A 72,089-nucleotide genomic window follows, 5' to 3' on the forward strand; every position below is an offset into this window, starting at 1 on the left:
AGCTGTTAGGCGGCCCGGCGCCGCTGAATTGTCTTGCTCAAGGAAGGACACATCGACATGAAACCAGTGAAGAACCGGTGCCACTCGACCTCCACAGTCACCTACACCGAAGCATATGTGCGAGAATCAAAGCCAGAGTAGTAATCCAAAAGAACAGACAGTGCCAAAGTGAAAGTAGGAGTTAGTATAATCCCAAAGAACAGAACAGAACAGTGTACAGGCCAGGGTATAGGCAACCTTAGGCACGGGTGCCAACATTGGCACAGGGGAGGGAGATCATTGGCACACTGGCATTAGTGGCATAGCCTAAGTGTGAGGCAGAGAAATCTTTTTAGATTTAATCTTCTTTTAAAGTTAAATATTCCAAAAAGGTTTAGTCAGTTAAATTAAGTCTACTCATCTACAACTCACCTCCTGCACACAATTGCACATTCATTCAAACTCATGACTGGGGAGGGAGTTTGGGAGATAGGTGAGGTTATTGCTCTCAGTTTAATGCATCCTGATGTGAAAGAAAATATTTCTAAGGTTGTTATGTGTATCCTATATGGAAAATCGATAACTTTCTTGTGACCACCGCTCTCAGATGTATGGTGCATTACCAGCTTAAATCAACATTGTAGAATAGGTGAAGAGGTTGCACACATCAAAATAATATACTTTCAAAAGGTTTAGGAATAAACCTTTTGAAAGTATATTCTTGGTGTGTGCAACCTCTTCACCTATGGACATATATTTTGATGTGGTGTCATAATTATATATATATATATATATATATATATATGGGACACTGACTATCATGAAAATGCAAACATGGCCCTTAATGTGAAAAAAGTAGCAGTGTATAGGCTCTGTGCGGGGATGGTATCATCCAATGTTTGCCTATACACAATGTGATTAGGGGAACTAAGTGGGGACCCAGGCTGCCCTGCATGAGCCCATGGGGTAACTTGGGTGGTCAAAATGGTTCAGCTGGGTCCCCTCAACAGACACACACAGACAACAGACAAAACATAGAAAAAAAACTAAAGTTGTCCTTTAAGTAGGTCTATATCTGTGTTGTAAGTACACATCGAAATTGGAAGTGTTTTGATTCAGAAATGCTTGTTTGAGTGTGCAAGTGACACAATGGACACTAGAGGGAGTTAGGTTATATTTTAGGCATCACGGTTGGCCATTGTTATTTCTGTTCGTACATGCTTGCTTTTGTAGAATTTACTTAACTTAATAAAGCCTAGTTGATATAACTTAGGCTATATAAGTTAGCTTAAGTGCATATTCATGCCAGACTCCAATGAAACAAATAAGAATGATTGACATAGGCTGAAAATATTTCTAAGGGTTATTATCAAGTGCAATGCTTTACGCAAAATCAGCCACCCACGCACCACACAACACAAGAACACACATCATGCCATTTTATTCAAGGGAATGTTGTGGTCATATTCTAAGGCCTTAATTATTAATGAGGGCCACTCCCACTTAGTATCGCAAATCTTTCATCTTTTGTTGCAAAACAACTCGTGGTGGTCATTTTGAAGACTGTCGTCATTGCGATGACCCGCGTGTCACCAACCACGCTCCTTGCGTTGCAGTGACGCTCGAACAAAACCGACCGCGGAAACTCCTCCCACAGAGTCAAAATCACATCGCCCGGAGGGGTGGTCGTGTCGTGATTGGATAGTTGGTTGCCAGCCACCCCCGTTGTCGACAATAACAATAACAATTACAAAATGTAATAAATAAACACCTCTTACTTCAACTCTATCAGGGAGAAATAAGAATATTGTGGAAAACAAACCACCTCTGTCGAATGCATAATTTAATTGGCTGCTGTCAAGGGGTAGTTTTGATACAGTATCCTCCCTGGCAACCAACTAGCCAATCACAGCGCGACATCCCTCCACTCGATGGCATCGAGACAAACTGAGGAGACGAGGCTCCTCCCCGGCAGCTCAATTCCAAATCGAACGACGAGATTTTCAAGCTGCTCGCTGCCACATTGAAGAAGAACAAAAAGGCGACCTTTACTATCAGCAGTTTCTGCTCTCCCTCCACGTTCTCTGGGATAGCCACGGGATTTCAATGTTCAACCTGCTCTATGTAAGTACCCGGACAAACCAACGGCTTTGGTAGTTGCTTCTGCTTCTTGGATATAAGTGTCACACACCAATAGCAACCGTTAGATACGCGAGCGTTAAAAGTTAGCGAAGCTAAACGAGGTTAGCCACACCGAGCACAACACAAGATAAGTAGCTAGGAAGGAAGCTAGCAGCTGTAGCTAAGTATCGCCCCCTATAATAACAGTTAACACATTTGCCGGGATAGGCTATAAAAGGACGATATATAAAGACTCACTGTTTTGGGTCGGAAATTGTCGACTTGAAGGTAGAGTGAAAGTAAACGGACTTTTAAGTGGTTGAGTGGAGCTAGCTAGTTAAGCTAGCCGGCTAACTTCACTAGCTACTTTAGCCTCTGACAAGGCTCGGGGTATTTCCTGGGAACCTTTTTTAAAAGGCAACTGGTCGTTATTATTGACTATTGTCGTTTTTTTTCAAGTATGGTTTGACAATTTTGAAGAACCTCTGCACATGGCAAGCTTTTGCTAATGCTTTCTGCACTATTGCTAAAATACAGCCCGCACTTGCTGTTATAGAATCAGACTTGGTTACAGCAGCAAACTAACCTTAAACACTGGTCTTGGGCGGAGGATATATTGGGTTGTATTTACACTTCGTCCCACTGACAGTAATGAATCAGTGAAATCAGATTAATTTTCATGTTGCGCAATACTATACTTTTGTTTGAAAGGTTAGCGTTAGCCTTTCAAGCACTCCGCCCTTTATGAAAGTCTGACCCAGCGCATGGTCTTGGCCATTCTTTTTCAAAGTCATTTTAGTATTGTCATTGTTGTGACGATGGTCTGTTATTTGATCTAAGATATAGTTTAGTTAAGTTTTATCGGTAGTACAGACTACAGAGTAACGTATGTTTTCAATTAATTAAATCATTGTCATGTTAATGCTAGGCTAGTAGACTGTTCTAGCCAGAATAAGTTATTATGCCTTCCAGAAAGATTTGGCTAACGCCTGAGTTAAGTGCCTGTGTAATTTAGCCCTCTCCCTGGTTTTCCAAAACTGAAAGGATCAAAACCATTTAGCCATTTAGTTAGACTGCAACAACTGAGGAAACGCGTTTTGGAAGAAATTTGACTAGAGGGACAGCCACCGACTGTAGCAGGTTCTCAATTGCCTTTCAGTTTTCGTTTGACGTTTGTTCGGAGATCTGATCAATCCCAGTAATCATTAATCTATCAATGGGTTACTTACCAATGTGAATGAATAGCTCTGCACACACCTATATTTGGTGGATGAGTAACTGGTGTAACAAGTAAGCTAATTGTACATTCCTGCTTATGAGTCACTGCAAGAAGTGCAAGGTGACCTAATTTTCCTGCCACATGCATAGTACAAGATGAGCATGAAGTATACTTTAATCATTGTAGAATATCTTTCATGCTGAGATACCAACTTGTACTGTAGTATGCTAGTTAAAGGGCAAGACCACTTTGGTAGCGGTTTGGGTTCTGACGTTACCCTGCCATGATGTAGCAACAAAGTTGGGCGAGGAATCCAAAGATAATTTCTCAATTGACTAGAAATTGACAATTAAAAAAAAAAAATGCTCCTCTGTGAAGAGGCTCAGGAGGAGCTCTTAACCAGTAAAAAAACTAAACGCAAACAAAGCTGATTCTGACATCATAGATAGAACATCAGCACCAAACCATTACTGTTATCATATTTTTTAGCAAAAGGCCGATGCACACCTCAGAAAGCTCGTGACAGGTAGGGCAATAGAGCATATATTAAAAATGGTATCTTTGAAAAACAAAAAAGTTCCCGCACACTGTCAGACACTTGCCAAAATGTTGCAATAGAGAATATATTAAAAGTGGTATCTTTAAAAATCAAAGAAAAGGTCCCACACACTGTCAGACACTTCCCAATAAGAGCAACAATATATATATATATATATATATATATATATATATATATACACAAAATAAAATGTCAACTTCCCATTGATTTTTGATTTTTGCTATTTGTATTAGGTTGACTGTACAATTATCAGCAACATCTCAGTCTTTCCCCTTTACTGTTATTTACATTGTCTTGCACCAGCGAGTTGCCCGCTTGATAAGTTGATACAGTAACGTGCTCAGAACATTATGTATTCCTACACAGGATTTTTGTCAATTAAAATAAGCAGTCTGCCATCATGTAGTTAATGGTTCCATTGCTTTTAAATGTTCCAAAAATATATAGCTCTGTTGCACTATTTAATGTGCTATAAATCAGCATGGAAAGTGTTTGCTACACGTGGCAATTGTAGCCTCTAATTAGGTCATATAAACACCTATTTTCTATACAAAAACTCCCAAATCTGATTTGACTAGATCAATCCTCAGTCGGGGATAGCCCTAATGGCAAGGTAACTAACTACACAACCCCAACCAAAGTGGTCTTGCCCTTTAAGCATTGTATAGTGTCTTAATTGAGTACACTTAGTGCACACTCTGGTTGTTCATGTTGTTGCATTTTTATTAAATATGTAGGTCATGTATAAGGTTGACCTCTTTATATGAATGCTAATTGTCACATGATGCTGGGGCCCAGAAATAGCCTAGTGTCACTTAGTGAAAATACAGTACAGCCTGAGGGAAGGCCCATGGAATGGGAGGCCCTCATTCATGGGATGCCATACCACATGTCAGTCACATTGCCTGCGTGTATCCACTCTGTTTAAATTGCATTACATTTCAGTTCCATATGTGTCCCTGCCTGTGCTCTATTGCGCCTTTTGTTAAGTGCAGTTAACGAGGTTCTATTGTGGGGAGTTCCGCATTTTTGTAATATCAGCACAGCAATAGCATGATGTTTGTCAAAGGGCTGTAAACCTGACATAAGATCTACACCAGAGGCCTTGTTAGCAGCATAGCATGTTGAGTTTCTATTGGGAATTTGGGAGCCAGTAATGTGAGCCATTGTAAAAATCTAGCTTTGTCTGATCTGGTTTAAAGCCTTGGATCTCAATTGCTACAGTCAGTGTTACTATATTGGTTCATAATCTGCCTATTAAACTCTTGCTTCCAAGATCATTGTAAGCATTGTCTTAACATTGGCTCACCTGAACAGTTGGTCTGGTCTTTAGAGTAGCAGACATAAATCTAGCCGGATGGGTGTGTGACATTTCACAATAGCAACAGGCAGGTACCCCTCTCTGTATGAGCAGAATAAAAAAGGAGAGTGTGACAGGAAGGGAAGTCCTCAGCCTTGGTTACAGTAACTGTGAAAGGTGAGCTCACTGTCCGGTAACATGAGGTCCTGGAGGACTGGCAGGGGGTGGGGTTCTGTGTTGTAGTGCTTTGGCTGACAACAGGGTGCCTCGTTGAAAGGTGGGGTCAAAGAGGTCCAGTTCCATGGCAACTGGTTTAACAGATTGTCCATTTAAAAAAAATCTTATGCCCTGACGTGCGTGGCTGCAGGGAGAAATGAGCACAAGCTTTGGTTTTATATTGTACTGGATAGTGAAACCCCTTGCCCCCCAACTAATTTAGTTTATTTGAGGCTTTCCTAAAGTGATGCCCTGGAATTAACCTGTGCCGCCTCCTTTCATCATTTGGATAATTAGTTGAATAGGCATTAGGCACATCTAATCGGTAGCCATGGGCACCTTCTGTACTGTCTTTAATGTGTTGTTTAGCGAATCCTGCCTATGCTGGCACTGTGCTTGTTTACTGTTGTTGCCACAGCAATGCAATAAAGCAAAGGACCAAGCTAACTAGCACAGACAGTGTCTCTGACGGACTGACAGCTCTTCTAGATGCTGCTGCAAGGCCATCCGCTGACACTAGCAACAGGTAGGACTAGGATTTCCATTGTCAGTACTAGTGTTTAGGTACAGCTAGACCATAGTTACAGATGGAAAAACACAGCCCTGTGCCAAAACATGCTAATGTAAAGGCTGTTGTTGTTATTGGAGCTGTTGTTTTTGCTCCGGTACCTTTATTACCCACCTTTCCTGATCCAGAAAGATTTATTGTTTTTATGTGGCACACTGGTCTGGAAAGTGCTGGCTTGACACACAAACAAGCTTGCTGTGTTTTTCCCATTCCCTTGCCACTGTGCTGCTTTCTCATTGGAGGATGTAGGGTCTTTTTAAGCTACTTCAGTGGCTTATTAAAAAACATGAAACGTGTGGCTCCTACTCAGAACATCGCCCCAGGCAGCTCTGGGTTCATTGGGACCATAAGGCGGAGGGAATGGGTCTGGCCACTACATCTGATCGAAGTTTGCTGGCCATATTTTATATCTCAGGTAAATGTTAAAATGAAGGTAGCTTAAATTCTTCCTAGATCTGTGCAGGTAGAAATCTAAGCCCCTTGCCTCCTTTAACAGACACCTATCTGTACCTTCTGCCTGTCCGTGTAAATGTTTAAAGAAGAGCACCACTGCTCTCCTCTGATCTCCTCGAGACACAAACAAGCCCTGCATGGGCACCAGTTGCTACCCGTGAGATGATTTTGTTGGTATGGCAACAGGCATCCCCTGACGTTGCTGTTATAAGGCTATGTTATTCTCCAAATGTCAGAAGGATTTATGCTGTGGTGGGATTCCATCATTCCACACCTCTCTGCAGTTATATGAGCAGGCTTACTCCTCCTGCAAGTACCATGATGCTGATTCAGATTCCCCCCCCCCCCCCCCCCAATGTAATAATGGCATGATTGCACTGTGTTTATCACATCGCCCTCACTAACTACAACACAGAAGAATGGCATAGAAGATGGCTGCTGTCAGTAATTTGCCAGTATGGAAATTTCTCTGAGGACAGTGTTTGGTTATATCTGGCACTATTCATGAGATGAAGCCATCCATGTTCCAATTGGTTTTATCAATGCTGTTGGCACATAGACCATGGCCCCACTACTAATTTTGTTAAACCGGGATCAGCACCACTGAATGGTTAGTCTGTCTGCAGCCATACATGTAGTTGATGGAGCAGGAGGCCTGCCCTCACTCTGCATGCGTCGCTGCCTATCTGTGTGTGTGTGTGGGTGGGTGTGTGTCTGACCAGGCAGTGAGATGACCTTCTGGATGGGAGCCGATTTAGATTTGTGACAGGAGATTATGACTCATTAAAGAGCTCAGAGGCAGCTTGAGAACAGTCCTGAGACCCATTTTCCAGAACAATAGGGCTCTAGTACATTTTCAGGCAAACATGATAAACCTAGATAAAAAACATAGTAGGACAGAAGCTACAACATAGCAGGTATAGATGATCTAAAATGCTGCTTGTTCTGCAGGCAAACTTACAAATTACATCAACTGAATGTCCGGAGTGGGTCTTTAAACATTGTCAGTTGTCCTTAAATGTAAATATTACGTTGGCCTTCATAAATGAATTACCTCTGTGCCTTTGTGGCATGAAGTTATTGCAAAAGTATTGTTACTAATTTACATTGAGGAAGCTATATCCAATTATCCATGGTTGTTCCAGATGGATAACGTCTCAGCAGTCATTTGGTGATCCATTTAAAGAGTTAAGGACAAATGTTAGTCGTTATGCCAATGAAACCGGTGAATATTCAAACTGGTCAGTGCGGGTAATTGTCTCTACTCATAACCAAGAACATTCTGTCACTGTCCTTCGTCCTTCCCATAGCTTCTTAGGCTTGATATTGCACTGGATTTGACTTGAAAATGAAAGCCCTGGAACATCTTTTCCCCTTTTTGTTTTCTTTTAATTTAGGTAAATTAGGATGTAATTGCGAATGCAGTGGCCACCCGCACAGGAGTTTTGTAAATGCTTAGTGACATCATCATTCTAGTTATACAGTTATGAAGACATGTACACCGAATTAATGGCATTTACTTTGCCTCCTGTTTGTGCACCTCAAATGCTGTGGACAGCCTACCCTACTCCGCTTGACCTGTCCCCGGCTGGCTTCATGTAGGTTAATCTCTTGATCGTAATGTTTGCTGCTGAGAAAAGCAGAATTCGTCCCCATCTGTACATAATGGATCGCTTCAAGGTCTAAGTGATTTAGCTTGTTGCTCATGTTTGTGTGTTGTTATATTGGAGAACAACTTTAACATTGTCCTTACTTCTTGGAATGGTCCCAAACTGAGCTAAGCGTTGTGTATTTCCCTTGCTCTCTAATCTAGAGTAGACCTCCAGGTCCGGAAATACTTCTCACGCGGAACATGCATTTATTGTGTAAATGTTCGGTTCGGGAGGGTTCCCCAACCCGAAAAACATCAGACAAAGTTAATTTCATACTTATGTTTTCTGGAAGCCAGACCCCGCCCACCACGGCTGACGCGCTGGGCGACTGGCGAGTGGAGACTTGCTCAACCAGTGTGTACACTACAGCCACGCAGCACTCCTGGAACCAATGGTTAAATTAATACCTGCATATTAAGGCCAACATTGATATGATGACCAATTATTTGTCCATCTCTACTGTATATACGCTGTGGAGGATTTGTGACTGAGGTAACTATGGCGGTTTTCTAGCAATAAGCTGTGTTTATGAATCGTCACGAGAGAGAGAGATTTGTACCTTCTGGAAATTGGCTTGTGTTCTGGTCCTGCACAGTGCACACCCAGACCGTTGCACCTTTTGACATAAAATATATATTTGGGAGCAACTATGCGACTACCAATAATTTCTGTGGTGTGCCCAAACGCTCCCGAGTCGCCAATTTCTGAGAGGAGAGGGAGAGAGACGCTTCCACTATGTCTGTACTGTTGCAGTGTGTGTTCCATTGCAGGCTAATAGCACCGTCCGCTTGGCAGCTTCTCCTCTCTATCTCCTCCCCCCCCCCCCCCCCCCCCCCTCTCATTCACTCAAACTCAGTCAAGTGACTGAGCCCAACAGCTGACGAGTGCGTATCGGTGCACACTGCTCGTTCATCGTGCTGTTGAATGCTTGTTACCGTCGGTAGTTAATTAATTTGCTCCAGTTGTGTAGCTCAAAAACTCAATGAAGTGGGCATTGTGAAACGTGACCGGTTTGGTTGAGAAATGTAGAATTAGTAGCTGTTTGGCAATGGGCTAAATGATGCTACGGACCTGCAGACCATGCTAATGACTTATGCTAACAACAACAACTCACGCACAGGACCGCTAGTGGTTCTCAAAGTGGGATCCGGGGACCCTAACACGTCCATTTGGTTCCATTTGTACTGAGTTAAGTTGACATTGATTTTACGATATAAATAATAAATTAAGGTCCCTTTAATATATAAATGTGAGTCAGTAGCCTAATGCATGTCAAACTGGGTGTGGGTGTCCTTGAAATTAAAATGATGAGAATCACTGCTAGAGCCCTGGCATATATTTTCAAATGGGGGTCTGTGGGATAATAACAATTTGGGGTCCTTGCTCCTTGACATGAAAAAGTTTGAGGCCAAAGTGTAGGACACAAGCACCCTCACACTCACAGTACAATAATAATTGCATGCTTTGTAAGGCTACTTTCACCATTTCATGTTTTTATTCATTTAAAAAATCACACCTGTGTGAAGTGAGGGGCGCTCTTATCATCATAGGTGGTGGATTAAATGTGTGGCCTAAATACCGCTATAGATTGAACTATGCAACTATGCAACAAACTGCAATGATTCGGACACTGACGTGTTGTGATATTCTACACGATTGTCACATTTCAGCAGGTCACCAATTTCACCGTAACACCACCATGCTGGAGTGTCACAGTCACAGGTATACTCCTATAAATTAATTACGCAGGGCACTCATGATGAGTAGTCTCGTCTTAAGGTGTTTGATATCGCTATAAGAAACTGAAAGCCTTGCTGCGTTTCATTTTTGGAATCGCTCCGGTGCCTAGACTCCGGCTGCTAAGCCCCCCGCACTGTTTCTGTTTCTACATAGCCATTAGCTTCTGTTTTAGCTGCAGCTCTTTTCTCTGAAACTACGCCACTGTCCGTGGCTTTGAACAGATCTGCGATGTTTGGAGGTAATTTCTGATTATCCGGTGATCACGATGGGATCATTAGCGTTTTCTAGAGCAAGGATTGGCCTCACTTTAGCTCGCTAGCATTGATGCTGTTACTGTTGGCGTCCAATATGGCGACAAACAGGACGGTTAGCATCCACACACGGGTTGGATTCATAGTACCAAAATTCCCCTGATCACGTGGCACCAAGTGCTACCCATTTTGTCCAGCAGGTGGCACTCAATATGTGTGGGGCGCTCTTGAGAAAAGATCAGATTGTATGTCGTACCCTAGTTATTGTGAGTGCACACACACACACACACACACACACACACACACACACACACACACACACACACACACACACAGTGTTCAGTTGAATACTCAATGTTTAATGTGAATACATGTTTTCTCTGGTTTTACTTCATATCCTGCCTGGTTTTTGTTTTTGTTTGCCAACCCCAGTATGGAATATCATTCACAGTGATCTTATGAAGTCGGATGTAAGTTTGATGAAACCTGCATGAACCCTGCTACTTGGCCAGCACTGTAACACTATTCTTTGTCCCCTCCCCGAGTCCCCACACATAATACTCTGAGGTTGTTATTGTATTAGTGTATACTGCCTATTTTCTCCTCATTGTAATTGATGGGAGGCTGGTGCAGAATTTGTGTCGGGTTTGAGGAAATGAGCAGCCAGGCTGCTACATGGCTGGCCCACTTGAATTACTTCCCAAACCCCATTCTGCTTAGGTTCCAATCCCATCCTCCTTTCTAAGGTACTTACTTCTGGTACAGTCCACTCCTTTTCCAAAGAAAGAGGCAGCAGTGCCTGTCCTCCCCACACCCTCCATCTCTTAAGTGCTATCGGAGGCCTTTGATCGCCAGTTCGCCACACTGTTTATCTGTGCTCACTCAGAGGCCACAAGGCAATGTGATAAGTAGGCTTTCCTACGTGTGTATGCATGCAATGCACGCACACATAGGGGGTTCGTATGTTCAGGAAAATACAGTCAAGATTCATGTATGCAACACAGCCAAAATATTGGTTATGTGTAGGTGCATGTGTGAATGAATACTTTGTGCTTCATTCTAAGGCTCATGAAGCTGCTTGAGACTAGTCTAGGCTTTGTGTTGAATTGTGAACAGTAGCACTTACTGCTTAACAATTTGAAAGCGCATAGCCTATTTTCCTGCTGATGTTTCCATGCTTCATAGCTGATAGCTCACCATGTTAACAAATCTTTTGCTGTTGTCTTGAGTGGATCAAACAGGACTGAATAGGCTAGGTAAGACTTTAGTTTGTGGCGAACCTGGAAAGCCTTCAAAGTACGATAGTATACTAGCCAGTGGCATCCAAGGAATGCAGAGAGGCAGGCCTCAGGAATTGTGTGTGTATGTTTGGTAGAGTGGTATGCTTTCGTCTATTTTTCTGGCTGTCATAAAATAAGAGTTCAACGTGCAGTTAACACTTTGTTACTACCGATTTAATATCTTTACTTTGATATAGGCATACTGAACAAGTGGACATATTGTTCTGCAACAGTTGAAATTAAACCAATTACATTTGAACAAAAATAAATTTGCATTATACATTACGCTACTAATCTTTGGTGGAAATCTTCATAACATAAAAGTTATTATGATGATATATATATATATATATATATAATATATATATATATATATATATATATATATATATATATCCGCAAAGCAAATTGATCAGTCAGCACATACATTTAAAGGAGAATTCCACGGTATTCTTACCATAATATGACGATAATCTATCCATTAACAGGTAGAGGCAAAAAGAAAAACACTCCTCAGATCCGACCGTGCATTTGATTGTTTTTTTTACATCTGGAGCGTTTTGATCGCACCACAGCACCTTGCTCCTAAATATATTTTTAGGTCGCACAGATTACATTTCAGGCGCATTTACGACCAAAACGGGGAGACACACACACACACACACACACACACACACACACACACACACACACACACACACACACACACGTATGTTTTTCCTGCATGCCTCTTTTAGACAGCCATTATCACCAGAATGATACAAGCATGTTGCATGCATATAGGCTCACTGATACGAGATTTAGGTGTGAAAATGTGGTACCAAAATGATAAGGCGTTTTTGACACTAAAGCAATTAAGCTGGTGCCATGAAGGTATTGAAGTTCAGTACCCATTCATGAAGGCTAGACTTTCATGTATTTAATGTTTTACATATGGTTACTTGTCCCCCAGCCAGTCAATAAAGGGAGCCAGTCAGCCTAGAGGGAGCGAATCATGAAAAAGTGTCCACTACGGTCGCTAGTAGAGGTAGGTGAACATGTTGTTCAGACGCTTTTCAACCAGCTGGCATAAAATGCTTTAATATTCCAGACGGGGACAACCACAAGCCTGAGTCAGACCGTCTGCTCATGCTGCTACCTTTACAGAGGTAAACACAGACCTGCCTATTACCCTCTTTGACTTACTTTTTAAATCCCAAGGCTCCAGTCTGACAGAAAGGACTACTTCTTATACTGAATATATTTTTAAATTTCATTGCCACCATAGACGTTCATCTCAGGGTAGTGCTTTAAGGAGAGAGTCCTGACTCCTGATAAAGCTGCACCTGTTATGTCAACCGTCCCATGATGATGACTGGCTGCTTTCTAGTTTCTAAGAACCTTTAGGTAGAGTCATATGAAGCCAAGGAAGGTACCCCATTATCACCCTGTCACTGGAATAAAGTCAACAAAGCAGAAAGCCAAATCTCAGTATCGCTTTGACTTTCTGGTCCAGTGTCAGGTATGCAAAGTGTGGTGTGCCATTTAGCATTTATGAGAGGCAGCGCACAGCTTGTGCTCACGGTCGCAACTGGAGTTTTGAGTTTGTGTTGAATGTGAGGGAAAGCTTCTTTGCCCCCATCCCATCTTGTCCAGACATGCCTGGGCCTTTATTTTCTTGACGGGTACTTGGGTTATTGTCAACTGCAGAGGCCCAGTAAAGGGATAAGAAGAACAATGCTGTATAGGCATTGATCCAGTGTAGGTGCGTGCATGATGCGTTTGCTTGCCTATATGGGAGTTTGTCATTATGTGTGTTCATGCATGACTGATAGGGTGAGTGGGCTGTTGTCCAGGCTGCTTCCTGTGTGCAGATTGCAGCAGTGACCTGTCAACATGCCCTGCATTGAGTCCCGTCAGTGCTGGACTCTGACCCAGGAGCGCGTAGCCGTCTTGTTAAAGTATGGTGGTATTTCTCTTTGCTTGTGACACACAGAGGCTCAATGTGACTACATTGTCTGTGTGGGTGTGTATACTATTTGCTCGTGTGTGTCAGTGTGAGAGTGGCCTTGTCTTTAAGTGTGAGCCACCCGCGCAGCCTATCGCACCACTTACGTCATGGCAGGCAACCAGCTGGGTCCTCAGGGCAGGTGTGAACTACAGCTTTATCTGGGCCAAACTATCACTGTCAGTTCTATATCTCTTTAGTAGACGAAAGGCTGTCCAGTAAGCATAGGTAGAGCACACTGAGGAGCTAAAAGCTGCATGTTGGTCAATCAAAAGCCAAAAAAGAAACCGGCTCAGTTCTCTCCTTACGCTCAAAATGCATTAGGTTGTCTGATTTTTACATGTCCTCACAATAGGATTTATGCGATAGGATTCATGTAAATTACTTCCCCTTTTAATGCAAGTGTGATTGCTTGTGTCAGAGCACGGCCTGAATTTTGGCACAGGACTGTGGGAATTGCCCCTAATTGAATTGATTCCTGCAAATGTTACACTTATTAATAGTCGGGCAATTCCCAAACACATACAGCGATGTTAACACAAACAAAACAAATCCGCGGCCCAGTGTTATGACAACAGCTAGCAACCAGATGCTAACGTGAGTAGCATTATGACTCGATCAATCAAAAGTAGGGATGTCCCAATCATGTTTTTTTTGCTCCCGATCCGATTCCGATCATTTAATTTTGAGACATACCGATACCGATCTTTATATTTTTATATTCACCTTTTTCATATGGCCCATAAGTCTTTGCGTTTGTGTGTGCATAAGTTCCTCTTTCTCTTGCTGTGTTGCCAGTTTTGCAAGAGAAACAAGTGACCAGGTCTATGAAAACAACCACAAATGAAAATAGCTGATCTACAAGCTCACAGCGACACATTGTGAGGTTGCACATCTGTTATTTAAAAACACATTGAGAATAGATAGAAATATTTTGAATATTGTTTTAAACATTTTAATAACAAAAGGCACAAAATATGTTCAGATGGATGTCCCGTGGACAATTACATATTAATCTGGGGTTCCTTGATGTGAAGAAATGTGGAAGCAAGCCCAAATAAGCAACTACTGTACACTTTAGAATCAAGCCCAAAGAAACATCAACCAGCAACTACCAATAATTTATTCGCAAGTGACTTTACAGAAAAAAACAAGTCAAAGGTTGCTTATAATAAGCAGACATGGCAACGCGGCCTGAAGGAAGCAAAGAACACACACAAAGAGCCCCAGGGCTTTGGCGGGGAAAAACGTGGATAACACTTATGCCATATCACAATAGCAAATATCCTAATGTATGTCACTCTAGTGCAGTCTGTTGTGTTGCCTTTCAATTATTGAAAGGCAAAATGTGACCATACTTTTTTTTCTTTCTATGAAAGCATGGAATCATAGCAAACTAATTATGTATTGGTTAATTGGAGTGAATACAGTTCTACAGCTTATAGAACTGAAGTCAAATTAAAACTCTTAAAGAGTATCTCTCTCATTCAGAGAGAGTACTACAGACATCTATGCCACCATGCATAGCGGGGTTGCGTTTCCTTTGTTTTCATCATAGGTGTCTTTCACGCCTCTGAGTGTGCCTAGTATTTGTTTGATGATCTCTGACTAGGACCAGAAGGAAAACGACTCACTAGCATAAACACAAGTTTTTACAACATCTCATTGCTTATACATTCATGCTATACATGCTTTATTTGAGCATAGTAGGGCTGACCCAAAAAAATCGATTAATCAATGTTCAATCGATACGCACGGGAATCGATTTTAAAAATTTGAATCGAATAGTCATTAAAAAAAAAGCGGACGCTTTTGGTCCGCGAGACGGCCCCATTTGGTCCGCGAGCCATGCTCGCGCCTCGCAGCACTGCAACGCCTCCTCCCCTCTCCCCCTCACTCGTGGTAACAACAAGGAAGTCAACACAGACCAGCTACAGCCTGCAGTCATGCCGCCACAAAATAAATCTAAAGTGTGGTTGCATTTTAGAATATGCAAGGAGAACAAAGAACAAGTGGTGTACAGTGTCAAGTTGTCAACTATGTGACAAGAAATTGGCGTATCACATACGGGATGGCCCAAGTGGGGCGAAAAATCTGCAGCGAAATTTCACGCATGGGACAGGGAAAAAGCCCCTGACCTCCTAGGCTCAGAGGGACTTCCAGGCGCGCTAATTTGAGCCGCGGTCATCCACACTTTTCTACCCCAAGAAAGAGCCTCGTCAGAAGTGTCTGAGAGCGGTGTAGACCGTGGCGCAAATTAGCGCGCCTGGAGCTCCAGGACTGGTGCTTTTTTTTGGTGTTTTCACATATGAGTTTCAATCGGAAGAGAAGCTAAATGCCTACATTTTCTGGATTATAGGCTATATATATTTTTTTTTGAGAGGTAATGCCTGTGTCAGGCAGTTGACTTGTTACGGTCGGATGTTTTATTAAGCCTAATTATTTGTGCGTCACTGCTTTCATGAAGGCTTTTCAGTTGTTGCTTCAATATGCTTATCGATTTAAATAAATGAGACCAATCCAAGCATGCCTTTCTCTCCGCTATTGTTTAAGGTCAAAACGTTTCTCCCCCTTCATCTGTCGGTTTCATCTGAATTTGTTAATTTTCAAAAATACATTTTATATTTAAAATTTTGGAGACGGCCCTAGCATGTGTGTTGTGAAAATTACCGGATGCAGTAGGTGGTCTTTAGTCTCTAGATTTGAGGATTGAGCAGTAAATGGAGCGCAGAGGTGGTCTGAACGTGGATTAACTGAATGTCATACATCAAGGGGGATTTAACGCAAGTGACCCAAGTTGGTAGCAGTGTTGCAAATAAATGTTTTGGTTGGCCTTTCCTTCTGCAGTGTTTTCCTTGTGTTCCGCACATGCGCACTGCCGTTCACTTCCTTGTTTATGTTCTGTCTTCACTTCTGACTTCAGGAAGCATCTCATTTGCAATATAAACGCTTCTAGAGAGACTTTAGATGTGACAGCGTGAGTTAAGAACGGAAGGTTTTGCCTCCCGTTTTTGGGGGGGAACGGAAGAACGGAAATATGGCAGAGTAAAATCTGCCATATCTACTGGCACTCTAGCTTCATTATTTTGAAGAATTACCCGGCAAAAGTTGTGTTAATTGCTAATTAATTTAAAGGTATATTCAGTGATTTCACTTAATTCAAATATCACTTATTTTTTTGTTTTGTTGTGATAATCCTCCCTACTATAGAGTGTGCTGGCCATATAAGGAGTTCCTCCCTGTCCCCAGTTAACCCCTGGGGGTCAAAAAACCTTAGGTTTCGTTTTTGACTCTCTATCCTGATTGGACGAAAGGCTGGGTCCCACAACCAAAAACGAAACCTAAGGTTTTTTGAGTGAAATCACTGAATATACCTTTAATATAATTGTGAAACCTAAAATTAAGATTTTTGATTATTTTCCATACATTGTGTGGCCCTAGTGTGTATGGGGCAGCACTGCCATGGTTTTTTATCTCCCTCAAGAGTCATGCTGTTCATGCTGTTCTCCTTGTCCGCAAGGCCAAGGTCTTCGAACCAGTGCAGGGCTCCCTCCCTCATGTCCCTTGTCTCTCCCTCCACCCAGGCAGGGATGGCAGGCACTCCTGTGCTCCCTGGCTTGACGCCCACACAGCAAATTAGTCCTCTGGCTGCTCCAAGGCAGCACAGGCCAGTCTAGCCCTGTCTGATCTCAGACAAAACAGCAGCAAGACACCCCGGCACACCCTCAGACCACCAGACAGGGCTGGACGCAATACTAACATCTGACCCAATGGGAGAAAGAGGATGAATTCAGACATTTCACATTTTGTGCATAAGGTTAATGTGCTTGCTCCAGCCTTCTTTCCCTGTTCCAAGCTAAGGACCTGCTTCCCTCCGGTGCTGTTTGTCTAAAAAAAAATATTGCTTCATGTCACCATGAGTCATGACCCGAGCCAGTTTTGAAAGAATTCATTCAAAGCTATTTAAATTTCACTATGCAAATTAGACCAAGACGAGCAGTGCCGCTGTTGCTGCTATGACAACTCTTAGGCATAGGCTAAAAGTCCTTGTTTGACTGTGACCACTTCTGTGCCAGCGGCTCAGCTGGATTTGTCATCCAAATAGGCTGGGATTAGTATACTGCAGTGGTTATATTGGCTATTCCAGTGGTTGAGAACATGATTTTGGGAGGTCCCCAGATGACAGTGAAGTGACAGTTTAAGGACTTTTAAGACCTTTTCAATAACCCAAAAAACCCACTATTTATCTGTGGAACCTTGTCAAATATTATTATTTCGGGCCTAAAAAGGTTGAGAACCACTGGGCTATTCAACAATTCTGCTAATCTCCTAAGAAGAGGGAAGCTTTGGGAGATCATTAGATGGGTTCTTGGCCTTATGTGGCGGTGCTCCCATGTGGCCCAGGTTTTGCGTGTCAAGGAGCTGCCTCACCTCCGCCATTATGAACTCCCATGGCAGTTAAATCCCTTAGATGGTGAAAGGCGTTCAATTAGCCGTGTGTTATAGAGGATCACTCACAGCAGTGTTCAAGCTGTGATAACAGGAAGACTGCAGTGCAGAGCAGTCCACAGCTTACAGTGTTCATGATTCATATAGATGGATGGGAAAACATTCTAATTGACAATTCAACTTCAAAGTACTTTATTTTTCCTTTCGGAAACCTTTTGTGCAGTGATTAACAGACAACAACAATCATAGTACACAAATGCTATAAAACAAAACAAAAACAAATTTTAAGATAAACTAGTACTAAAATAAATAATGAGATGAGTACATTAAAAGCAGCCTATGTGTATTGTGTTCACTATAGTTCATCAGGGGGGGGGGGGGGGGGCATTAAGCAAAGGCATGCAGCAGTCTGATGGAGGTAGGCTACATCACTACAACCCTTAGATCTCCATATATGGAGCCGACCTGTTCTGACATTCACTGACTGAGCCCTTTTGGTGAGTTTTGAGGTTCGTAATGGGTGTGAACTTTGTGAAGGGTGTGTGTTGTCAACTATTTGAGAGGCCTCAAATAGTTAGATTGAATTGAACTAGACTAAATTAATCATTTTCTGTTGCACTTGATGGCTCATTTATGCAGCTGTATTTGAATACGTATTACGTACAAACATAAGATGACATACACAGACAAAATGGTCTGTGTATTGTGTGTATACATTCAATTGAACGTTACCAGTAAATAATATATCACTTAGGCCTAATAAAGTCTAGAATTATATAGATTTCAAACTTTTAAAAATGTCGTCTTATACTAAAGTCTGAAAGACTGAAACGAAACTTATTATCTTATAACCGATTAGTTGGATTAACTGTTGCAGCATTGTGTTAATCATACTTGTATACAAGTTACTTTTCCAACTAATGCTTTCATTCTATGTTTTACACCAAGCAGTAGGCTATTTTATTAATCTTTGCACATGAGAGGGAGAATCTGCAGAAGCAGTAACTAGCCTAAGACAGCTATACTGTTAGTGTGGAAAGTAAGGTTGGGCGATATGCCATTTTTGTTTTCAATCACCAATCGTCTGTCCAAAAATTGCCGATGGACGATATATTCGTGTTATAAAAGTAAAGTGAGAACAGCTCACTGGTCGCAAAAAAGCCAGATCTACAATCTCTCAAGGCGTCACGTCCTGCCAGTTTTTGCAGCGCCATTCGCTACGTGTTGAGAGCTTGTAGATTTGTCTGTTTTTGCAGCGGCGGTGTCAGGGTAACAAAATAAGTAGTCCCAACACGTTCCCTCAGTCCTTACGCTCATGTAGTTTCCATCAGTCCTTATGCTCATATGCTACAGAATGAGCGTAGGGACTGAGGGAACGTATTGGGGCTACAAAATAAGATCAATAAATTACAGGCGGAGATGAAGTGAAGTTGAACAGATAAGCAGATGTTGCAATGCTAACGCGTTGTAACTCGCTCCTCGTCTTTTCTTAATTTGTTTATTTCCCCCCCGACTTCACGGCCGTGCATTGAAACACGTTCGGTGATAAGACACAAGACAGCAGTGTGCATTCTGGTGTAACTGTATATTATTTAACTGGGTCCGGACTGGAGTGACATGTAGACTGCCCTAGTAACTTCTCCTCCTCCCCGGACGGTCGGAGGCTTGGAGCGTCGGACCCTAATGCTGTTGTGAACTTGTGGGCAGGAGCATTATAGCATACCATTTCAAGGGGAGGAGGGTTTTCTACCGGTGGCTGCTGGCCCAAATTGATCGCATTTTGCTCACACAAAATAAAATAGCCCCGATTAAATCGCCTAATTAAAATATTTGGCGATAGACTCATCCAAATCACGATTGCCGATATATTCGTATCGTCACCCAACCCTAGTGGAAAGTGGAGGCATTTAAAATTATTATTGCAGCCTGGACCATCTAGAGCAGGGGTGCCCACACCTTTTTGACTTGAGGTCTACTTTTAAAATTGCCAGCTCAAGTTGATCTACCAACCAAAATAATATTATCCCATTGCTTAAAATACTCAAAATAAATAACATTAAGGCATTAGGACTGTTTCAAAATCAATTCTATTTATTTACCTTTTCAGTTACCCCACATTGCAAAGAAGAGATGTTTTGTTAAAGTTACTCTTTGTAACAACGTCAATCAATTTCAATTTGTAATAACGTATTGCTCATAAAATGTTACAAATATTAAAAGTATCACACATAAAAAGCATACACAATCACATGAAGGAATAATGCACCACTCAACTCAACCAGAGCAGAACTCCCACCACAGGACTCTGGCAATCAATTAATACAGTTGCAACCACTGTATTAATGGAAAGTATTTCATACAATTTAAGTTAAAAAAAATCTGAACTATCCCTTTAATCAGATGACTGCTTGCAGCCTTGCACTGAATGGAGTCCGTCAGCGCTGCGTAATCCGGACAGTCACTGCTGACAGCTAGTCTTAAACAGGTCTCCAAATGATCGTCCGTCAACGTGGAACGATATTTGGACTTAATTATCTTCATGTGGGAAAACGCTGATTCACATAAATATGTGGAGCCAAATAACGCTGTGAGCGAGGCTGCACAAGTCCTGATGTTTGGATACTTTTCCTCCACGAGTAATTTCCAAAACTCTCCATCGCGGGCGCGCAACTTTAACTGTATGTCAGCCTGCAGTGCCATGATCTCATTCTCCAACGCAGAAGAGTTCATGTTAAAAAGTGTTGCTATTTTCGAGGCAATGGAATCAACATCAGCTTCTGAATGGGAAGCACATGAATGTAGCGATGGGCTCGAGTAAGGCAAACGCAGTTGGACTTGGAATGTGACATCGTGAAAAAATAATCTTTTTCCCACTCTGCATGGAAGTGATATGTTTTAGGCTTCTTTGCCGCGCGCATCTTGCTATATGAACAATGATGGATAGATATCCTTTTAAATTGTTTGTTTAACAACAGAACAGACCCGACGTTCCCCACACTTGAAAACAAGGCACTACATTGTGGGGGGTTTTAAAGCCGCCGCCGCCGCCGCGCCGCCGCCTGCCCGAGGCGAGGATTGTTTTTTTTCCTTTTTTTTTCATGGCAGGGCCATGCGGTCTACCTGCGCAGCGCTTGCGATCGACTGGTCGACCGCGATCGACATAATGGGCACCCCTGATCTAGAGAGACTATCATACATTCTGTCCCAGCCATAACCCTTCAGGTTCCATCGGCTATGCGCCGTGGGCTTGGGATGACATTGAGAACTCTAATCGCAATACTGCTTGTTCCCATTCTCTTTATCACATGTTTAGGTCCTCTTGTTCTATCTTTTTCTAGATAGGATGGTACTTTTATCACTTGGTTGGTACAACCGATGCTTTTGTTCTCCCACACTTTCTTGTTCCATATTTTCTTTTCCCCTCTTGTCTCTCCCTTTCTATCTCTCTCTGTGGCCACGGTGTGGGAGATTTCTTTCAGAGGCCAGCTGATTTGGGACTGGTCTCCCTATCAGTTGGCCCCCTACGGCAACTTACAATCACACTGCTACTCCAAGGGAACACGTGACTTTGGAGCAGAGCATCAAGGGAGCTCTCTCTGGGCCAATGCCTAGGCCTCTGTCTTAACTTGCTGACCTTTCTCCCAGTTTAGAATGAACACACACACACACACACACACACACACACACACACACACACACACATCCTATCCTTTATGTAAGTGGAGCTGACATTTCATAGAAGTGTGTGTGTGCGTGCGTAATATATTTGTGCATACATGCAAGCTACATCACAAAAAAATAAATCTGAGGCTAAGGTTGAGGGACCTAGGCTATACATTAGCTCTAGCTACGGTACAATCAGTATGTATGTAATCAGTATTTTATTTTATAGAGGGATAGGTGTACAGTACGCTGACACGCAGTGAAGGCTCTCGGGATCGGGAGTCGAACCCGAGGCTCACTGCCAGACTGGATTGCCAGCCAATGTGCCTAGACGGCTACTCCAGCCACCCGGGCCATAATGAAATTGAGTTGATGTGTTTTTTAAGGGTAACTGTTGTATAATAGCAATATTACACGAGTCCACAGCCCAAAAGATTCACCAGGTTTTGATTCGATTCTACGATGCATCTTTTCTATATTGGTGCACAACATGGCAAGTCAATACAGTCAGACATTCTGAGCAACATATTTCATTTAGAATTATATATTGTATACGGTCAGAGCTGGATGCACCCAAATGTATTATGTATTATACTATACTTTTATGTATCAATATAATAGAGAACCAATATAATTATCTTATAAAATAATATCCTCTCTGGTGTCTGGTGTAAATACGACACACCCTGCATTTATTTATCTCTCTCCCTCACACACACACAGACAGCAAGTGGTTTTCAACTGGAGGGGCTGGGGGCAATGAAGACAACATTTCTTTAAGGCAGGCGGCCCAACATTCTATAAACATCTGTCAGTCTCTGTACACCGCAGCACTAATGATGTGATGTTTCAGAGCATGCACATAACTTTATTTGCGTAGTGTAATGCCCAACCAGCTCTGGTCCATAGCGTTAAGGAGAAGTTCTTAACGCTATGGACCAGAGCTAATGTAAAAGGGTTCACATCCAACATGTCCTGCAGATCCCAGGCGGTAAAATGATCCCTCTGTGAAACAACTGTTTAATTCGGGTGTTTATTTAGAAACTGCGTAGACAAGCCATTAGCCCGTCCGTTCCTTCTTGTGATGGTGTTTTCCATGTAGCAGCATGACTTCTGTGTTTACACTAGACAGATGGCATTATGTGCGAATCACAAACGAGACTGTCCTTAACGTACCACCCCCTAATTGCTGTGATTGGTTTAGAATCTAAACCAACGAACAAAATCGCCTTTTTTTTTTAACCTTCAAAGGTTCAAAAAAGAAGAAGAATCCGGAATTCTCCTTTTTAAATAAAAGGAGCACTTCACATCAGTACAGTAGCCAGGTTTAGTAATTTCAAGAAAGATTAAAAACGTTTTTTTTGTAAATGTTTTATTACTGCAAGAATGAGATGTTGCCCCAGGTGAAGGAGTTTAAGTATCTCTGGGTCTTGTTCATTAGTGAGGGGAGGACGGACCAGGAGATCAGCCAGAGAATTGGAGCAGCAGGTGCGGTATTGCAGTCGCTTTACAGCACTGATGTGATGAAAAAAGAGCTGAGCCCAAAGGCAGAGCTCTGGATATACCGTGCATTCTTCGTTCCTACTCTCACCTAAGATCATGAAGTGTGGGCAAGAACTAGATTGCGGATACAAGCGGCCAAAATTAGTTGTTTTCTCTGATGGGCGGCTGACCTCTCCCTTAAAGAGGCTGGTTAATTTTTAAGAATACTTAGTTTCCACTGTTTCTACAATCACTTGTAGAAACAGTGGAAACAGCCATTTTAAGCCACACTTAAAATGGCAAATACAAAATGTGAACACATAGTCATTGCAATTCTGTCCAACGTTCAGCTCTAATGTATTATACTTATTTAACAGGGATGTGCATTTGGGATCTTAGTGTTAAGATAATGCTATATTACTAGTTATTTTTTGCCTGTACGTGGGCTGCCTATTGGATAATTTCTACACCCATTGAGGAAGTAGCTGGAAGGCATGCATCTTATAATCAGGCAATTTGTGTCATGTGACTGAGTCTGTGGTATGTTGTTGTGCTATCATTGTCGGTGCCTGTGAACACAGGAAAACTGTTTGCTTATTGGTCAACTCAAACATGTATACTGGTAGTATATTTGTGTTGACTCGACTGCAGTGAAACTGTCTATTGGGCTCACAGCCTGCTGACAATGTTATACTACTTGTTGTCTTTCCTGTGTGGTGTTTAGACCTGTGTACTCTGTTGCAAACAGACTGTCAAGTGTCAACCCAAGTTTTCTTTGTCCTTGCTCTGTTGGTGCTCTGATGTATAACAGCAGAACCTGTCTGCGCAGTTGAGAGTGATTTGCATGAGTTCCAACGCTGACAGGGAAGGCAGGTAGCTGTGAGTCTCTGTGGCCTGAGCCAGTCTGCAACCGTAGCTTCCTCAAATTAACTCCACTTGTACAGATAGCTGAATAGCGCTTACGCCCATGCATGTAGACTGACTGCGTGGGGAATTATGCTACGGCTACTTGGTCAACAGTCACCGCTCTTCTCTGCTGTCCCTAGATTAACTTAATCTTATTTGTATACTAAATTACCACAGTAAAAAAGTCAGGTCTCTATGCATCTATTCAGTTTCTTATCATCTTGAGCCCAAGCTCTCTCTGTTTATCTGTCCGTCTGTGAAAGGAAAGGGGAGATCCACACACCGTTTTAAAAAGCTCCCAAAACATTTTATTGACAACAGAGCGGAAAACAATACAACTTTTCGGCCACAGGGGCCTTCGTCAGGTATGATACCTGACGTCAGCTATGATACCTGACGAAGGCCCCTGTGGCCGAAAAGTTGTATTGTATTTTAAAACGGTGTGCGGATCTCCTCTTTCCTTTCTTATTTATTCTTTTGGATCCTGCACCCGTTGAATTTTGCGGATGTGCGTGCACCTCTTGACCATAACTGTCCCGTCTGTCCCAGTGTCCCTCTGTTTATCTGTCTGTCTGTCCCAGTGTCCCTCTGTCTGCTGCTTGGGTCTGCCCCCTTTCATGGGCCCAGTAATAATCCACAGGTGAATGAATGTCTTGTTAACAGCCCCTATACTCTACCCATCTCCCCTGCTCCTGTCCCTACCCACTGTCTGGTTAACAGCCCGATACTCTACCCATCTCCCCTGCTCCTGTCCCTACTCGCTGTCTGGTTAACAGCCCGATACTCTACCCATCTCCCCTGCTCCTGTCCCTACTCGCTGTCTGGTTAACAGCCCCTATACTCTACCCATCTCCCCTGCTCCTGTCCCTACCCACTGTCTGGTTAACAGCCCGATACTCTACCCATCTCCCCTGCTCCTGTCCCTACTCGCTGTCTGGTTAACAGCCCCGATACTCTACCCATCTCCCCTGCTCCTGTCCCTACCCGCTGTCTGGTTAACAGCCCCGATACTCTACCCATCTCCCCTGCTCCTGTCTCTACCCGCTGTCTGGTTAACAGCCCCTATACTCTACCCATCTCCCCTGCTCCTGTCCCTACCCGCTGTCTGGTTAACAGCCCCTATAGTCTACCCATCTCCCCTGCTCCTGTCCCTACCCGCTGTCTGGTTAACAGCCCGATACTCTACCCATCTCCCCTGCTCCTGTCTCTACCCGCTGTCTGGTTAACAGCCCCTATAGTCTACCCATCTCCCCTGCTCCTGTCTCTACCCGCTGTCTGGTTAACAGCCCCGATACTCTACCCATCTCCCCTGCTCCTGTCCCTACCCGCTGTCTGGTTAACAGCCCGATACTCTACCCATCTCCCCTGCTCCTGTCTCTACCCGCTGTCTGGTTAACAGCCCCGATACTCTACCCATCTCCCCTGCTCCTGTCCCTACCCACTGTCTGGTTAACAGCCCCAATACTCTACCCATCTCCCCTGCTCCTGTCCCTACCCGCTGTCTGGTTAACAGCCCCGATACTCTACCCATCTCCCCTGCTCCTGTCCCTACCCGCTGTCTGGTTAACAGCCCGATACTCTACCCATCTCCCCTGCTCCTGTCCCTACCCGCTGTCTGGTTAACAGCCCCGATACTCTACCCATCTCCCCTGCTCCTGTCCCTACCCGCTGTCTGGTTAACAGCCCCTATAGACTACCCATCTCCCCTGCTCCTGTCCCTACCCGCTGTCTGGTTAACAGCCCCGATACTCTACCCATCTCCCCTGCTCCTGTCCCTACCCACTGTCTGGTTAACAGCCCGATACTCTACCCATCTCCCCTGCTCCTGTCCCTACCCACTGTCTGGTTAACAGCCCCGATACTCTACCCATCTCCCCTGCTCCTGTCTCTACCCGCTGTCTGGTTAACAGTCCCTATAGTCTACCCATCTCCCCTGCTCCTGTCCCTACCCGCTGTCTGGTTAACAGTCCCTATAGTCTACCCATCTCCCCTGCTCCTGTCCCTACCCACTGTCTGGTTAACAGCCCCGGCCCCCGATACTCTACCCATCTCCCCTGCTCCTGTCTCTACCCGCTGTCTGGTTAACAGCCCCGATACTCTACCCATCTCCCCTGCTCCTGTCGCTACCCGCTGTCTGGTTATGATCCCCTATACTCTCCCCAGCTCCCCTGCTCCTGTCCCTACCCTGGCTTGTTAACAGCCCCTATAGTCTACCCTGCTCCTGTCCCTAACCGCTGTCTTGCTGAAGGATTATAGGCCGATGAAAACAAACCGCTGAAGAGGTTTCCTTTGTGCCCAAGCTCCCCCACCCCTTCCCTACGCACTCATCTTTCCACTCCAAACTCGGCCTGTCTGCGTGGTCACATTCATTGCCACATTGTGTTCTGTACATTTCAGAAGCATAATTGAAGGCATCAGAGAGAATGTCGGAGCAGAGGCCATTTTGTTGCGTGGCCTTGTAGCAGATGCCAAATATGAAAAAAAAGGATGTGCGAAAGGGCTGCAGTGGAGGCACTCGAAGAGGAGAAACCATGAGGGAAGAGTTGTTTTAAGGCACTCCCCTTTGATGACACACTTGACACAGGCTCTGTGGTTGGCAATTGCTTGGAGAATAAGTGAGAATGGGACATTGTCAGGAAGTTAAATACATTGGTTCTGCCAATAGAAACCATAGAGCCAGGAAGAAGAGGCTGAAGATTGAACCAACAATACAGTATATGGATTGGATATTGCTCACATACTCGGATCTCTACCTAACAGAACCCCCACACGTGATAGTTTGCCATAGCAAAGTGAGAGAAGGTACCTTGAAGAGAGAGAGAGAGTCAAATGTCAGGGTCTTGAGGAGGTGAATGAGGAGGGGAGCGTGGGATGTTAAAAATGCCAGGCCGTTTGAAGCCTTGCCCACCCTGTAATCCTCACCTTGTGACTATGGGCTGTGACATGGTGCTAAAGTCCAGACCTTTCTCCCACCCTCCCTCCCTCCTACTACCATGTGTGCGCCAGCCGAGTGATAGCCTCCTCTCTGTGTCGACTTGTCCTCATCTCCCTATCTCCCTCCCTTCCTCACTCCCTCCCTAACGCTCACTCTCTCCCTCCTGTGTTGCTTTGAGACAGTTCCAGCCAGTTTGCGTCGGCCGGTGTTAGATTGCTGAGGTCTTGGCACAGGATGACTGAGTCCACTCTATTTGGTTAAAGACCAGACATTACAGGCTCTGTGAGGCACCGTTCTTGAAAAGCATGTGTGCACACCCATGTTGTCGCTCACTTTTCTTCCGGGCGCATTGAGTGGATGATGTAACCTAGAATTGTGGTAATTGTGGGGTAGACACACGGTGTTGAGTAAGTAAGGTGAAAACTGGTGGCGCCAATGGCTCTCCTCAGCGAACTTTACTTTAATTATTGCAAAACATAAGTGATGATGAATCCACAGCACCACTGGTTCACATATAGCTACAAATCAGATGGGTGAACAGTTAAGGTAGATGTGTTTATCAACTGATTAAACTGACATCTTTTCAGATGGTTAAACTAACTTCTCTTTTTCTTGTGTCCACAGTGTTTCTGTGTTGATTTGGGCCGTACATATATGGCGAATGTGAGTGTCAGCGGAGACTTCTGCCAGGCTCAGCACCTCGCCCCCGTGGAGAAGTGAATCGGCCGCCCCCTGCGGGACTACGCTACCCAGAAACCCCCCTGACTGCCAGCACACTGGGAACCTCTGCATCTTTCAAAGTCCCCTGGGAAATTGCGTAGTCCTTGGCCAGACTGCCCTGCTCTGTCCCAGCCGATAAGAGACATCTATCGTTTCCGCTTTCTTCTTGAACAGCCAATCACAAACAGCTCTCCTGAATGGGGTAAACGATTGGATAACTCCTGGATAGTCTCCTTTTTTTTTTTTTTTTTTTTTTAATAAATAAGTATATATTTTTTTTATTGTATAATTTTATTTTTTACACCCTGGAGGACTAGTTCATAATATTTTTTTACCCCCTCTTTATACATCATCCCATAGTTGTGCACTTGTTGTTATATCTTCCTGACCATCCCTTTGCACCAGTCTTTTTCTTTTTAATTTATTTTACCTAAAAAAAAAAACAAAAAAAAAAAACATAAACCTACTAGAAGTCCTTGCTGTCATCTGAGCCAAAAGTCACCTTCATTTTGTAATTGTAATTGTTTTTTAAGCCGTCTTGCCAACATGAACATGAACCGCCCCGCCGCAGTCGAGATCACCTACGAGTGCATGAGGTTCCTCATCACCCACAATCCCACCAATGCCACGCTCAACAAGTTCACTGAGGTACGACCCTTTTTTGTTTAAATAAATGGTCTTGTCAAGTTGTCTTTGTGAGGCCCTAATGCCCTATATGTCCTCACAATAATACATAAATAAAAATGGCGTACAATCCTCCAAAGTTTTTTTTTTTTTATCATGGGTCATTACTTTGCAATAGGGTAGGCTAATAATAGGGTATGGCTTAAAGCAGGGGTTTTCAACTGAGTATGAACCAGGGACCACCACCCTGACTGAGAATCAACCTGGGGACCACCACCCTGACTGAGAATCAACCTGGGGACCACCACCCTGACTGAGAATCAACCTGGGGACGACCACCCTGACTGAGAATCAACCTGGGGACCATTGTTGTGTTGGGAGGGGGGATATGGTCGTGGTGTGGGGAAAAAATTTAACCTTCCATATTAAAATATGTTGCTGTTCATTCTAACTTATTCTATGACTCAGTAAGCAGACACTTGCGATTCATTATGGGGCACATTTCCTTATAATGGTGACTCAACCAGGCAATCCGGTACAGTTTCCCTTGGGATTCTAACTCACTTTTCTGTGGAAGTTCTTGACATCCGTCTTCCCAGTAACTGACAACATCGATGCATCATTTGTCACCAGATTATTTACTGCATTGTTTCTCAACTTGTGGTCAATACAATAAATTCAAATACGTATCTTCACTTTCCTACATTACTAAATGCATGGTCAGGGACCACATGCAACACCTTCACGGACCACCAGTGGTCCACGGACCACCTCGAGTCGTGACAAATCATGACAGCAAACACAATATTTTGGACCAAACAAATAATTACAAAGAAGAAAAACAACAAAAAATGTTGTAACCTGCCGTTTATTTCTACTTTCGTTTGGCCCAAAACATTGTGTTTATTGTCATGATTTGTCACGACAAGAGTTGGCTTTGTCCGTGGCGTAAACGTTTTTAAATAAATAGTTTCTGAAAAGTCTATGGAAAATGAACAGGGATTTATTTTCTGGGTCTCTCGAGGGGGCGGGACTGCGGCACTCTATAGGGTGAGGGCTGAGACAACATGTAGTCCAAGGACTATCTAAAGAGGACGAGAAGCGAAGACCTTACGGTGGACGCCATGTTGCTCCCTGGAAGGAAAGAAACATGCGCAGTTGAGACCAGGTTGCATGTAGTTGTACATGCCCAAATTTGTGCATGTACAACTTCCTCGTCTCAAGTTTCTCAACTGTGCATGTTTCTTTCCTTCCATGGAGCAACATGGCGTCCAACGTACGGTCTTCTCTTCTCGTCCTCTTTAGACAGTCCTTGATGTAGTCCAGGAATTAAGTGAGCCCAGTGTCCATGACATCGGAGACACTGGGCTCACTGCTAAAATCTAAAATATCTAAAACCACATATTACACACACAAAGACCCACAGGAAAGTGTTCTAAATCTTCTAAACGTCATTAACATATATTATTTTGCAAAAAGGGGAACGTAACAGTTCAAGGGTATCGATACAAAACTAAATGTACGTGCAAATGCTTCTGCATGTGTAATAAATGCATCCTCTCTTATGTCTGTCAGGAGCTGAAAAAGTGTGAGGTGAACACACTAGTGAGAGTTTGTGACGCCACCTATGACAAGGCTCCAGTCGAGAAGGAGGGGATCCAAGTCCTGGTAAGAATGTACACATACCAGTTCGTACCATACTGTGTACACACACACACACACACACACACACACCCCAAACAGCTCAGTCTCGCGTGTCATGTGTACACACACATACGACAGTTTGGTGGTTTCATATTGCATGTTCTTGTTCTTTCCAGTTAATTCTCAAGAGGAAAAGGGAACTTTTTGTCCCCTTTTTTTCTTTTCTTAAATGTGCCTGCATGTGTCACTGTCTCAAAGTTCAAAGAAAGGTTGATTTGACTTGCTAGGTTTGAAAAAGGCACACAAGACATTATCCAATCTATCTACTAGTTGGTGGGTTCTAAATCTCTACCACCACATGGATTTTCACAAATCCTACCAATGATTTGCTAATTACCCATCAAAGTGGCTAGTAGAGTCAACAAACAAGCTTGCTGATGCCTGATGCCAATTTCCCACTTGGGCTGAAGAGAGAAGAAATGCTGTGATTTTTCTTTTTAAAGTAAAATACATCCCTAACAGTAAATTAATTGCAGTCAGTTAAAACAATTCTAAGGCAGTGTGTTGGTTCTTAAGCGTGGATCTGCGTGCATGCTTTCATGTGGGCAGTGTTGATTTTGTCAACTAAAATTATGACGAACATTATTCGTCGACCACTGACGAAAGCTGAATAAAAACTAAGCTATGATGACTAAGACTAATTGACGAGTCATTTTATGTTTGGTCGCATGCTGACAATATCCAATCTGCTATTTTCAGCATGTAAAATCAGCCAAAATACATTTTAGTTGCCTAAAACTAGACTTAACACTAAAACATTTCAAACTAGAAAAAGTGCCCTTCTGGGCACCGGTCTCCACCAGGATAGGAATGTAGGACATCTGTTTGAAACTGAGCACTCCTGTGAACTTTGGAAGCCAATCTTAACCAATCAGGATGGAGTCTGAGAAATCTGAAAGACCGGTTTCGTTGAATGGCTCTAGAGAGACTGTGTACCAATTTGCGTGATGTTTGGACAAAATCTGTAGGTGTACTGTGCAAAAACTTGTTTTGCACAAAGCGGCCTCCTGGTGGCGCTATAACAGGCCGTTCTGGAAAGTTTGGGGCAGAGGTTCATCGTTGGCATCCAGGGAGTGTGTGTGCAAAATTTGTGTGTGTGCAAAAAATCGACCGGGTTAACGGTGGCCGAGATTGGCTGCTCACGGACACACGGACGGACGGACACACGGACGGACGGACGGAGTGCAAAACATACTCTCCACCCATGCCTTCGGCCTGGTGGAGACAATGACTGAAATATAACAAACTCAGTTAAATTTTATTTAAAAGACTGACTAAAATCAAAATGTGCTGTCAAAATCAACACTCCATGTGGCTTTGCTCTGTCCTCAAGTGTCTGTGTCCTGCTATGTTGAAGGCTTTCCTGGCCCACATAAATAAACCCTGGTGGGGCTCCACCCTGACGCTTCTCTCTATCTGACTTTATAACTCTCTCTAAAGGCTGCAACATGGTGTACGCAGACAGGTTTTCACGTACAGTGGGGGTGAGAGGCGCTCTTACGTTTTTTGTTTCTGCATAGTTTCAGCACTTGTGGAATCTACACCGGTGGCACAAATCATTTATTATATCATACCTCTGAGTGCGCAAAGGTAGGTAAAATCAATGATCAGTGTGATCATCACTCCAATGGAGCAGGTCTGACTGACAAATCCACTTTCCACATATCATAGAGGTAATACAAATCTGAGTGGTACGCCACGTTAAAATAGACTCTTTACAGATAATAGAGACCTTTTGAATTATAACAATCACTTTAGATTTGGCTTAGTATGGTGTAGAGTAGGAGAGTAGCGACATGCTTTGATCTCGCCGCAAAGCGGGTGCCTATGAGCTATAGTTCCAAACATTGCTCCTATGGCTGGAACTGTCCCATTGAGTTGGAATGAGCACTTCCGCATCTATTGTTGCAATGGGAGTCAACGCTAATGTCGCCACTCTCTTACTATATTACTCTGGACACCGATATTTTAACTATTTTAACACCGTACCAAAGAGCTTCCTATGTTGGTTCTGTGTATGTTTCTTCTCCGTTTTGGAGAACGAGGGAGTCCAGGACCAGAGGAAAACTTTTCTTGCTCTCTACTGCCCAAAGGTCGCCACAGGTACTTTTTGCGAGTTGACCGTACTGTATGTCAGGTTGGTATCAGTCTGCAATCCAACAGAGAAGATGTGATGGACAAAATGTGAGAAATCTTTCTCCCCTTCACTCCTAATTTCGCCCCACAGATCTTATGTAAGACTATGTAAGTCACTTAAGTCTAACCAGCTCTGTACATTTGGATACTTTATAGAGTAGTTAGGATTGTATTGTATCATATCAACCTTCTACTCTTTGCTTTGGCAACCACAGCTTGTAGATAAAACCAACCTGATACTTATAAAGCAGAAGCAAAAGGTCATCCTGTCTCTTTTCCGTGCCTTCCTCGGCATATGTGTAAGTGGAGCTTATCAGCATGCACACGTCAGTAAACATGCGCTTATGGTATAGAGCCCACTGCTCTGTTCTCAACCTTTAAGGCTGTGACCCCCCCAAAATAATCATATTTGAACTGGGGACCGGAACCCGGACTAGCACTGGGAATTGAATTGTAGGAGTTGAAGCATTACATTTTGTTTGACTCCGTTAAATATTGTGAAAATGGAAAGCTCACAACGGAGCTTGCAGATCAAACTGTTTGCCTCTTTCTTATAAAAACTGGTCAAACATTGGCCAAATTGTCAAATAATATATTATAGTGTGTTTATTACTTTTGATGCAGAACCGGTCTTTCTCACATGTTGAGAACCACTGGTATAGAGAGACAAATACAAATGGTATAAAGCAACAGAGAAGGGCAGAGGTTAATTCAGAGGAGAATAGTATATAAATCATCATGATTCCACAAATCTGTTGAAAGTAAACGGATAAAAATAAATAAAAATAATAATTACAATTGGGGAAACAATAATAAAACTGATAAAATTGTCCCATGACAAGGAATACTTAAGACCCCAAAGAAGACCTCTAGGAACAGGTTATATTTCACAAGATTAAAAGTGAAAATGCGGGGAACCCCTGTCTCCCATTTTTCCTATCTCTATTCACGTCTACATCTGAAATAATGCATACAATGCTTTTTTTCCCCTCTTCCTTTCACCACAGGACTGGCCCTTCGATGATGGCGCCCCTCCTCCCACACAGATCGTGGACGACTGGCTCAACCTGCTGAAGACAAAGTTCCGCGAGGAACCTGGCTGCTGCATTGCTGTGCATTGTGTGGCGGGCCTAGGCCGGTGAGTACCCTAAAGCCGTACAGCAACAATAGGACAATTAATATGAAAAACATACAATGATAAAAAAAACTAACAAACCAAACAAAATAAGGAAGAAGAAAGACAGGTATTGTAAATTGATCCTATAGGTCAGTTCAGCGGTAACTTCAGAGGCCACACAGATGCAAAGGGCTCGTACTGATATATTCACCAGTTATTACTTGCTGTTTAAATGTACAGCAGCGGTTCCCAAATCTCTTTTGGTCATTTTATCGTCTACTGCTCTACTCAGGCTCAGACGCCCCAGACAGATTTTAAGTTGCTCAATTCAGTATTTAGGGGGCAGCTAAAATGAATATCAAATATCATATTTGATATTCATTTTAGCTGCCCCGCCCCCTTCCTATACAACCACATTGTAACTTCAAACTCCATTTTAACCATGATAGATTAATCGAGAACACTCATACTGCCCTCCTAATACGTGAGGTGCCCGTGTGTTTTTATTACTTTTTTATTTTTTTGTAATGTTTGTTTTTAGTTAAATGTTAAATGTTAAAAATCGCCATTGACAATGAAGGGAAACTGTACGTAATCTTGTCCCTAACACAAACGCCATTAACAATAAAGAGAATTTAATGTTTTGTCACCGTTTGTTTTACATCACCATTACATCACCTAATCAACATGAGTTAGACTTTAATATATTAGCACCCCTCACTTCACACGGGTTCACAGAAGAAATCTAATAATTCGGGTTTGTATTTTGTTTCTATTAATGTTCACTGCTTATTGCAACACTATGACTCATGTATTGCTGGTCTTGAAAGCTATTCATTTCTGAATTGGCTGATGGGTGGGAGTCTCTAAAAACGGCATGAAGCTGTTCACAGTGGCCTTGCAGATTTGCTCACTTTGACAGCAATGGTTTACACTGTGCTCATCACTGTCTGTTTTAGCCTTATGTTTTCAGCTCGGGGGGGGGGAAGCTTTGGAACTTTGGTGGAGGCTTATTGTCAAATAAGCATGCGATACCGATAACAGACTAAAGGTGTAGTGTAAGAATTCGGCTAACTGATGATTATGATTTGATATCCAGGTCATGTTGTGGCTGAATATTGTTGTCGGGCCACCTGTTGAGAAGCTGGATGGAGTTGAAGCCAATGAGACATATGCCTTTAAGCTTCTCTGTGTATAATCACTTTGGCTCCTATACTCTTAAGATGTTGGCCTCTGAAGATTTGGTACCTGATACTAAGCTTGCATTATCTCACTAGACTATTACACTTGATGATGATCCTGGCTGTTTCCTACTGGACTCCAGTGCCTTTAATGTCAACTCTCATCCTCTGTCTCTCCGCCTTTTTGTAAGTATTAGTCAGTCAGCGTAGTGCTGCTGTTTCACCGGCTCCAGGAGAGTGCTCTGGACCAGGGCCTATTTTATTCCCCTTGGCCTCAGAGAGACCAGCAACTCCTCATAGACTCCTCAGCCCTTTCCCATTAGGTCCACAACACACTGTTTTTGAGTTCTTCCTTACATTTGTATTTATTTCAGGCACACATGGAAATATCACTTCTGGTTCTGTTGTGATAATTAAATGGCAGATGTACTGGGCACAATCTGCATAGGGAATTTGGTCCATTAATTTCCATCCTTTAAAAATCATGAGAGGAAATAGTAATCACAAATTGTTTTGGCTGTCAAATTGCTATTGGCTCCAAAAATTCACCCCCAGCTCCCCTCCCACCCGTCTCCATGCTCGGCTCCTTTGCTATCGATCGTCCAGCTCGCTCCATCGTGGCTGAGCGTGAGCCAGACGGCCCACACTCTTTGTAGCCTGCCCCCGTTGCTGCTCGGGGTGTCGTCTTTATCACAGGCCGGTGATTCATTCCGGGTCTCAAGTGGTTGGCCTCCTCCCCTGTCTCTGCCACTGTGTGGGGCATCTGTAAATAGACAATCAGCTGGTTGGATCATCTATCAAGAGTGACACAAGAGCCAGTAAGTGACTGTGGGTCTGGGGAAGCGATGAGGCACAATTATAGCCTGTGCCTTTTGGTCATGAGGTAGAGGCAGTGATTTGCACGCGCATACACACACGGAAAAGTGGCCCATGTGACTGAGAATTACAAGGTAATCACGTTGACGAGGCCCGATTCAAACTTAAATAAACTTAAATAAAGCAGATCTACAAGCTCCCTTTGCAGTGTGACACATGAGCTTGTTTTGATCTGCTGTTTTCGGCAAGTATAAGTCAGGCATAACATAATGTGCAGAAACTGACACAGGCCACATGACGCACTAGTCTACTCCTCTGCTAGCGTGAAAACATCTTCCAACAATACTGTAGCTGCCACACTGCCAGACTTGGACTACCGGCCAAGGTGCCTGGACCGCTGAGCCACGGCCCAGGCCCCTTCCTTTTTTTAAGTGGTGCAACCACTTCATTAAGTAGCTTTGTGTGTCCGTGGGTGTGGCGGCTGGCTGGCTGGGTCTGTCCGAGCACGAAAATAGCGTTAGGTTGGTTTTCACAACCAAGTATCACTGTTGCGCAGCCTAACACACATTAACTGTATATATGATGATTTCGGGTGTGACAGTACAGTAGACTGACCCCCTGGGGACCCCCACACGGCAACTGTAATTTCTTAACCGTTTCGGACAAGGGGCGGCTCGCCGGAACCGTGCCGGCACCCTGGGTGTGTTCCTGTGGGTCTGGACGTTTCGGGGACCCCCCGGGGACGCCCACACACAGTTGCACCACTTACTTCACACGGGTGTGATAATTTTTTTGCATTGAGTGGAATTCCAGATACTGTATAATGTGTTCATCTCCCTCTTTGTTTACCGCAGTCATTTGGGCCTGCAGCGGCGCCACACTGCCGTTTGTTTACACCCAGTGGTGGAAAAAGTACTCGATTGTTTTACTCAAGTAAAAGTATCATTACTGCAATGTAGAAGTACTCCATTTACAAGAAAGCCTGGAATTCAAAATGTACTTGTTTAAAGTACAAAAGCATTGGCATCAAAATGTACTTAAAGTACCAAAAGTAGGAAGTACTCACTATGCAGTCCTATTTCAGGTTTTCAAATGGCCAAAATCTATCTAGGTCTGAAGTGGTTAACGCATGTTTTGTAATAATAATTACAAAGTAACTAAAGTTTTCAAAAGCATTTGGATCCGATATGTAGTGGAGTAAAAGTATTGAAAATTGGTCGGAAATACTCAAGTAAAGTAAGTAGATTCCTCAACCCATTTTGGGCGGGAACCCCTTTTGGTGTTTTAAACATGTTAGAATTTAGCTATTGAAAAATAGCAGATCTACGAGCTTGTAGTTCTGCTATTTTTGAAAAATCGAAGAACGACTGACAAAACTGTCAGGATGTAGAAGACATTTTAAAAATCTGATCTCAGGTCAAAATGGGTGAAGTAAATGTACTTAGTTACTTTCCACCACTGTTTACGCCAGCCAACATTCTGTCAAGTCCGCCACCATGCTCCCGTCTGCTTTACAACAGAGTCCCCCGGCGTGGGAGGATGCTACTATTTGGAAGCTTTCTCATTCTTATCCATTTTATTCTCATTTGCCGCAATCCCTCTCCTCAACACTTTTATCCCTTATGCATGTTCTCGTGTGTGTGTGTGTGTGTGTGTGTGTGTGAGAGCGAGAGAGAGGGAGAGGAAACCCACTTGAGCAAATGCTCTGTCAGCATGGATATGTGACACGACGAAAAAAAAGGAGCCCCTCCCCCCCCCAGTATATCTCTGGTGAGAAAGTTGTCTTACAAGCAGAGAAAGTTGTCTTACTGTAACTTATCGCAGTGTGTGTGCGTATGGGGCCCTGGGTGTGAGTGTGGCACAGCAGCAGTGAACCCGTGGACCCCATGTTGATTTCCCAGGCCCATTTCCCAGGTCCCCCCCCCCTCCCCACCTTTTATAACTATGAAACCATGTGAACCTTGGCATTTAACTGTTTTCTTCTCTCCCTTTCCTCTGTCTCCTCCTCCATGCTTTATTTCCCCCTCCCTCTATCAGAGCTCCGGTCTTGGTAGCCTTAGCCCTCATTGAATGTGGGATGAAGTACGAGGATGCGGTGCAGTTCATAAGGCAGTAAGTACCCCCCCCCCCCCATGCACTACACCAGTGGTTCCCCAACTTTTTAGCCCGTGACCCAAAAGAGAGATGTTTTCCTGGGACCCAAACGAATGACAATAGCAGATCTGTTGTGAGCTTGTAGATCGGCTATTTTCACTACTTAAATACTCGTTTTCTAATTCATATCATTTCTAAGATGTTTCTTGGATTTCTTCATGAAATAATCATTGATTAATTTGAATGATATTCCCATTCGTCTTTGTGTCTGCCCGTGTAAACGCAGCAGTGAGTGAGGGCCCGGGTTGGGGAACGGATGGAAAGTATAGTGTTATTAAAGAGGACTCCTTCTAACTATATGGAACGTTAGCTCCCATGCTAGCTACTAGCTAGTAGCTTCCCTCGTCAACAGAACACCACCACAGATCGGGTGGTCCGGTGGAAGCTGCTGATATCACACAATCTTTCTGTTTTAGGAACACAATGCTGCTGTACTTTATACCTCATACTAAGCATTAAAGTATGAGGTATAAAGTATGGCTCTGGTCTCAGCCACCACGGTAGATATTTTGACATTCCGTTTATTTTTATTTTTTATGTTTCCACTACTGTTGGAGCAGCCATAAACTACACAGGTTCATCCCGATGTTCTGGGCATCTTTGTAATGTTAGCGTTGGTAAAAAGCAGGTAAAAGTGTAACGTTTCTGAATCGGCTATGTGTGTCGCTGTGTCCCTGGCTGTCTGGCTGTGTCCGAGCACGAAAATAGCGTTATAGAGTTTGTTCAACACCAAGTGTCACTGTTACATAGACACAGGCACTCACAGGCCAGGGAGGAGGGCCAGTACAGTACAGTACAGTACAGTACCACTCACTTCAGACGGGTCTGATTTTGTTCAATTAAATAGACGAAAACGCACGGATTACATTGCTATGGAGCCAGCTCTGATGGCCTGTCCCAAGGAATATATTGCACCTTTTCAGTTTAAGGCACTTGTCGACCATTAGGTGACCTACAAAACACCAGTTTTTTAATTAAACGATGGAAGAGTAGGGAATCCACCTCCAACTACTGCAGATGTATTAGTTGGGTTGTAGTTTGTCACACAGATTGGGTAAAATCGACGTTTTGTCCATAAAAGATAAGTGTCTGATTTAAGTGCGATTGAGCTTTTTGAGTTTGGTGACAGTTAGCCAAGGATGATGACGCTGCTATTTTACTGGCCCCGTCACAGATTTATGAGTCCCATCAATCATTTGAATTTACTTTCTCCCATTTGTCCTCTTCCTCCACAGGAAGAGACGTGGAGCCTTCAACTCGAAACAGCTTCTTTACCTCGAGAAATACAGACCCAAAATGCGCCTGCGGTTCAAGGATAACAACGGCCACAACTGCTGCATGCAGTAGGCTATATCAGTCATCAGCGCAACACTTCTTAATGTGCAACAGTCTAGTGGGGGAAACTATTCCAACAAAGGGGAGACGCAAATGAACAGAAAGCTATCAAGTAATTATTGTGATGATTTGTTAACATGGAATCATGGTAAATTGATCACACGAGCGAACGGGTGATCGAATGAATGAGTCCAGATCTAGGGATTCACCAGCCGAACCAATGAATGAGAAGGTCAAAGCACACAGATAGGCCCGCCTCCCGGTTACTAGTGTTCAACCACGGGCCAGATTTTTCAAACTGAAGTCCATCCTGTTTAATTTTTTTTTCTTTTTATCAGATTTAATCATGGCATGAATTGTTGTTTTTTTTTCTTTTGTTTTTTTTCATTTGTGTATTTCTATTTTACACAAAAACACACATACACAGACACACACGTATGTAAGTTGTACAATGATGAAAAATGTTATGAATTTTATTTCATTTAATATTGCCCAGGGGACATGTACCTTTTTAAAACTACTTTTAAACCCTTCAGCACATGATTATAATATTACTACAACAGTCCATTTTGGTATTGGTGTGTTTATTATTTTTTTGCACACAAAACTATCTTGAAAAGGTTCCACTGAAAATGCAGTAATGTCTCTCCCTCCTTTACTTTCTTCAAGTCACTTTCAGTTTAGGGGGTTTTCCTTAGTTTTAAATATGTCGGCTATATTTATTCACTTGCTATGATTAGTGTGGCAGTCTAGAGTTTGGCAGGGGTAAGGACTCTTAGTCATCCAATTTGTTTTATTTTATTTTTTATTATTATTTTAGAGCCATGTTGTTTTTCCACTTTGTGTTTTTTCTTTAAATCTCACGGGAGTGCAATAATCAATCCACCTTGGAAAAGTCCACGAAACACTGTTGACCGTCCTTTGTGTGCACACAAACACACTGACAACACACGCACACACTGTCTATCCACTCACACAGGCAGTTGAACATGTGAAGACACTTGGCAATTGTTTTGACAGGTACTTTAGTCCATTCACCAATGGCTGCTCACTCCTTTTGACTGGGTTTTATAATAGGACTTCCCGGAACATGACATTATTAAAAAACACAGACACGCAGCCTAAGATCCAACTGTTAAAACCTTACTCTCACTCTGAAGGAAAATGGGTGGAAAGAAAGGCAAATGGTCAGTTTTTTTTATTATTGTACTCATTTTGAAGACATCCCCAATTCGTATTGGTTCTTAAAAGACAAATAAATTGAAATAAAAAGCACATCTGTCTTATTTTTCTTGCTCTCTTTATCACCTGCACACCACTGTGATTGTTAGCCATCGTTTTGTGGACTGTGTGGTTCTGTAGGTTATAGTGGAACAAGTATTCAAGTTTACATCTTGCATAGGAACATTTGACAACGGCACTGTTTGTACACTGCAAAAAGGAAGCTATAGCATTAGCTTTAATTTAATATCCTTCTAGTGCAGTGTATGTTTATACAGCATGTGTGTGTGTATGTATATATATGTATTTGCCGGTATGCATATGTGTGCATTACACACAGATGGAGATGTGTCATTTCCATTTCTTGGAAATGGACATGTTAAATGATTGGCAGACTGTCAATGTGCTCACACTGTACTCGTCTCGGAGGGAGTCAGTCAATAGTCTGCATCATGACCTTTTTCCCAATAGACTAGTGACTCAGCACCACGTGGATGGCAGGACAGATGAGGGTGAGTCATTCAGACTCGACAATAGTCAAACCGGTTCAAATGCACCCCCTGCTGTCTCGTCCATGTAATCACCACTGCCGGGACGAGGCATTGTGAGACATCTCAGAACTTCATATGAAAGAGGCTTATTTTGTCATTTTTTATCGTAACCACCTAGGTTTCACATCTTTAGGCCCACACATACTTCAACACATCCTGTGTCCCAAGTCTTACTATGTGCAAAGTTCTGTGAATGAATGAAATGGTGGCAAATTTTTATGTCTTAATAAACAACTATGAAAGTAGGCCTACTTGTCACTGTTTGTAATCAATCAGTATGAGTCATGAATTTATGGTAATAAGCCCAAATCCTGCCAGCAAAACAAATGGAAGGTGTGGTAATAGTTCTGTGCTGCATAGCCTGCTTTGAATAATGAATGTCCTCTGGCTGTTTGCAGTGCTGTTACTACATGGATCATCTCACGGAGCTGTGTATGTCACGGGTGTATGTCATACTGAATGCAGCGGGTGCAAAATGATCGGAAAAGCACCCGACAACCTCATCTGCATTGATCCACGCCCCATATCATACCATAAAAGGCTTCAAGCATGACTCAGCAGTTTGTCTGAGATCCGTCTGTCAAAAAAAAGAAAAAAGGCTTTGCAGCCGCAGACTATATATCGGCTTCACAAATTACAATAAAAATGATTGCTGGAAAGAAATCACAGCCGCGGTCACTGCTATGAATATAGCCTGCACTCTATTAATTTAATAATTCTACACATGTAGGAGCAGGACAGTTAGGGCTTTTATGTTATGTCGTTTTTGCACAATTGTATATTACCACTGTAGGCTACTTACTATATATGTACAAACTGACATCAATCCATCAAAGGAAATTAAAAGATTTCCAAGCTTACAACGGTGTGTGCTCCGCTGAAGCAATATAATTATAATTTATTTAATTAAGTTCGGGACCAAGGCGGGTGCTCACTCACACCTCTGCAGAGGTAAAACATATCCGATATTTAAAATATCGGATATATGTCAATGCAAGAGAGAGGGAGGGGGGCATGGGCCCTCGACACTGGTTTGCGTGATAAAGAACAGTACATTCATAAGTGAATAATTATAGGCCTACCTCGTAGGCCTGGGCTGGGATCCTCTTGTCTGAAGAAATTATAATCCAGTGAGTTTATCCAGTGAGTTAAACTATTCTGTGTGTGGTCTTCTATTTTTTATATAGGGCTATATAGCCCTATTCATCCCCCCCCCCCCCCCCCACACACACACACACACCGACCGACAGTCAACTGACTCAAGGAGCTCCGTAACAAAACGATTTCAATAGGCCTGCCGCCTACTGCAGGCATTACTACACTAAACAATGTTGGATTCGTACAGTGCAGAATGCAGATAAGCCTATGTTATTATTATAATTGTGAGTTTGTTTTGTAACATGCGCGAGAGCCGATCTACAAGCTCACAACCGTTGCACTTCGAAGGCTGCCGAGTGAGCAGCAAATTGCGCATAATAGAAATATATATAAATAAATAAAAAGGTGTCGTGCTTGCGGGTCAGTTTCTGTATGGGACTCTAGGCTAACTTGCCTCTAGAATGCATGCATTTAGGCAAGTGATACTCAGCTTTTATATATATATATAGGCTATCATTCTTTTATGTGCTGATCGACCAATATGTTGGGGACACATGCCTACATATTTTATCTGAGATTTGGGAACAATTTATTGATTCAGCATGAAGACTAAAGCCTTCTGAATAAATCTATACGCAAGTGTATGCTTCCGCAAATTTCTCCGCCACCTAAAGACGTCCCGTAGGATTTGACGGAGTTTCCGACCAACCTACGTGAGTGTCAAGTTCACGGCCATTTCCATGAATTTCAAATTAATGTGGGAAATCCACGTAAATGCCTTTTAAAGGCCGTTGTGAATTTGGACCATATAGTGTCCAAACTGGGCACCAGTCTAGTATGACTAATTACATTAAATTACTAGTAATAAGGTACACTGTGTGTTAAATTACTTTCTGTTCCAAGCCATTTGTTCTGTTTGTGTTTTCACAAAATAGAGCAAAGGGATTAGTCATAACAAACAGTCACAAACGGCATTCCAAAAATGCCATCTATATGCCAACATAATCAACGTGATCTTCTTTGTTACATGCTTTGTCATAATGTCTGCCATTTTTCTGTTGAGAAATGTTCCAATTTCACTCTCATTTACAGTTTACCTTTGTATCATGTAAGCACTAAGCACACATGTACAACACTGTGTGCTTACAGGCTTCTTTCCAATGCAATTGTACCTGGGTTGTCCTGTCCTCACAAACCTGTAGTGTAGACCAGTGGTTCCCAAAGTGGCATATATTTTCAAATGAGTCTGCGGGCTAGTGGGTGTCATTTTGGGGGTCCTTGACATGAAAACGTTTGGGAAACACTGGTGTAGACAACACCAGTGCACTGCTGCTTGTCAATAGCTTCTATTAACTCAACTAAAGTAGGCTGTACACTACAGCAGTGCACAGGTTCTCAAAAATGTACATGTCAAGGACCCCCACATTAAATCCTGTACTTTTTTAACCCCCCATAAGGACCCCTGGGTGTCCCCAGACCCCACTTTGAGAACCAGTCGCCTACATACACTGCTATGTGGTTGCGGGCCAATACACTCGCATGGATAATGCGACTGTACGTTTGCTTTTTAGTTTTCCATCAAAGAAAACCACTTTCGTTTAGACTCCACAATATAGCCTATTGTGCTTTGTTTCCGCTGCTCACTCTACATCACTTGAGCCTGTTACCATTGGTGGAAAGTAACTTAGTTAAGTACATTTACATTTAAGTACTGTGCTTAAGTACAATTTTGAGGTATTTGTGCTTTACTTGAGTATTTCCAATTTCCAATACTTTTACTTCTACTCCACTACATCTCGGAGGCAAATATTGTACTTTTACAGCCTATACCCAGCCAAAAATAACAGATCTACAAGCTCTCAACAAGTCACAGCGCGACAGGTTGAGAGCTTGTAGATCAGCTATTTTTTTAGGCTCAACCCTGCACTCTTTAGCTACTGGAGATGCAGTGTACGGCATGGAAACAAATTAGTTCAACGCAAAATGCGCTCAAGTTCAGGAGACTTTGAAAAAAAGCTATTTTCCTGAATGCTGCCTTCCGGCATGCCATGGAAAGGGGAGGAAGGCATTTGCATTTCTTTCACCATAGTAAATGCTGCATCCGTGGTCTGGAGAGGGCAGTTGTTTTACAGGTAAAAGGGCAGAGGCTCAAGCCCCCTTTGACGTCTATGTGACGTGTGCACGTCCCTGCCTATACCTTTAGGGTTAGGGGTAAGTCTCTGCGACATACTAGAGATCCAGGGGTGGCTGGGAGATACAAATTCATCAGCCTCAGGCTGTACAAACAGGAAAGTATGGTTGAAATGGAGTACCGTTTCAGAAGTGACACATTCAAAATATAATGTCATTTTGCTCGTACATGCAGTAACGGTTATTACAGAACGGCTCTTTCTTAGTAGTTAGGCTACTTTATTATGACCTCAACCGTAGCCATGTTTGTTGATAAAATGTTTATCATTCTGAACTGTCCTCTAGTTGGACATGACGGATATAAATTTCTGAGCAGTGACGGTCACATCGCTTTATTTTCGCGTTTAAACAGTATACATGGACCTTTACACTAATCATCACATTTATCATCTTGTGCGTATAGTACTACCAGTTATACACATAATGTGGAATCTGTTACCATTACACTTTCCTTACACTTTCATCACACTTTTTGAAGGTGACTTAAAACAAACAGACAATCAACCATATTCCACACTTCCCTCATTTGTAATAGATTAATATCATGGCTTTGAAGTTGGTTGTTGAAAAAGAAAAAATATGCGGCTTCTGTAGACCTTTTGAAAGTTATGAATCAAACTCCCCAAAAGGCCATTATACTTTGACAATTAATGGAAGTCACTTAAAAATATATATGTTCAGCAGATTGCAGAATGGCACTTAAAATGATCAATTGATGCCGAGTTACAGTGCACAATAAATTAATAAATTAATTGCTGCAGATCACAGGAAATGGCTTTTATAGGCTTTTCAAATAACACAATTGCTTCTGTGCTTATGAACAGCAAGAACCATGAATTCTATAGCCTACATCATATACTGTTTTAGCATTCCAGCCAGTTAATACCTGGATAGACTTGTGCCTTGGGGCATGCCTGTATTTGTTATTGTTTTACTGTTGTTATTTGCTATTGGAATGCGCTGTGAATTTATGCGAGAATAATGTTTTAAAACCATGAGCAAGACTGGTAGTAGCAAAGAGCAAAGGACAAGACTGGTAAGACACAGAAGGGACACTAGTTGGCAGCGGTGCTCACTCATTGCTGGCTTTACACCAGCCCAAAGAGGAGACCAACAAAGCACTGGAAGATAGCCACTGCCAAGAGGACATTTCCTGAGTATACGGGCGAAGATGACGACCTCTCCCAATGTGGCCCAAGGGCACCATGCAGTGCATCCCGTGTTGTAGACTCGCTTTCCCCAACAAGGGAAAGCGACAACATGGCGTCAACCGGACCTACCAGACCAGTGGCAATTGATACTGCCAGGTAGTGTACTGTAAGTACTTTACCTAAGTTCTGTACTTTTTGAGGTATTTGTACTTTACTAGAGAATTTCCAATGCTGTTACTTCTACTGCGCTACATTTAAGGTCCAAATATTGTACTTTTACTTCCAGTACATTTATTTGAAAGCTTTAGTTACTAGTAGGATTTTGATTATCACAAAACATACATAACCACTTCAGCCCTGTATACATTTTTGCCATTTGAAAATAGACGAGCTACTGTACAAGCTCACAATGCTTCGCAAGGCGACACATAAGCTTGTAGATCTGCTATTTTCAAAACATTTATATACATTGAAAACTTAAAATGGGACATTTTTACTTTTGTAGGTCGCAGATTACTATGAAAACCTACAAATGCTGTCAGTCCATCCGTCCGTCACACCTTGTGACTTACTTACTGCCCTTTATGCCGGTTGGCATGTAGGGCAGCAACAAAGGATCTCCACTTCAGTCTGTCCTGGACCAGCGTCTTTATAGATCCCCAGGTGTGATGCAGGGTCTTCAACTCTCCCTCCACTGTCCTACGCCATGTGTTCTTGGGTTTTGCGTTTGCCCTCTGGTGTCCAGTGAAGTGCAGTTTTGGTGATGTTGTCTTGTTCACTACGTATTACATGCCCAATCCATTTCCACCGCCTTCTCATAAGGATGGTATCCATGTTTTCTTGTTTGCACAGATCAAGAAGGTGTTGGTTGGTTGGAGATGGTTTTGGGCCAGAATATTCGTTGGATTTTCCTTAAGCTTTTGGTGTGGAAGGTTGACAGTTTGTGGAGATCATTTTCTGTCGTTCTCCACCATTCACAGGGTAGACAGGACACAGCTCTGGTACAGTCTAAGTTTGGTGTTGGTGCTGTACAGATGTTATTAAGCCTCTGTAAGGTGTTTCTGGCCTTGCTGAGCCTGCTTGTGATGTCGCTACCTGCGCCTCCATCATGACTTACTACGCTGCCTAAGTATGTGAAATGTTCTGTTGTGGGTATGGTGTGGGGTTTGGGATGTTGAGCACCATCAGTTCTGTTTTCTTCTGGTTGATCTTCAGACCTACTTGCTTTGCAAAAGTGTTCAGACGACTTGTTTTCTCTTGCAACTGTTGGTGTGTGTGGGAGAACAGAGCCAAGTCATCTGCAAAGTCGAGATCTTACAATTGTGAGAAGAGGGTCCATCTGATGCCTCTTGGTATGTCTTCGGTGGTTCTTCTCATCGCCCAGTCTATGACCACGCCTTGTGACACGCTCCATATATGGCTGTCAGTCCGTCACACCTCGTGACACACTCCATATATGGCCGTCTCCATATATGAAGATCACGTCACTGACCTCATCAAACCCTGGATAGCCATACATGGAGAAGACTGGATCCTCACCTAGATCTGCATATATGGAGCTGGCAAGCAAATCTACATATGAACTTCAAACCCTTAGATCTCCATATATGGAGCTGACCTGTTCTGACATTCCATGTGTTGATCCTTTACCCACCCGTCCTTCCTCTTTGATGTCTCCCTTTTGACTGATACCTGTCCATTCAAACTCTAGACGGGCCTGCCCCAACGTTATTAGAACAGCCACGCCCAGCAAAAACAAAAGTTCTCAACAGGCCCTAACTGGGCTGTCCCGAGGCCCCGCCTAGCCTTATTTATTAGCACACATTTTACGCCCTACCTGGCCTGAAAACATAAATTTGAAGAAGAAAAAAAGGTGCATATATGGGCATTCCCAGACCTGTTGTCTCGCCCTCAGGGCGTCCTACTGCTTTAAGTACATTCATTTTGATGGCATACTTTAAACAAAGCAGTTCTATATTGCAGTATTGATACTTTTACTTAAGTTACACATTTGAGTGCCTTTCCACCACTGTCAGGGGCCACGATGAGACACTGCGCTTCTGTGAAGCGTGACCAGCAGGTGACAAATACAGGCGTCTGGAGCTGCCAACGTCCACTGCCACAGTGCCACCAAGCTTTTACGATGGCCTTCCATCCGGAGAAGGTGCCAAGTGCCGAAGTTACTGCACTTTAATAGAGTTGGACGTTCAGGCGTCTACAGTGTCCAAGCTATAAACATTAATGGACCTCCAGCCAGAGGAATGGATCATCAGCTGCACTGCTCTCATGGCTGCCTGGGAGCAGCGCTACCAACATTCTAGGATGAGGCCATAGCGAACAACTGTGTGCCAGGACCAGAGAGAGAGAAGACGAGAATCTACGCCACTGTCATGTTGTATGTATTTGCTGTTCAGTAGGGGTTGGCCCTGGAGGCCTTTATGCAGTGGCTAATAAACCACCCCCTTTGAGAGTATTGTTCAGCCCACTGACACTCTGCTGCCGATGCACTCTGAGAAGCAGAACGGGCCCTTATCATGTATCAGTCTCACCAACTGGCCTCCAAACGGGTGGAAGATGAAACCATCTGTGAGGAAACAGTGCAGCAGGCGTGCGTCCCCAGTCTTCCACAACCAGCCACGAGAGAAGCCAATGAGGTGTCAGTAGTATGGCTGCTATCGATGCGGAGTAACGGGACATGATGTGGCACATCACTGCTCAGCCCTGACAGTGATGCATTGAGCCATTGCTGTTTCCCCTTCTCAGGGAACACACCGAGTCTGTGTCAGCTAGGTCAAACCGGAAGACTATATCTGGCCTGTGAGCTGAAGCCGAGTTTGAGAAAAAGCAGTGGTTTTCAAACTTTGTCAAGGACCCCCAAAATAATATACAGCCTACTTGACTGTGGACACCAATATAAAAAAATATGTTGTGCCAGGGATACAAGATTTGTTGTTTACATTAGTCAAAAGCATTCAACATTTCTTTCCACATGGTATTCAAGATTCTTTGAAGATCGGCTATATAAACATTGATGACTGAAATTATATGAAGTAATAGTTGTGAATCTTTATTGTATTTATTGTGTATCTTATCTTTGTTACATCTTGTGTACAGGTACATAAGAGGTGTGTGTATGTGGTTTTTCACCGCCCCAGCACACCCCAGCCACTCTGACTTCCTGCTGCCTACAGATTGTCAACAGCCAAACCAATCTAGGCCCTTGGAAGTGATGCATGCCAGCTTGTGAGTGAGTAGTCTGCCCTGTTGCACAACATACTGCACTGCTTGTATTTTTGTTGACCGTTTGATGACTCAACATTATAATGACCAAACTTGGCAGCAGGTGGTGGTGTTACTCCAACAAAACTAGGCTTTGGGCTGATGCATTTAGCCTTGTTCCCAGCCCTTTCTGCTGTTGATATTCAATGCCCCTCTAACAGACTGTTCTGCCTGTGATGTGTTTCTATGACTGCTGTTTATGTACTGTGCATGTCTCAGTGTGATCTGACAGAGCATAGACATGGTAACACCCCGCCTGCATCTGATTGGCTTACCGACACTGCCCATTTCAAGTACGGTATGATTCAAGAGAACTGTAACTTGTAACTTTTATTTTGTATTTTTGTTTGCAATGTTTCAATTTTCATGTACCGGTACTTTATTATTTTCTACCAATCCACTACTCCAATCCACTACCCCGCCCACAGCTACCTGGCTGATGGATTGATGGGCAATCACAATATTTGGGCCACCTGGAGAGTTGGACTCTGTCCAGAGTGGAGGTGAACAGAGAGACAGACAGGCTACTGGAGAAGCAAGAGGAATATTTCCCAAGTCTTGCCATATTTCCTTTCTGGAGTACTTTCCTGAACATTGGATATCCGCCATTGGATTTAGAGACCTTCTTTCCATTTTGGATTAGTTCCCTGGAGTTTGGATTTCGAGGACGGACTTTGCGGAACAGTGTAAACTTGGTAAGAGGAGACTTACCACTACTCACAGTATTGACTATGGGTTCCATTTGGATAAATTTTTTGGACATTTAAGTTTAGTTTTGGACAGTGCCAGGACACTTGAGCTTTACAGCCATCCCTTTTGAGGCAGTTTTATTTTATTTTGATTTCATTAAGTGAACATTTTGTTATGGAAAACTTTATTTGAATAAATTGCAGTTAAACTTATTTACTGATTCTTTAGTTATTCTTATTCTGAATTGACCCACCCACCAAACCCATTGCTATAATTGGTTCTGCGATTGTTATAGTGATAGTATAATGGTATTAGTTTACTATATTAGATTAATACACGATAATCAACACTAACACTTTATTTAGAACACACCCAAATCAGCTTGGACGCAAAATAGATTCACACACTGTAGTGTAGTCAAAGAGATTCTATATAAAGAGGTGAATATTTGGAATCACCACTAGATGACACAGCGGTAGAGCAGCCGCCATCACTCCAATATGGCGGCAACGCTTTGTTTACAGTATGTAACGCAAACCTCAAACACACACGTAAACATTCACGGTCGTGTGCGCACATGCATGTGCACACATGCACCCTGACATTCTGAATGAATATGTTACAAATTGTCTCCACCAGGCCGAAGGCATGAGGAGAGAGTATGTTTTGCACTCCGTCCACGTGTGTGTGTGCGTGTGTGTGTGCGTCCGTCCGTCCGTCCGTGTACAGCTAATCTCCGGCACCGTTAAGCCGGTCGGGGGGGGGGGGGGGGGGAATGTGTGTGTGCGTGTGTGCGTGCGTGCGTGCGTGCGCGCGCGCGCGCCATAAAGAATGTGAACAGGATAAAGTAGAGGCCTGCATCTTTTCTAAACAGAAGGTCGTAATCTAATGTAACACACCAACAGGCAGCACAGCTCTGCGCTGCAGCGCCATTGTGAATCGTGGCCCTTTAAAAATGCATGCTCGCTCTCGGCTCTGTATCCGTAATGAGGTGTGTCTGAAATATTTGATATCCTCGTCCTCATTTGAAAAACAAATACGTTTATTTTCATTAATATTTGATACGGAAATGAATATATGTAAAACACGTACATTAATTAGTCTGTTTTGATCAATTGTCTCTGTCTAATGCAGAGTGAGTGTTTCCGCATAGTAACTCCCCACAGGCTATACTGTTGCATATCATCAGCTGGTGCTTCAGAGCAAAACCATTTAATTTGCAAAGTGAGATTTACCATCTTTAAACACTGCATATTATGCCCAAAACGTTGGAATGTAAAGAAATGATAAAAAGCAAGTCTGTTGCACACCTAAAAATATATATATATTTGTAAAATGAATGTTTTGTCTCAACATTGCAGCTTTTGTTCCACTTGTTGATATAGTTCTGTTCTTGTCGTAATTAAGCTACACACCTACTTAAATGCCTTAGACTGAATCCATTTTTCTTATCAGCCATTTGCTGGATTCTCTCCCTGTATTTACTTGAAACTTTAGATGACACTACTTTTGAATCTACATAATTAATTATGCATGTCATTTAAAATACATTTTGCAGCCAATTTGCACATCAGTGTAGGCCTACACAGAATCCTCAAGGGTTAATCAGACCCACACAACACCTATATTTTTAAGACAATCAAACTAGTCTCTCAACAAAACGGGGGTCGCTGTTTTTCCGTTATTTGCAGATGGGATTCTCAGATTGCAATCAAACAGACGGGGGAATTAAAGTAAATGTCTTCCCCTCCCCACCCGATGGGATGCATATACATGTGGAACAGACAGTTAGTGCACACAGAGACCACTAGAGAGCAGTGGCGTTACATGGCAAGGCAGAAAGGATAAAGTGTTGAGCAGTGTGATGGATTCTCTCTGGCAGTGCCTTGGACAGCGCCAATCTGGTGAGTCATACTTAACCACTGTATCCAGGATGTTTGGGGTACAGTTGAAAGCCCATTCAGTAATTAATCATAATCATTAATTACAATAAATGTGCACTGAAAAGGGCAAATAATTGATAGTTTAGTTTTTTCCATACTATAGGTCATGGGATGTACAATATGTGTTTGAAGTAAAATACTTGAATCCAGCACCCATAATATGGTGACAGATTTGACATTGTTAGTCTTTGTATGGGATTGCTTGTGTGTCCTCCTCAAATAGCAAGACGGCTTGCCAAAAGAAGCAGAGGATAGGGTTTGCGTTTAGTGAAAAGTGCTTTTCATATCGGACAGTGGCTGGCACAGAGGTTCAGTCTGTGGGTGAATCCTCTGCTTCAATATCCCCATCATTGGGAAACCAGCCGGTGTTGATGAGTGCGAGCTGATGGTGAATGACAGTTCTCAGACGCTGAGAGTCAATCAGCAGGGCTGTCTGGCTGGAGGATGAGAATGAGATATGTGTCAACCTCCCCCAAGGCATCTCAATGGGGCACCCGCCTCCATCCTGTCTCCAATGTGCCATTTATTTCCCTCCCCTTTCCGCCTCTGTGCCTGCTAGGCCGTCGTTACCGTCATCCCCTCTGGCATTTGTGCATATTGTGAGGCTCTTCTCTTCTCTTCTCTTCTCTTCTCTTCTCTTCTCTTCTCTTCTCTTCTCTTCTCTTCTCTTCTCTTCTCTTCTCTTCTCCAATCTGCTCTGCATCTGGTCATTTGTCTTTGTACAGTTTTTCCTGTTGAAGCTACATGTCTGCACTTTCATCGCTTGTCAAATTCGCTCATCTCCTCCTTCTTCTAATTTCCCCTATTCTCCTCTCCCATGATGCGTTTGCTGCTATGCAGTGCCTCTCACTTTAACTCTCCAGCCCCATCTGTCTCTCATTCACTGGGCTCTCCCTCTAGTACGTCTTTCCTCTCCTGCAACCTGCCACCCTCCCTCTCAGTGTTCTTCTCCATTCTCCTGGAGCTAATGCGGAGCACAATGCAGAATTCAAAGAAACGGATGAATGGTGACTGTCTTGTGTTTTGCTGTATAGCCTGTGTCTATTGAAGGCAGAATATGCGCTACATACTGTAGCCCCATACCACGATAGAGAGGTCAGCGTTCTCTTGATGCAGTCTAAAATGCAAGCCATATCAATAGATTCAAGACAAACCGAGAGACCTATCCATCCCGGCACAGTGTGCGTTAAGTGACCAGCTTAATGAACATGTTGGCTGTTTTCGAACTCTATTCATTAGCAGTCCGGGGTCATACAAGCCCAGCAGGAAGGAGTCGTCTTCTTTTCTGCCACCTTCCTTTTTTATTTTCATCCCTTATATTCTTTCCAGCATATTCTGAGTTGAGCGAGGTGTAGCATTCCACCACAGCATGTCCTGGCTCTCCTTCAATGTGTCTCTAATTAGCTTTGGAAACAAAACGCAGTATGACAGTGGTCACGTGGATGCGTGCGCACATGCATACACACACATGATCTAATTAGGAACCATCACTTGTACTTTTCCTGCTGGAGGATAATGAAAGGACAGGGGGAACAACGGACTTGTCCTTTAAAAAAAAAAGGAACACACACACACACAGGTTCTTGAGGTTATTCATGATGTTAATTATCCATATCATTTGTTTTCGATGGAATACACCTCTTGGGGTCATGGTGTTGTGCAGCCGTTGGAGGTGCGCATGTTGCAGAGCAGCACTTGTTTGATTGTCTTATTCCGATACTCTCAGTGCAGTGCACCATCTGGTCACATTTATTTCACTCTGTATTCATGACGGAATCGGCAGTGTGACACTGAAAGCGGCGTCAGCCGCACAACCTCAAGTAAATATTTATGCATGCTTATGATTTATTTCCGAGATAGGAGAGATGTATAGAGAGACAGGAAGCCACGGGCAGAGAGATGAGACAGGCAAGATAAGACCTGGAGCTGGATTGGAACACGGCGGGTCCCGGTGTTACCACAAGGACCACATCATCATCCACATGGGTTGTGCACTAACTGAGTGCACCCCCGCCACAGCTCTATTAACACATCCACGCTTTCCAGCTCGCCGGAACAGCAGCAAGTCTTGTCTTCCAGGCTAGATATCTGAACTGCAGCGAGTCACTGTGTCTTCCAGGCAGAATCAATATGCAATCCATACAATCTGAAAGCTGCTGTATTAACTGTTGTCCTTTGTGATACAACAATGTTTTCTTGTGTGATCAACATTGGCTGTGTTAATGCGGCGAGGGGTGTGTGTGTGTGTGTGTGTGTGTGTGGGTGGGGGGTCATGCTGTCAAGATGACCCCCGAGAGATGCCGTCAGTATTCCCCAGTGCAATCTGCTTTGGCAGACGGCTCATCCCTGCTGTGTAAAACGGTTGCCTAGAGGCGCACCGTGAATGCCAACTTGCCCTACTGGCCTATCCTCCGACACTGAACAAGTCCAGTCCATCTCTGCAGGGGTCAAACTAAACCACTAATCAAAACAAAGCCATTATCCATCTTTTTATGCCCCAGTCCGCTAGCTGACTTACAACATGGGTTCACTTCAGGAAGAGAGCCTTGTGTTTCACAGAGAGCTTTTGTTTGGGTTTCGTAATCCAAATACGCCCATGTCATGATTGGTTGGATCATTGATAACAATGTTTTCCCCCTCCTCCTGTTGATCTATTGGCTGTGGGGCCAGAAGCCATATATCTCCATACTTCATCTTTCATAAATTAATGCCCTATTTTATACTTTTCTTTTGTGTAAAAGTATAGTGAAAATACCTGAACTACATGAAATGTAATTGTTGTGGACATACAAGGTCTTAGGTTTCTGCCTGACATAGACAACCTGATGCTTTCCTGATTCCAAGCGATTTTTTTATTGTAGAGTGGATGGATGGGGATCTCGGCATCATCCCTGAGCTGTTCCTCCATTGTGGGCAGATCAGATCAAATTGGTATTTACCCTGGGCCTCTCTGAATATATGCCACATAGAGAAGGATACACGCATGCTGAATACAAGCCTCTCCATTTAGGGGATGAAAGGAAGTGTGCAAAAGGGGCCTGAGGAGAGAGCAAAAGGGCTACTTAATACTTTGAATCTACATGTACAGTGTGTGTGTGTGTGTGTTGAATCTACATGTACAGTGTATGTCTGTGTTGAATCTACATGTACTGTACTGTGTGTGTGTGTGTGTGTGTGTGTGTGTGTGTGTGTGTGTGTGTGTGTGTGTGTGTGTGTGTGTGTGTGTTGAATCTACATGTACAGTGTGTATGTGTGTTGAATCTACCTGTACAGTGTGTATGTGTGTTGAATCTACATGTACAGTGTGTATGTGTGTTGAATCTACCTGTACAGTGTGTATGTGTGTTGAATCTACATGTACAGTGTGTATGTGTGTTGAATCTACATGTACAGTGTGTATGTGTGTTGAATCTACATGTACAGTGTGTATGTGTGTTGAATCTACCTGTACAGTGTGTATGTGTGTTGAATCTACATGTACAGTGTGTTGAATCTACATGTACAGTGTGTGTTGAATCTACCTGTACAGTGTGTGTGTGTGTGTGTGTGTGTGTGTGTGTGTGTGTGTGTGTGTGTGTGTGTGTGTGTGTGTGTGTGTGTGTGTGTGTGTGTGTGTGTGTGTGTGTGTGTGTGTGTGTGTGTGTGTGTGTGTGTGTGTGTGTGTGTGTGTGTGTGTGTGTGTGTGTGTGTGTGTGTGTGTTGAATCTACATGTACAGTGTGTTGAATCTACATGTACAGTGTGTTGAATCTACCTGTACAGTGTGTATGTGTGTTGAATCTACCTGTACAGTGTGTATGTGTGTTGAATCTACCTGTACAGTGTGTATGTGTGTTGAATCTACCTGTACAGTGTGTTGAATCTACATGTACAGTGTATGTGTGTGTTGAATCTACCTGTACAGTGTGTTGAATCTACATGTACAGTGTATGTGTGTGTTGAATCTACCTGTACAGTGTGTTGAATCTACATGTACAGTGTGTATGTGTGTTGAATCTACATGTACAGTGTGTGTGTGTGTGTGTGTGTGTGTGTGTGTGTGTGTGTGTGTGTGTGTGTGTGTGTGTGTGTGTGTGTGTGTGTGTGTGTGTGTGTGTGTGTGTTGAATCTACATGTACAGTGTGTGTGTGTGTGTGTGTGTGTGTGTGTGTGTGTGTGTGTGTGTGTGTGTGTGTGTGTGTGTGTGTGTGTTGAATCTACATGTACAGTGTGTGTGTGTGTGTGTGTGTGTGTGTGTGTGTGTGTGTGTGTGTGTGTGTGTGTGTGTGTGTGTGTGTGTTGAATCTACATGTACAGTGTGTATGTGTGTTGAATCTACATGTACAGTGTGTGTGTGTGTGTGTGTGTGTGTGTGTGTGTGTGTGTGTGTGTGTGTGTGTGTGTGTGTGTGTGTGTGTGTTGAATCTACCTGTACAGTGTGTATGTGTGTTGAATCTACATGTACAGTGTGTTGAATCTACATGTACAGTGTGTGTGTGTGTGTTGAATCTACATGTACAGTGTGTATGTGTGTTGAATCTACATGTACAGTGTGTGTGTGTGTGTGTGTGTTGAATCTACATGTACAGTGTGTGTGTGTGTGTGTGTGTGTGTGTGTGTGTGTGTGTATGTGTGTGTTGAATCTACCTGTACAGTGTGTATGTGTGTTGAATCTACCTGTACAGTGTGTGTGTGTGTGTTGAATCTACCTGTACAGTGTGTTGAATCTACCTGTACAGTGTGTATGTGTGTTGAATCTACATGTACAGTGTGTGTGTGTGTGTGTGTGTGTGTGTGTTGAATCTACATGTACAGTGTGTGTGTGTGTGTGTGTGTGTGTGTGTGTGTGTGTGTGTGTGTGTGTGTGTGTGTGTGTGTGTGTGTGTGTGTGTGTGTGTGTGTGTGTGTGTGTGTGTGTGTGTGTGTGTGTGTGTCCGGTTTTTGGTGAGATTTGCCGGGATCCGAATTCCCAAGAGATACAGCAGATAAGCTACGTTCAATACGCACAATTGATTTATTTAATGCTTCAATAATTTCCTTGTTTTACGAATCAAACATGCTTCTTATAGGGTTTTATTAGTTCATTCCTTAAACATAAACACATATAACATTCACACGTTTGTTCAAACTTCCCCAATGCAGACTGACAAATAGTACCCTGGATCCTGTGCATTTGGCACGCCCTTAAAGTCTAATGCCTAACCTACTCTCATTTGGTGAAGTGTGGTTAATATTGAACACTTGTAACTATGTGCAACTATGTGCAACTATGTGTGGCGTGTGCCACTTCCAACTATGTGTGGTAGTGTGCCACTTTTAACTATGTGGTTTTAAATCTACCATCAAGATTATCGATTGGAGACAAGAAACACAAATATACATTTGGTTACAACCTAATTATCATATTTACACATTTATAACATATTATGGAATAATGCACATATCATATGATTATATTTACCGCTGGCCTCATGCTGATCTCTATCTTGTCACGGTGGTACGGTGTAGAATCTAACTTCCACTTTCCATCAACAGTGTACTTAGACCAAAGAGAATGCCTTTGCAGCCAATCAAATGACAGGGTCAGTTTTTCTGCCCCCGTCCTTTAGCCAATGAGAAGCCACAGACACTTTCTCCTGTGGATCCTGACAACAGCCCCCATCACTTCCTGTCAAGTGAGCTGCATGCTGCTTATCTAGATCAGAATGTCTAGATTAACTGTAAGATCATTACATTCTTATATTATCTAGGCTTTACTAACCCAGTATAATATTGGTTACATTTAGAACACATTTTACTCAATGAAAGGAAGAATCTACCAGATTATGGCCTCCCTATTCATGCATCTGCTCAGTGACTCAGAGGTCTCTCCTGCCAGCCTGTGGCCAGGTCATAAATCCCTTTGTTTTCACAATCAAGATTAGATCACAACCCCCTTTACCAGGTTGCTTCAATGGAATGTGCTGTGAGAGACTGCAGTTCTCCCTTGCAGTCTCATCAGGGTGAAAATAGCTGATCAATACTTATGACCTAAATATATTTAACACACTTCTGACAACACATCCTCGCACATCCATATATAATTCGACACCCCCTATGCAGATATGAAAAATTGATATGGTTTTGATTTTCTATTCGGGCGTCTAACATGGTTTTAAGTTATAACGTTTATACAACTTTTAAAACACACTAAATAACACAACACATCAACTCATTAGAAATCAATGTTACTTAATGTCTGTACTAATAATGTGATTGCTGGAAGTGAACTATATTTGGTTAGTTCCTCCCCTTATTTCACTCCTCCACCCTTTTGGGAGAAGCAGATTCTTGCCATGTCAGTCAAGCCTGATCGCCATGGCATTATTTCACCTCCTGTCCGTTTTTATGGCTTCCTGCCTGGACAAAAGGTTAATTATTTATCTACACATTCCTCCAACTTAACTTGGTCAAGCTGGAGGAGAATAAACAGTCGCGTCTGCTAACCTTATCTCAACACCCCCATCTGTCTGTCCACAGGATGGAATTCACATTGGATAAACACAGTTTCAACGAATGCAGTTTATTACCTAGCTAACCTGATCACAAAAACCTTTTGGCCTTGCTACTTTGTTAGGGACATTCCAAATTGTAATTGAACAAATAACCTATTTTGTATTTCAATCAATTTGGTTTCTTTCAACCTTTTGGATTTTTTAACTTTAACTTTAAAGCAACCCAATTGAAAATTGCAAGTTTGCAACATTCTCACCACACTATGTGTTTTCCACACATGTGGTTGTTTGTGCGTGTGTGTGTGTGTGTGTGTGTGTGCCTGTGCGCGCGCACGCGCTCAAACACCACCTCTTCACACGTGCACTAAACTTCTCTCCCCTCATTGAAGAGAAGTAAATCATTATTCAGCATTCTTCAACACAATTACACACCACATTTTTTTAATGCACAGTTCAGTCACACATTTGTCCGTGTGAGTGTGTGTGTGTGTGTTGACTGCAGATCGTGACACCTGATTGTCACTACATCCCCATTTCCTGCTGTGTGCAGAACAATGGGGGGGGGGAGAGCAAATCACTTGCTCTCCTTGGTTGTGTCAGCCCCTGGTCTCACTGACTCAGAACTGGCAAAAACGTTTTTCCATTTCCATTTCACTTTATTAGGGTTGGACAACAAAGCTTTTTCCTTAGCCTTGTGATCTGATCGACAGGCCCTGCAATGACAAACAAGCCCACAGGCGCATACCTGTGTTGGCACTGTGGTCAGCTTCTTTGTCTGCTGCACAGATGGCCCAGATTGCACCACACTGGACTCCGCCACCCCTGGTTTGTGAGGTGACTTACCCCCTATGGTGGTGAATCCCCGGGCTGTGAGTGTGTGTGTTTTGGATGTCCGCTCTTCTCCCACCGCCTGAACGCGTCGACTGGCACCGATAATGCCCATCGAACCGCTTAGCGTCTTCGTGATGAGGTGCTTTGACTCCTTGGCCCCGCCTTCGATCTCCATCGCAGGCACGGCGTTGATGGGCAAGGTGGTGTCAGTTGGATCTGACCCCCCCGCTCCTGTTGAAGAAGTGATGTGATGCTCCAGGGTCTCGATCCCTGGCCAGCTTCTCACCTCTGCTCCTTTTGACAACTGCACTGTGGCGGTTGTCTCCCCTGTGTCGTCCACAGGAATCTCCACGCCAGCGACGTCCGTCACTGGCTGGACTTTGATGGACGAGCAAGTGACTTCCTCCAGGTTCTGGACCCCTGGCAGGCTCACCGGTCCCGTCGTTGTAGTCAGCTGCGCTGTCTCTTCTGCGATGTCCACAGGAAGTCCCACGCCAGCGATGCTTGTCGCCGACGTGGGTACGATGAACGACTGCTCTGCTGCTTCCGCTGCTGCCGCCGTCCCTTCTGTGTCGCCCACAGGAACTTGCCCCTCGTCAGTGACGTCCGCCTCTGGCATGGCTTCGATCCCCAGCTCTCCCGCTGGGCCCGTGGATTTGCCCACGGTGGAGGGCTCTGGTCCTGCAGGATTACTGTAGGTACCAGGCTGCTCCGTGGTGACAGGCTGCATCGGTGGCCGCCCCTCTGGCGTCCACGTGGCTTCCGGAATGTCACATCCGGTCACCTCCCTCACTTCTCCCCTGGGATAGAGAAGGATCATGGTCTCCAGCCTCGGCCGGCTTTCCCTGCATTCTGCAGGCTTATCACAGGGGCCTATCTGGCTCCCTGCTGTGTTCCTAACACTTCTCAACTCTAGAGCTTCCATTATTTTTTCGAAGCTAAATACAGAGCATATTTTCAAACAAGATACTAAGTCCTGCTTCTCTTTTTCAACAATATCAAACCTGCCCACGCTTTCTAATCTTTTGATATAGAATGCGGAGAGATCTCTCGCGTCTCCTCTTTCAATTTGCAGTTCAATTACCTGATCTGGAATACTGCTTAATGAGCCCCATTTGAGGCTCTCTCCCAAACTAAGCGCCATATTACAGCAACGAAGTTTGGACTCTTTACAGCTATCCTGTAGCTGCTTAAGCCAATTTTCTGTAAAAGCCATCTTACCCCCTCCTCCCCCACTGTTAACAATTTGTTAATAGGGTTAGTAGACAGAGGTTAGTGGTTAATTGACTTCACAACTCATTCACACAATTGCAAATGGTTAGTTTTCGCCCAGTTAATAATAGTTATATTAACTTGGACTTTAGGACACTCACTGTGCCCTCTTTTTACCGGGCGTTTCACGATTCGTGTTTACGTATTTCGTGATCTCCACACGGTCTTTTATCCTCCCGAGACCGAGAGAAATAAGCATGCAACTTTTCGAGCTGTCGCGTTGGCCTTTGACAAGGCAACAGCCTCTAACGGGTCCAATGATTTTATGCTTTTTACCAGGAAGGCCGTCCTTTTGACGGGTCCAAAATAAATGCCTCACTGGTTACCGTGTTAGTCGCGTTTATAGTTATGATTAACATTCACCATGCTAATTTAACATGCATAACTATTTGTATGAATTAAAAGGATCCCATAAATCCCCTAATCAATACCTTAGCCAATAAATCTTTTATTAGTAGTCTACTACCAGATGTATATTAGCCGCGGACGGTCTACTCTATAGCATTATTAAATCTCCCAGATTTTACTATAGCACTATTCATAATAGTGGATGCTTACGGCACCAGGTTATATATTGACACGTCCTTAGATGCGATTTACCTACTTTGAAAGCACGCTTTTGCAGTGTTAAAACATTATTTGATTGTAACTATTTAATTACATCACGTTAACACGGCTTATCAAACCAGTCCCCTGTCATTCTCGTGTCAGACGGACTGCTTTCACAGTCCCTTGCACTGTTTTAGTGCAGGGCACATTTACATGACAAAAGTCACTTTGCGCAGTGAGAAAAGGGATTTCCTCCTCACATGCACTCAAACTGGTGCGTAGTGAGAAATGGGGGTTTCCCTCCTCCCCCACACGCAACAAACTGCTGTCCTCTGTGCTGCCTGAGCACCCAGCTAAAATAGCCTATCTTTATTGTGTTGTTCACAGATAAAAGCACTATTATTATTTTAAACGGTCGGTTCCTAATCCGGCACAATTAAAACGTTATGTTTGGTTCAAATAGTCTAATAATCAGTTTCCTCACTGACCGCCGATAGAGTCTTTGCTCTAATCGATCAAATGACTAAATGCCAAACTTTTGTTTAAACCAGTCACTCATTTGGGGTGGCTGTGTTTAACTCCGTTTTCCATAGACCCATATCTATATGACAACGGGTTTTTTCTGGTATCGCATTTAGTTAGCCCAAATCAGACGCATTGCGCGTTTGATATGAGGACACTAAACGTGCGCATCGATCGCCATGCGCTGTTACGCACGGCTTCACATTCGTCTGAATTGAACCACATCAAACAATCCACAAACAGTGTGTCGTTACCTGAACGATCTGAATTGAGGGTTGTTAGTGGGGCACGATCCAAACTATCTGTGTGCCGCGGTCTCCACTCACGGCTTCATTTGTTTAGATTGTGGTTACTTTAGTAACTCCACCGACGCTGTTTCTAGTTTCAACAGCCCAGCCACAACATAAACTGTCTTTAAATCGTGCTCACTGTAGTGAACACTGATTTAAAGCCCTTTACAACACGGTAGCTATTTGAACTGTAATATCATGCCCAACCGGTTTTCAGTCTGGACTGGTATTATGTCTCAAATCGCCCGGGCATAGCCCGACTGTGCGCTCCCAGCGCACGGCACCACATTGCTCGCTCGGCGGCGAAATATACTCGCACGGCGGCGAGTCCAAACTGCACGAACGGACGGTTCTTTTAACCGCACCCGCTCCAAACTGTACAGCCTGATTTAACCTGGTATTAATTGGGCGCTTTAGCAGCCCCACCAAGTATAACTGTGCGCTTCACTAGCGCACGGCATCGGATCGAAACTGGAATATTATTATTCTGTTTGACTGTTTCAATTCGGGTCGTTGCTGTGGCAACGGTTTAAACGGTGCGCCTCTAACAGCGCAACGATTCGCAACAGCGCACTGTGGTTTCAGTGCGCGGCAGCGCTTTTAAATCTATGCACTTTAGCTGCACTACGATTTAGAACTGTGCGCTTCACTAGCGCAACGATTTAAAACTGTATATTTATACTGTTTTAATTTGTGCGCTCTGATAGCGCATCAAATCGCACCTGTGCACTGATTAAGTGCACGGCCGCGATTTAAAACTGTGCGCTCTAATAGCGCATCAAATCGTAACTGTGCACTGATTAAGTGCACGGCAACGATTTAAAACTGTGCGCTCTAATAGCGCATCAAATCGTAACTGTGCACTGACTAAGTGCACGGCAACGATTTAAAACTGTGCGCTCTAATAGCGCATCAAATCGTAACTGTGCACTGATTAAGTGCACGGCAACGATTTAAAACTGTGCGCTCTAATAGCGCATCAAATCGTAACTGTGCACTGATTAAGTGCACGGCAACGATTTAAAACTGTCCGGTTTTTGGTGAGATTTGCCGGGATCCGAATTCCCAAGAGATACAGCAGATAAGCTACGTTCAATACGCACAATTGATTTATTTAATGCTTCAATAATTTCCTTGTTTTACGAATCAAACATGCTTCTTATAGGGTTTTATTAGTTCATTCCTTAAACATAAACACATATAACATTCACACGTTTGTTCAAACTTCCCCAATGCAGACTGACAAATAGTACCCTGGATCCTGTGCATTTGGCACGCCCTTAAAGTCTAATGCCTAACCTACTCTCATTTGGTGAAGTGTGGTTAATATTGAACACTTGTAACTATGTGCAACTATGTGCAACTATGTGTGGCGTGTGCCACTTCCAACTATGTGTGGTAGTGTGCCACTTTTAACTATGTGGTTTTAAATCTACCATCAAGATTATCGATTGGAGACAAGAAACACAAATATACATTTGGTTACAACCTAATTATCATATTTACACATTTATAACATATTATGGAATAATGCACATATCATATGATTATATTTACCGCTGGCCTCATGCTGATCTCTATCTTGTCACGGTGGTACGGTGTAGAATCTAACTTCCACTTTCCATCAACAGTGTACTTAGACCAAAGAGAATGCCTTTGCAGCCAATCAAATGACAGGGTCAGTTTTTCTGCCCCCGTCCTTTAGCCAATGAGAAGCCACAGACACTTTCTCCTGTGGATCCTGACAACAGCCCCCATCACTTCCTGTCAAGTGAGCTGCATGCTGCTTATCTAGATCAGAATGTCTAGATTAACTGTAAGATCATTACATTCTTATATTATCTAGGCTTTACTAACCCAGTATAATATTGGTTACATTTAGAACACATTTTACTCAATGAAAGGAAGAATCTACCAGATTATGGCCTCCCTATTCATGCATCTGCTCAGTGACTCAGAGGTCTCTCCTGCCAGCCTGTGGCCAGGTCATAAATCCCTTTGTTTTCACAATCAAGATTAGATCACAACCCCCTTTACCAGGTTGCTTCAATGGAATGTGCTGTGAGAGACTGCAGTTCTCCCTTGCAGTCTCATCAGGGTGAAAATAGCTGATCAATACTTATGACCTAAATATATTTAACACACTTCTGACAACACATCCTCGCACATCCATATATAATTCGACAGTGTGTGTGTGTGTGTGTGTGTGTGTGTGTGTGTTGAATCTACCTGTACAGTGTGTATGTGTGTTGAATCTACATGTACAGTGTGTTGAATCTACATGTACAGTGTGTGTGTGTGTGTTGAATCTACATGTACAGTGTGTATGTGTGTTGAATCTACATGTACAGTGTGTGTGTGTGTGTGTGTGTTGAATCTACATGTACAGTGTGTGTGTGTGTGTGTGTGTGTGTGTGTGTGTGTATGTGTGTGTTGAATCTACCTGTACAGTGTGTATGTGTGTTGAATCTACCTGTACAGTGTGTGTGTGTGTGTTGAATCTACCTGTACAGTGTGTTGAATCTACCTGTACAGTGTGTATGTGTGTTGAATCTACATGTACTGTGTGTGTGTGTGTGTGTTGAATCTACATGTACAGTGTGTATGTGTGTTGAATCTACATGTACAGTGTGTGTTGAATCTACATGTACAGTGTGTGTGTGTGTGTGTGTGTGTGTGTGTGTGTGTTGAATCTACATGTACTGTGTGTGTGTGTGTGTGTGTGTGTGTGTGTGTGTGTGTGTGTGTGTGTGTGTGTGTGTGTGTGTTGAATCTACATGTACAGTGTGTATGTGTGTTGAATCTACATGTACAGTGTGTGTTGAATCTACATGTACAGTGTGTGTGTGTGTGTGTGTGTGTGTGTGTGTGTGTGTGTGTTGAATCTACATGTACAGTGTGTATGTGTGTGAGGGGATTTGGAAATGCACAGTAAGCCTATATCTGCTTGCAATTTTGAAGCATCTGTAGCTCTTCACACTAGCTATGATCATCAACAGTGAACTTTCTATTTTTAAAGATGAAAGTGCGGGCAATAATGTATTCATTAAATGACAGACAACACACGTCTGTCTGAGAGATGTCTTTGAACATCACAACTCCAGACTCTAACACACGTCTGTCTGAGAGATGTCTTTGAACATCACAACTCCAGACTCTCGCTCATATTGCATTTTCCCCCAAAAGTATCTGAATTAGTCGGCGGCCCATGAAACTGTCAAAACACACAGCCTAATCCTTTTCCTTTTTTTTTGTAAAACGCAAAGGAACTCAAGTGGCACAACTGTAAACAAAATCTGCACTATAACTTTCTTTAGTGATTCCAATGTTATTTATTCAAATGCGGGGGGCGGGGGGGGGGGGGGGATTTTATTTAAGTAAAACATTTGAGTATGTTTCCCACCACTGTCCATACTTTTCAGAGTCTTGGTGTAACGGTCCGAGGCTTTCACTCCATCCCACGTGTTTGAGAGGTGCTCATTGAATATTCAATCTCCATGTTATATCCGACATATCTTCTTACTAAGCTATCCAAGTCTTAGTAACATCACAATATTCATATTCGGACCGGGTTGATCTAGATATCCATATATGGAGACAACCGAGACATCTATAGTGCTGAGATCATGCCAATGTAGAACTTCATATATGGATACAACCGGACTGGCATTGTCATCGTGACAAGCATCCAGCAAAGTCCTCTATAAAGAGTGATCGTTACTCTTGAGTTAAGAGGCAACAAGTAGTACTCGACCTTCAGCCTTCATTCCATCACTTTTTGTATTAGTGAGGATATTTGTACTTACAACTAAGATATCGTTGTGCCAGGGATCTAGACATCTCTGTTAAGTGCTCACCGACCTCCATGGAACTACCCATTAACACTTATTACACAGAGCTGTGCTGTGAAGCAATACCCTGTTAGCAAAAACTGTCCATCAAATGCCAAGTTTTCACCTTTAGGTGCATCTCACCCAAACCATCTATAATATCGTCATTCTCTCCTCTTTATGTTGATTGGGTGAATTGACTAGGGAGTTTGTCATACCCACTGCAGATTGATCAGAGCTAGCCCTGAAACATGACTGCCATGATGATTATCATGACAGTCATGCAGTAACTGCACCCTGTTTTTGGCGCTCGCTGCATTTACAAGATTTCCGTATATATAAACATTCAGATTACAAATATAAAGTACTCACAATTTGTCCCACGGGTGTTAGTTAGTAGCAGCACCAGCGATTAGAATGGCTGCATCCCGCGTTGTTTAATAAAAAGCATTTTTATCCGAGCTCCCCGGCTACTTTTTTCAAACAGGGTTCGTTTGGGAAATCCACAGTTGCACACCGGGAGCGCACTCGCCTATTAGTCTGTATTGGCAGGGCGGTCAGCGTACCTATATCGAACACACCGAGTGCCACCCTACTCCCGACCGATAGGGGCGCGTAGTTGAAAGCCAATGGCAAAATAACAGCTCGGATAAAAATGCTTTTTATTAAACGCGGGATGCAGAAATTCTAATCGCTGGTGCTGTAACTAACTAACACCCGTGGGACAAATTGTGAGTACTTTATATTTGAATTCCGAATGTTTATATATACGGAAAAGTTGTAAATGTAGCGAGCGCCAAAAACAGGGTGCAGTTTCTTCATGACTCTCGTATGAATACGAGAGTCATGAACCATGGCTAGATCAGAGCCTGCACACTGCAACCAGAGCCAGCAGGTTTGTGTGTCCCATTGGTGTGTGTGTGTACTGAGTTCAGTTGACGGAGTGGAAAGATGGCGACCTGGTGCATACGAGCAGTCAGACGGAGCAACTCTGTTGTAGCCTCAAATTCACTACTGCAGACCAGGGCGTCTCCGAGGTTGCTGTGTACAGTTGCCCAGCAGAAGGATGGACAGGCTCATTTGGAGAAGAGCAAGCTAGAAGAGCAAGTCAAGGAGGTAATGGAAAAATATAAGCGGTCCTTGGCAGACATAAAAACGAAAGTGCCCAGTTTGAGACACTGCCAGTCTGCAAAGACCTGCTGGAGGTGGCCGACATCTTGGAGAAGGCCACAGAGAGTGTTCCTGAGGAGGAGGTGAACAACACCCACAATACCCACCTGAAGAACCTGTTCGACGGCCTGGTTATGACTGAGGTGCAGATGCAGAAGGTGTTCACAAAGCACGGCTTGGTCAAGTTCGACCCTGACGGCCAGAGATTCGACCCCTATGAGCACGAGGCCTTGTTCCACGCTCCTGTGCCGGGCAAGGAACCCGGCACTGTCGCCATGGTGTCCAAGCCGGGCTACAAGCTCTGCGGCCGCACGCGCCGGCCGGCCCTTGTCGGTGTAGTAAAACCCCCTGAGAGCAGCAGTGTCTAAAGTCCCTCCACTCTTAGAAGTGTTGGGTTATTTTCATGAACACGTCGCTGGGTTGATTTCAATTGGCCATTATTCTGGGTTATTTTTTTGCTACCCAGCAAAACGGATTATGCTGGTTGAACACCTGCCTGGGTTATCACCTGGGTTTTAACCCAGAGGTTGCTTTATTGAGTAGTTGACTGTCTCCACCCATTTCCCTTGATTGGTTAAAAAAAAATTCAAACACACTGTCTCAATCCTTTCTCCCTTGAGAACTGAGAAGAGAACTTGTCTACTCTGAGATCACATACAAGAAACATTACAGGTGGTTGCAACACATTATAAAGGTATTGTGCTCTCATGCTTTTCTTCTGTTTTTGTTGTAAATGTCAAGTGAACACATTCAGTCAGTGTGTTCATGTTATTACATTATTTGATGATGGTGCCAGCATCATGCTATCATGAAGATAATGTTATGCTAACCGGGTTTTGGTCCAAACGTCAACCTACCTCAAACCCTCACCCTAACCCTAACCTCCCCCGGGGCAGCACACCTAAACCTAACCCCAACCCTCTCCCAACCCCCAACGCACGTCGGACCAATGCTCCTTCGAACCAATACTCCGTCGGACCATAGTATGGTAAATAAAAATAGGGAGGGAGGGAGGCAGTCGAGATTTTGTTTTGCTTTAATCAATGAACTTACTTTATCTTGTAACCATGATTAAGATTTTGAGGACCTAATTTGCACTTTAGTTTAGGCTCCTGTTTGGGCACTCCTAGTAAAGAAGACCCATGTTGTGTGTACATGGCTACATGCAGATGCAGCTAATGCTATGAACCAACAAATTCACATTAGAATGTGTTCATGAAGAAGTGAGTTCTTTATTTCTCTTCAGTGTAACATTGGTTCATGTAACAGTTCATTGAGTCAGAATTAATCTGTGTGTGAGAATTTACTATGCCTGAAGTGGCTAAGGTAGCAGCTAACTGCGAGCCCATTCCACATGTGTATGTATGTTGAATTCTACTGCCAGCATCTTCATAAAAATTCTAAAACTACCATCACAGTTCCCTCTTTGACCAGAGTCCTGTGGTGGGAGTGTAGAAGTGGTTTCACTCGCTGTACAATGGAGTACTTGGGTAGTTTCAATTCAACCATGTTATAATTAAAGTTTCTATTAAATACACATAACCATTTATCTCTCTTCTCCTTAGTCACCACTCAGAGAGACTCAGAGACCGGCCAACAGTCTCTACTATTTCAGGTTCGTACGTTTTGAACAAAACAAAACAAAACATAACAAAATGTATTATGGATGGATTGCAGAAATGTTTTACACAAACAAAACAATGAATATATAATCAGATCATCTGTACATTGTACTAGTAGGCCTATATCATCTCTGTCGGGTGAACAAATTCAAAAGCATCGCAAGTAGCAGATCTAAACGTGACACTTCATGCTGGGTTTCAATCTTGTAGATCTTCTGCTTTTGTGTGACACTGTAGTATGATTAAGTAGTGTTTTAATTTTACAGCACTGGACTTGTGCATTGGTTGCAGTTAGCCTACAGTATATAGGTTTAGCCCAAAATAAATACATTGTCAACTAGAACTGCACTCTGTCGAGTGCATACTTGCTTGTTGCACACTAGTAGGCCATTTATGGCCTACTAGTGCGCAAGCAGAGAGCGGAAGTACTGCAAGTTTGCCAGTTCAAACTCTGGCTCCCCCAGAGTTAGTGTCGAAGTGTCTTTGAGCAAGACACTGAACCCCTAATTGCTCCTGATGTGCTGGTTGGTGCCTTGCATGGTTTCTGCCGTGTATCAGTGTATGAATGTGTGTGTGTGTGAATGGGTGAAACTATGTAAAGCGCCTTGGATAAAGGCGCTATATAAATGCACCATTTTCCATTTCTCACTTAAGAAGTTTAACTAAATATAACAAATTGTATGGGACACACAGACAGACACTTTCTCTTCCTCACTCTTATGTTTGTCTATTATTATCTTGTCTTTCAGCTACTCTGCAGTTTGACCGCAAGCTGGCCACAAGGACTTCAGTGAAAGTGTGAAGAAGTGGCTGCCTTATTCTCCAGAGTGTGAGCGAGGCATCCAGGAACGCAAGTGAAACAAACTCAAATCAAATTTAATGTACCCCGCCATACTAAGTTGTACTATACTATGTTTTCCTTGTGCATACAGTACAAGGTTTACAGCCTCATGGTTCTTTCATGGACTGTTCAATAGACTGTTGTAGCGTTGTTCTTACAGTCAAAAGGAGTCAATGTTTACAGCTTCATGGATGATACTATAAGACTTGAAGCTTCAGGCTGTTCTTGTTGCAGTGTTTGGACCAAGCACCAAAAAGTTTGATCAACAATGGTTCTTCTTACACACCTTGGGGGTATTTTGTGTCACTGTTTACCGGTATTCGCAGGCTCTGTACCCTGTGTCTAGACCCTGCCTGAGGTTTCTCAAAGTGTGTGCTGTGATGCCAGTCCAGAGGCGACTCAGGATAGTTTGATAATATTTGGAATTTCATCAATTTCACCTCAGCTAAACCACAGACCCTCTATGCTTTATAGTAAATCAGTTATTTTTCTATCTACCCCAACTATCTTCACCCAAAATGACAGATCTACAAGCCAACAGCGCGTCATTGCACACTGAGCTTATAGATCGGCCATCTCCTGGTGAAGATTCTGCCCCATAATAGGGATGCTGGGTTTCAAGTCGTTAATCGTCAAGTATAAAGTCATTTTCAGTCTGTTCTAATGGAAACTGATATTCCTCTGTGACATACTGTATCTTAGGGCAGTGGTTCCCAAAGTGGGACCCAGGGGTCCTTAAAGGAGTTCCAGGGGGTCCCCAGCTAAATTATAGTTTGGAACCAAACTCTGAGAGTGTACAAATGGAACCAAATTTGGTTCCATTTGTACACTGAGTTAAATTAACATTGACTTTACAATATAAATTGGGGGTCCCAGAGATAGAAATGCCATTAAATGAAGTGGTCTTTAGACTAATCCATGTCAAAGTGCGGGGTCCTTGAGATTTAACGGGTTGAGAATCACTGCTAGAGCAGTAAACATCTTCTCTTATGGGGGTCCTTGGCATGAACAAGTTTGGCAACCACTGTCTTAGGTGTAAAGATTTGCATATATACGTAGCATAATAATGATGTCATATTATGACATAATTTTAAATTTTTTCACATTCATTTGGATGAAAAGGTTAATATTTACAGTGGTCAAAAACGTTTGAGAACCACTTGTCTAGATTAGAACGGGGAATTCTTTTCCGGGTCTCTCGTCGCCATGAAAGGGGGCGGGACTGCAACGCTCTATATGTTTCAAGTGATTAATCAAATCTGCTACGACAGCTACGCCAATCAAGTGTAGCGGAGAACTAAACCGGATATACATAAAAACAGGAATGCCACCTGTGAGAATTAGTGGACTAGTTATGAGAGCCTTTTTGGGCATCACTGTACTGTACTGTACTGTACTGTACTGTACTGTACTGTACTGTACAAGCTCTCCTCCCTGGCCTGTGTGTCTGTGCAACAGTGCTATTTTCGTGCTCGGACACAGCCAGGGACACGGGGACAGACCTATGGACACAGGGACACACACATAGCTGTCTATAGGAGTGGTTGCACCACTCAAAAATGTCATACATCTTATGTTCTTTTCAAGATATAAAAGTGTCATATTTACAAATTAACACAAATAGGCACTGGCAGCAAGTCTTTAAATAAAGTCTCCCATAATATTCCCAAGGCACACTTCCAAGGCTGTGTACTGTGCAATAATGAGCTTTAATTGGCCTCGGAAACAAAACACAGCATGACTGCTCTTGTGCAGTTGTGCGTGCGTGCGTACACACACACACACACACACACACACACACACACACACACACACACACACACACACACACACACACGTAATTAGCAACTGTTGCTTGTTCTTTTGCCACTGGAGGATAATGAAAGGACAGTGAGTACATGGAATTGACCTTAAAATAAATAATGAATAAACCAGTGATTAGAAACACGCACGCACGCGCACACGTACAGGCACAGAGAACAACCTCCAATTCAAACAGGTGTATATACAGACGGGTGTGTAAAAGCTGATTGTCTCCTTGAGGATATTCGTGATGTTAATTATCTGTATCATTCATTGTCGATTAAATGATCCTTGTGGGATCATGGCTGCAGGGTGTAATGGAGTTAACATTCCCTTCTAGGTGTTGCGCAGCAGCACTTATTGCTTGATTGTCTGACTTGCACACTGTGTCTGACTTGCAGTGTCCATTATGACAATGGTAGAAAAAGCGCTCAACGGTTTTACTTAAAGTCAAAGTATCAATACTGCAATATAGAAATACTCTGTTACAAGTAAAAGTATACAGAAGTATCGGTATCACAATTTACTTAATCCATTCTGTACGAGTGTACGGGAACCCCTTTTGGTGTTTAAGCATTATGTTATACTTTAGCTATTGAAAAATAGCAGATCTACAAGCTCGGCTACTAGCGCGGCACTTGGTGTCGCGCTATGAGCTATGAGATCTGCTATTTTTTTTTTAACATGAAAATGTAGCGGAAATCTTTTGAAGATATATTCTTTCGGAGTGAACGTTTTTAACTCAAATCCTAATTTGCTTCTGGGGGGTCCCTGGAACAACATATTTTCAGATGGGGGTCGGCGGCCAATTACATATAATTTTGGGGGTCCTTGACATGAAATATTGAGAACCACTGATAGTTTTTTCAGAAAGCTGTCAGGATTTAGAAGACATTTTTTTTATTTCGATGTCAGGCCTATGGGTTCAAGTACCAAATGTAAAAGTGCTCATGCAAGTTTTCAAAATGTATAGACAAAATGTATAGACATAGCCGATCTACAAGCTCACATTGTGTCGCAATGCTACACATTACTTTCAATTGGCCGAAATGTATATTGGGGCTGAAGTGGTTAGTGTATGTTTTTGTTTAGTAATAAATTCTAATAATAATGTAAATCTACTAACTACAGTAAAAGTACAATAAGTTTTGGAAATGGGAAATAATACAAATGCCTCCAAATTATACTTAAGTACAGTACTTAAGTAAATGATGCACTTAGTTACTTTCCACCACTGCTTATTTCCAGGTATTGGGCGGTAATTCATCTGTTTTGGCCCTCATGCATCGTTTAATTTATTGTTTATTAAGTTTAATGGATCACATTAGCCAACCACTTGGTGGCCGCTGATAAAAACTATTTTTGTATTTGGTGTGACGCCATGAACAGAGTCGGCCACAAAGCACAACTTATTTTCCCGCATGAACGATTTCCAGCTCGCCAATTTAAAATAATTAACAAAAATAGCCAATCCCTTAAATAATGTCTCCCATATTCCAAGGGCACACTTCCAAGGCTGTGTGTACTCTGTGCAATAATGAGGAGCAGGGCGCTTTGTTTTCTCTTTCATGCACCCAGTTGCAGTGGTGAAAAGTGCAAACATGTCTGCAATGGTGGAAAAAGTACTCAAACGTATCAATACTATAGCAATACTTGTAGTACTTATAGTACAAGTCTTTTGAAACTAGCAGATGTATAAGCTCACAATGCGTCACATTGTGAGCTTGTATATCAGCTATTTTCAAATGGCCGAAATGTATAGGGTTTAAGTGGATAATGTATGTTTTGTAATTGTAATTAAAATCTACAAAGCAACTAGTAACTAAAGTTTTCAAATAATGTAGTGGAGTAAAATATTTGGATCCGAGATGTAGTGGAGTAGTAAAATTATTGGAAAGAAATACAAATACTTAAAAAATAGAACAGCACTTCTATGCTGCATGTCTGAATACTTTCCCCTCAAACAATTTTATTCTGTTGACATATTTTTATTTGCATGGCTTTCGGTTTTGCAAGGCTCATGAGGAAAAGTCTAGACCTAGGGATAGTAGTATAGGTACATTTGCTGATTGCCAATAGAGAATACAGCAATGTTTACCAGTAAGATTGTAGTGCGGATTGCAATCAGAAAAGAGCAAGTGACAATGTGGAAGGTGACATGCAATAATATGTGCATTCAAATTCAACAAGCAAACTTGTCAGGCAACAACGAAGGAG

General features: G+C 43.0%; 1 protein-coding gene and 1 pseudogene across 2 annotated transcripts; both read left to right on the forward strand.

Moving 5' to 3' along the window:
* The first annotated feature begins 1,967 nt into the window (after positions 1-1,967).
* Positions 1,968-39,822, forward strand: ptp4a2b (protein tyrosine phosphatase 4A2b). Its single transcript, XM_083780420.1, has 7 exons — positions 1,968-2,103; positions 27,385-27,682; positions 28,014-28,128; positions 29,680-29,772; positions 32,952-33,082; positions 37,096-37,170; positions 38,448-39,822. Exons 2-7 carry the CDS (start codon positions 27,678-27,680, stop codon positions 38,557-38,559), a joined length of 531 nt encoding a protein of 176 aa, XP_083636546.1. The 5' UTR covers positions 1,968-2,103; positions 27,385-27,677; the 3' UTR covers positions 38,560-39,822.
* Positions 39,823-65,387: 25,565 nt separating this feature from the next.
* LOC310866459 (grpE protein homolog 1, mitochondrial-like) lies at positions 65,388-65,974 on the forward strand (annotated as a pseudogene). The gene has a single exon. The product of its transcript is annotated as a grpE protein homolog 1, mitochondrial-like (transcript).
* Positions 65,975-72,089: the final 6,115 nt, after the last annotated feature.

This window comes from Protomyctophum parallelum (genome assembly GCF_964188405.1).
Source record: "Protomyctophum parallelum genome assembly, chromosome: 1".
Classification (NCBI taxonomy): domain Eukaryota; kingdom Metazoa; phylum Chordata; class Actinopteri; order Myctophiformes; family Myctophidae; genus Protomyctophum; species Protomyctophum parallelum.

Excerpts from the sequence above, each read along its gene's own strand:
- ptp4a2b (XM_083780420.1), top strand. Across the intron at positions 28,129-29,679 it reads CGCTCAACAAGTTCACTGAG|GAGCTGAAAAAGTGTGAGGT; the intron begins GTACGACCCTTT and ends TATGTCTGTCAG. Across the intron at positions 37,171-38,447 it reads GCGGTGCAGTTCATAAGGCA|GAAGAGACGTGGAGCCTTCA; the intron begins GTAAGTACCCCC and ends CTTCCTCCACAG.